Source organism: Chanodichthys erythropterus, chromosome 23 (assembly GCF_024489055.1).
Source record: "Chanodichthys erythropterus isolate Z2021 chromosome 23, ASM2448905v1, whole genome shotgun sequence".
Taxonomy (NCBI): domain Eukaryota; kingdom Metazoa; phylum Chordata; class Actinopteri; order Cypriniformes; family Xenocyprididae; genus Chanodichthys; species Chanodichthys erythropterus.
The window spans coordinates 24,840,533-24,912,621 of record NC_090243.1 but is presented as its reverse complement, the minus strand read 5'-3'; the positions used below and the strand labels follow the sequence as shown (position 1 = coordinate 24,912,621).

Below are 72,089 nucleotides of genomic sequence, written 5' to 3'. Positions count from 1 at the left end.
ATCCTTCTGTGGTAATAGCATGGCACTGAACCTTTGAAATCATCCTAGTGATGGGAGGTGACAAAAGTTGAGAGAAATGGACAAGCTTCCCACCGTCTGCCCAGCAGACATCTAGGCTGCGAGAGCACAGGATGAAGTGGAAAGACACTGGAAGCTCAATCCCAAAGAGTCAAGCAAGGGGCATTTAAGGAGCAAATCGCGACTCCACCTTCACATCATCATCACAACTCTTGATCTCAAGAGGAGAAGTGCAGTGTTCTGATCTCACGAGAGATCTGCACACGCACTCTCAAAGAACATCACACATTCAAGCCGACAGCAGTGAAACAAGTCTCCTCTAGCAGTGCAAGTAAACAACATGACCAGATCTTTCAATCGAACACTTTTTGAGGTGCCGAAAACATTTTAGCAGCAACCTTGATTGCATATCTTCTAACAGATGGACAAAACTACACTGCCATGGTGCAAGACTCCTAGGAGGACACCAAAGGGGGTGCTAGGCAGATGTGAAAAGCATTTAGTGTCCCTCTGGCAGGCATACCATTTGGGGTCACATCAGTGTAAATATAGCCCAGGAGGGGTGTGAGGAGGAAAGCTGTGTGGAGTTTGAGTGTGAAAAGGGGCCTTGGATGGGGTGCACATGGTGAATGCTGCACAAGGGCAGGGTAGCATATAGGGTCAGGGGCCTCTGTTACATCTTTCCCCTGCTCCACGTCAGCACTTTATTGTCTGCACATGCAGTGCAGACTCTCATTGTCAGTTTGGACCACTCTGGACTATTAGAGAGCTTTGCAGCAGTGAAAAAAAAAAACAAAAAAAGACATATTGATCGATACAATAATGGAAGAAGTGTCACAGTGTACCAGGAATCTGTCTTTTAAAGAAAGAACACAAATCAATTGATGTCAATGGATTTGCCCAAATGAAAGGACATGCTTTCTTGAAGAAACTGTGAAGGAAACTATAAGATGCTTTCCACCCAAGAACACCCCTTCTTTTTTAAAAGAAAAAAAAAGTGAGGGTGGCACTCTTACAAATGACCAGTTTGATATGGACTTGTGGCCTTCACTAGACCATGCCCAGGACATAACCTCTTTTGAGTAGCGCACAATGGTGAAGAATTTACAGCGGACTAGTACCTGACAGTCTGAGTTACAGCACTGAAGTGAGGACTCTGAAGTCCCCAATATACTTAAAACGAAATCGAAGAACGAAATGATGTGACGTCATTTCGAACAAAATCAGGCAAAAAGGAAGTTCGTTTTGGGAATTCAAAATGGCTTGCCAAAGCAAACTCTCAGGAAAATGTCATGTGGTGTAACCATAAAGTAAAAATCAGGGAGTCGCACCACATGGCGTTCTACAGTCTGAATTAACCTTGCCTTGACATAAAAAGGTTAAATTATCTGATTTATTAGGAGACTAATTACACAGTCATGAGTCCTCTCTGTGATATAATTTTTCTGTTGTGTGTTGTCTTCAATCCCAACAATATTCCCCCCCCCTATACATTTCCAAAACCTGTAAACACAACACAGCTCACTGACTAGTCAGTGCAGGTAACAAAACCCTTTGTGAAGGTACCTTCCATTGATTAGCTCCACCACAGGATTTGGTTTCCTGCATTTCCTTCATTGTTATTCTTCTCATAAGTGTGTATTTCCTCCAGTGTGAGCATTGGATCGTATATTGTTTTTGGCTGTGAGTGAACACTCTGGATAAGAGCACACGCTGAATAAACGATGTTTATTATAATGAAGCAGGGTGTCTGCTAATGTGCCTCGGGAGATAAGCGAGGGAAAAGGAGATGGGGGAAGGGGGCAAGGGGGGCTCAAATCATCTGTCTATCCAAACCCCTCCGGTGTGGATGATAATGTGGGTTTAAGCTGCGGTGCGGGTGAGTAATGGAATTGCACTAGGGCCTGTGAACCCCTGCTGGGTAAGCTCCAGACCTCTCCCTGACAGCTAGCCGGAGCTGGAAATCCAGGATACGAGATGGACAAAATAATCTCAGAGGTGGGGAAAGTGAGGTGTTGCTGGGGTAACGAGCGCAGAAGGAAATCATTAACAAGATAAAGCACCTAGTGTATATGATAGAAAGTTCTTGTTTACAATGGGTTCTTTATTCAAACTAATAGTGGATGGAAATTTGAACAGGCCTGAGCTCAGTTTAAACCCTAGTGAGCTACTGTGTCTACTGTCTACATAAAATACAAATTCTGCTTCCTTTTAAGGAAGCAGAAATTAAACCTGACAGACAATGCTGACCTGGCTCTTCATGGGCGGCTAAAGCAGTCATTTACATTTGATCGTGCTTCTCATATGAAGCACACAGACTAACATTCACAGCTGATTCCAATAGACCACATCTGTCTAACATGTCTGGATTTCTTTGTACCTTGATACCTTGATTAGCTGGATCAGGTTTGTTTAAAGTGTTAGTTCACCCAAAAATGAACAATCCAGTTCCTCATCCTCATGTCATTCCAAATCTGTAAGACCTTCATTCATCTTTTGGAACACAAAATAAGATATTTTTGATTAAATCCGAGAGGTAGCTGAGCCTCACATAGGCAGCAACATTGTTTCACCTATAAAGGCACAGAAAGGTAGCAAATACATCATTAAAATAGTCTATGTGAAGATTCTGGGCCTTGAAAAGTGCTATTGCATTGCTGCCTATCACTGATTCTTGAGATAAGGGACAAAACATGTTTTAGAAGTTAGTTTTTATTATTTAATAATACATTATTTTTAAACTGTTATATTTGTAGACAAAAACCTCAGCTAATGAACCATGTAAGGGAACAGGTTTTACTGATTTTTCTTTTGATTTATTTATTTAATATATATATTTTTTTTTTTTTTCTAAAAAGTACATTTATTCACTTCGGAACTTAAATTGTGTCAACTATGTCAGGTGCATTAAAAAGCATGATATTTTAATTTGATCCATCCAATAACAGTGTAAAGTCTTCAATTATGTAATAATGGTGTTCAGTAAATGAGCTAGTAAATGAGTGGGAAAAAAATAGATATGTATTCTCTACATTTTTTTATTTTATTTTTTTTGTGGGTTAGGGTTATTATGAACAATACAGCTCCTAAATTCCTTAATTCTCTAACCTCCTTTTAAATATTAAACATAAATAGCAAAATGTTCTTAGGAAAATCAGACATGATATATTTAGTAGTTATATTCATGTAGTTAATTTTGTAGTTCAAGTTTTATTGACAAACACTGACGATGTTGACAAACACTGACGGAGTTGACAAACACTGACGATGTTGACAAACACTGACGATGTTGGCAAACACTGACAGAGTTGACGAATACTGAAGGAGTTGACAAACACTGACGATGTTGACAAACACTGACGGACTTGACAAATACTGACAGAGTTGACAAACACTGACGATGTTGACAAACACTGATGGTGTTGGCAAACACTGACGGAGTTGACGAATACTGAAGGAGTTGACAAACACTGACGATGTTGACAAACACTGACGGAGTTGACAAACACTGACGGAGTTGACAAATACTGACGGAGTTGACAAACACTGACGATGTTGACAAACACTGACGGAGTTGACGAATACTGAAGGAGTTGACAAACACTGACGATGTTGACAAACACTGACGATGTTGACAAACACTGACGGAGTTGACAAACACTGACGATGTTGACAAACACTGACGATGTTGACAAACACTGACGGAGTTGACAAACACTGACGATGTTGACAAACACTGACGGAGTTGATAAACACTGACGGAGTTGACGAATACTGATGGAGTTGACAAACACTGACGGAGTTGACAAACACTGACGGAGTTGACAAACACTAATGGAGTTGACAAACACTGATGTAGTTGACAAATATTGACAGTGTTGATAAATACTGACAGAGTTGACAAACACTAATGGAGTTGACAAACACTGATGTAGTTGACAAATATTGACAGTGTTGATAAATACTGATGGAGTTGACAAACACTAATGGAGTTGACACAAACTGATGGAGTTGACAAATATTGACAGTGTTGACAGAGGTCCAGCTGGGGCTAAATATACAGTATATGTAAATAGAATCATGAAACAACATTAGAATAATTCCCCATATGCAAAAACCATATTAAATCACATTATACTGACTTTTTGAGAGCAGTTGTCAACCATCAGTCATAAAACCTGATGGAGTTGACATCTGACAGATTTGACAAAATTGATTTTTTTTTTTTTTTTTTTCAACTTAAACACGTGTTGTCCAGTGGAGCAATTTTGTTTTCTTTCTTCAGTTGTAGCTGCCTTAATAAACATCAAAAAGATTTATCTCACAACTATTTACAGGAACCTTTACACCGGGATGATGGAGTTGACATGTTGTGTCCACAGCTGTGACCACAGAGACTTCAACACTGTTTGTATAAAATTTTGTATAAAAAAAAAAAAAGCTTCCAGGAGTATGTGTCCTACTGTGAGATCCACAATGAGCAGGAAATAGTAAGAGCTCCTCAGAGTTAAAGATGACCATGACATTGCCTGATTTATTCAGAATTATAAAATATCCTGACAGAGTTAACGCAAAGTGAAGACACAACTTTGACAGGCATTTTTTTTTTATGGAAAATATAATTCAAGACTTGCTTTTTGTATTGTTTGATATATTACAGATCTCTGCCTTTCAATTTAAATGTATATGTTTGAATTTGTTGCATTTTTAAACACTTTGTTTGGCAATTTTACATTGTGACCTCATGCTGAGTACAGGCTAAATTACATGTATTTTCCAAGTATAGAGAATGTATTTAATTAATACTACCAAAATTATTTTAAAATTAAAGCTATGAATGTTCTGAGTATCCAGATTTCCTTTAAATGTAACTTTTTAAGTATTTTTATTTTAATTAATTAATTTATTTTTTAACATAAAGAGGGCTTTTGTGTGTCGGACATTTTGTCCCTTATCTCAATCAGTGCTATGTGTGGTTCAGATACCTCTCAGATTTCATCAAAAATATGTTTATTTCTGTTCCGGAGATGAATGAAGGTCTTAAGGGATTGGAACGACATAAGGGTGAGTACTTAATGACAGAAATTACATTTTTGGGTGAACAAACCCTTTAATTTAGGGTTGGAGCTAAACTCGGCAGGACAGTGGCCCTCCAGAAGATAAGTTTGTCACCCGGCAGGACTGCAGGGGATCGAGTAATCGAGTATGATTCTGTATAGCCATCCATCCATCCAAACATTCATTTATTTTTTAAACCACTTGTCCTGTGTAATGTCGGATGGATGCTGGAGCAAATCCCAGTGTCTCAGGCAGGGAAACACCTTGGATGGAAGAAGGCCACAAATAAAGGCCTTCTGGCTCAGCCAGGACTTAAACCAGGAGATCATCTTGCAATGTTCTCTGCAATGGATTCTGGGCTTGGGATCTGATGTGGTTTTTTTTTTTTTTTTTTGGCAAAATAGTCTTATATGGCTGTGTAATTAGAGATGCTCATGCGTTGAGTTAGAAGTTTGTTTGAAATCTTTACAAATAACTTGTCCGGTTTTTGTTACAGACACAAATTCTATCAAATACAAATAACAACTCATATGGCTTTTTGAGGAAAGATATGCTAGAATTACTCTGAAAGAGGAAGTCAAGCCGTACCTTGTGCCAGAATATTAAAACGCTCTTTTGACTGTTTGACATTTGGCATTGACAAGCACTACTCAATTCTTCTTCATAACATGCACAAATCTAGTTTTGTTGCCGACTATTTGGAAATGTTTGGAAGCCTATAGTGCCAAAAAAAAAAAAAAAAAAAAAAAAAAAGGTTGCAGGTGAGCAGCTCACTACATACAGAACTTTTATTTTATGCTTTTAACCTCCACATATGAAAAACTTGGGATGTCATCATCAGCTTCACTTTAAAGATGGCCATTAAAACAGCTTTCATGCTTTATTTGACCCTAACCTTAGAACAGGATAGATCATTTACACAAGCAATCATTTTACCACTTGCTAGGTATGCCACCCCATCAACTACTGCATACCCTCTGTTAGACCACAAGACCTTATGCACTGCCAAAACACATACATAGATGGATTTAGACTAGAACCTCAAAGTAAATTCTCCTTACCAGCCCTGACAAACATCACAACCTTTCCTGAATATGCTGGCCAAAGTTATTTCCCAACAAATACACTCAGACTTCTCTAAAAACGCTTTCTCTCCAATGCACAGACACTTTCTCTCTTTCTCAGGCTCAGCCTGACAAGCACTAAATAGACTTTTTATCAAGTTAGCAGAGCAACGGTGAGCTGGGAACATTTTCCCTTTGTCACTGTTCATTTTTCTTTCCGTTCTGGCTCCGTAATGGAAGCCAGGGAGGTTTCTCACTTTCTGGTCTAAATGAGATATCTGGGCCTTAACACAAACCCTGCTTTCTGACAAGCAAAGCTGGAGTTATGTTCAGATTAAGATAACATATCCCAGAACCTTCCCAGCATGCTTCTTATTTAAAGTACTTCCTCTGATAAGCGAGAAAGACGTGATTCAGAGGTGGGAGATTTGAGTTGCCCTGCCGTTATTGCTGGGGTGAGATCAAATGACAAGCAGAACATTTACAGCGGTGCAAATCATATGGCCGGCAAACCAGCTTTTGACTGTTGGCATGAAGGCTGGTCCACTTTGTAGATTATTTTGGCCAAGAACTGCCTACTTAGACAGAAATTCGAGTGATTTAGGGGCGCTTCATTTGAAACGGTTGATAACACCAGTAATACACCACACTGCAGTGGTGTATTGACGAATCATTTTCATCATCGCTTTCGTCAACATTTTTTCACTGATGAAAACAAAACAACAACTAAATAAAAAACTGTTTTGAATGACAAAAACTATGATGAATATCTATTGACATTTTCATCAACGAGTAAAAACAAGACAAAAATGCAAGGGAGGGGCGATTTGGGAAGTGATCCAGTCAGAAATGTCCTGCGTGCTGATCTACATAAGTTTGCATACATTCGCGGCATGTCTTGTAAAATGTTAAAAATGTAAAGAGACGAGCAGACATATGGATAAATGCGAAAAAGCGTGACGACAAGAAAGGGAGCTCAATTCAGTCCAGTTTTCTGTACACACACAGAAAGCCGCCTCACAGACAGTGCACAGATACTGAATTGAGCTCTCTTTTGCATCTTTTCGAGCTTGAACAAACAAATACACAAAATTGTCAAAAAAATTATCATTTTTGGCAAGTATTCATGTAAAGATGGAAGAATATCAGATGAAATTAAGTGAACGTAAACAGTTGGGAGAATATCGGATGTGTATCAGAGTTTTGGATCCGTGCATTCGGCCTTAAAGTGACAGTAGCCTCATAAACCTGTAGCTGTATGTCATTAATGTTAATCAAATAATAAAAGGAAAAGAGAAAATCACTCAGTGTTCTTGACTGAATAACTTTAATAGCTTTAATAAGGATTGATCTTGTCTGATTCAAAAAATTAAGAATGTTGTGCAAGTTGTTATAAAGAATGCATATATCATCAACTGAAAAGACCATGTTCTTGTTTCTTTATGAGAAGTGGATTTTATTTTACTATAAATAAAAGCATGTTATATGTCACAGCAGTTAAATATGTCTGTATTGCATGTTCAAACCTTAATATCATTCATATTAACAGGTCAATAGATGTTTTCTCCAGGAGTATATAATGAGTTTGGAAATTTTAGAGAAATGCTTAATTGATAGCCTGACTTGGTCATACTCAATTTTTAGTCAGAATATGAGTCTGATACTGCTCCATTGGGCTTTGATTATGGGGGCGTATTTCAACCGATCCAGGAAAGACCTCAATTGGATAGACCTACAACCAATCAGAGCTACAGAGTAAGTGACGTATGTTGAGCGACGCATAGTTGACAACAGAACTCTTTTTAGCGACCATCGGGGCCAGCTGATAAATCAAACTTTTGCCGAATCCCGTAGGAAGGACGGCAAAGACATCTTTCCCATCAACAAATGCCTTAATCGCGGTCCTCTGTTCCTCTTTTAAAATTAATGCGCTGTCGTTGTCTTCTATAACGGACGCGATGGCGGAATCTACACATCTCAGTTCTTCAACAGCCATCATTGTTGTAAACTAATTGACCTTTTGCAAAGACTCTTCCCCCTTAATTACTGTTCCTTTTCCGACAAGCCGTGGCGCTGTCACGCCACACAGAGTGGAAAATACATCGTGGAGCAAAGAAGAAACTGACAACACATCGACAGACGAGACAGAGCAGGTTACTTATGATATTAAACAAAGTCCCAGCTTTCAAACTGTGTAGTTATTAAAAAAATTCAAACAATAAAAACCGTTTTGTGGCTCTTTAATGTGTTGTGACCATGATCGTGACAGATTGATGTAGCGCCTCAGCTCAAGAGGCTCATGAACCGATCATCTCTTCCTACTAGTTCATTTATAGCATCAAATAAACATGAATGAACATGAGAATGAATATTGTTTCAAACGCGGAAAGACGTCAATATGCACAATTTTTCAAGTTTAACTCCAACGATGTTAATCTTCTAACTCCTGACTGCTTTGTTGGACAAAATGGCGGATGCGGCGTTCTGATTGGTTAGATCGCTTGTCAATCAAACTCCCCAAGCGCTCTTTGATGACGTGGGTGGTTACGTAACCGCAGATAGCCTGTCCATCATTGATTAAAGCCCGCCCTGGCAATTTGATTGGCTCGGCCTTCTGGGAGCCGAGCATAATTACTCCACAATGGATCGAGTCCAGACCGAACTTCCCGTCCAAAAAATGTTGTGGGCGGGGTTCGGGCTGGCACCCAGGCTACTTAATTGATGTATTACAGTTAAAAATCATTTTTACAATTCGTTCTAAAATTGTATGATATTTAGTTGACTAAAACTAGACTAAGACTAAAACAATTCAGATGACTAAAATATGAATACAACTAAATGGCATTTTGGTCAAAAGACTATGGCTAAAACTAAATCAAAATTAACACTGCCAACAAATACATATAATCACAAATAACTGAGTTATACACTCCAGAAAATAGTGAAAATGTGTTAATCAAAATAATTAAAATGTAATCAAAATTTCTGCCTGTATAAGGTAATATGTACTTATTAAACTGTTAAACTATTATTTGATACATATAACACATAAGTGTGTGCTCAAGTGCCTCAAACTAAACTAAGATACTAAACATTATCTTTCAAACATACTTTATCACTAACTTTGCAAATCTGGACATTGGTTCCCCTAATGTAGTCTATAGTACTCTTTCAAGTGCATTCTAAATAGCATACTGTAAACAGGGCACTTTGAAGGGAGAACAATCACAGCAGCCTGTAGAGTTGTTTAAAATCAAAGTAAAGAAATAAATATGTCAAAGAGCCCTATCATAATGAATGTTTTTTGTATGGTTCAACTAATGGACATTTCACTTTCAAGATTCTTTGCGCTGATGTATGATAGACCCTTTCAGACATAAATCTGCTCAAGGTTTGCCAAGTGTAACATAAATGAAACCGGATGCATCTGAAAACATAAATAAAAAGGCCCCTTAATCTCTGTGGTTTTACAAAAGTCTTTTATTATTAACCCTTTAAACATGTCTTTTTATTGTTTTGTTTTGTTTTGTTTTGTTTTTCTTTTGTTTTTTAAACTAGCTATGGCTGTTGTTATACTTTAAATTGGTTTGAGCTGCTTCAAATAAACGAGTTGAAAATAAAGTATTTTAATTATTAGTATTATGAATAATTAATATATTATATATTTTTTGTTATTAAAGGATTAGTTCTCTTCAGAATTAAAATTTCCTGATAATTTACTCACCCCCATGTCATCCAAGATGTTCATGTCTTTCTTTTTTCAGTCAAAAAGAAATGAAGGTTTTTGAAGAAAACATTCCAGGATTTTTCTCCATATAGTGGACTTCACTAGGGTTCAGTGGGTTGAAGGTCCAAATTGCATTTTCAATGCAGCTTAAAAGAGCTCTGCATGATCCCAGCTTATCTAGTGAAATGAACGGGCATTTCCTTAAAAAAAAAAAAAAAAAAAAAAAGATAAATTATATACTTTTTAACCACAAATGTGCCACGCATTATGTAATCATGTTGAAAAGGATGACATGTGACGTAGGCGGAAGTACCAATCCAGTGTCTACAAAGTGAATGTGCAAAGACCAAGTCAAATGGCCTTTACAGAAAAGTTTTTCACCTACTGCGGTACTTCCGCCTACATCATGCGTGACCTTTCCAACATGATCACATAATGCGTGGAGCATTGCAGAGCAGTGCAACATGAGCATTTGTGGCTAAAAGCTATAAACATTTTTAATTTGCATGTAATAAATTATTAATTTAAGAGTGTTGTGCAAGTTTACTGCAACAATGGAGTCGTGAACTTCACATACTTTTGAAAATCCAGTGTTTAGTTGGCCCTCATAAACGTTCATTGTCACAGTTGTAAACATGACGGCTTTCTTCCTCCACAAGGGGGTTTGGCGTCATGGCATTTGTTTCCAGGTGGACCATTAAAGAATGCGACACACACGTCTCCTGGACATCCAACAAGATGAAGACTTTGAAAATCCTGAAGCGTTTCCAGTTAAGTGTGCCATATGCATCAGACGTTCAGCCAACGGTCTATAGGCTGAGACTACTATACCACTATCAACCACATCTCCTTTAACTTTAGAAAATTGTGCTTCAGAAGACACATATTTTCATCCCCTACACACTTCTAACACACTGGGGAATTGAACACACCCCTTGTAAACATGATTTCCAAAAGCCTGTGAACCCTGACTATCAGAGGTTGCATAAAGCCAGCCCATCAGAAAGCAGCTTCCAGATCAAAGACTATCAAGAAAAATGGCTTTATTTCTGAAAAGCTTCCTACGCAGTATTTAAATTCAAGACAGCATTGTTGTGCAATGTTAAAAATGCCTGAATGAGATCAGTTAGTGTGATATCTGAGTTTGATCATGTACCACAGATCATATTTAAGGAGCCCTAAGAAGATTTCTGAACGATTTTCTGAGATACCGTACTCGACTCATGGGAGATGGCAGGAGTTTTTAAGCTTCCTCTCCTCCTGTGCTCCGTCGATAAAGACACTCGGTCCCGAGCCGGTTCAGGCTCGTGTTTATTTCAACAAATGAGGATGGTACGGGCCCCTGGAGTCAGATTCATTTCCTGCAGTGCTCCCCTGTAAGCGCACACTATTGGAATTATTCTGCTCCATAAAGCACTTTAAGAAGACAATTTGTGTCTGAGTGTCTGTGTTATGATGAATACCGACAACAATGTGTTTGTCAAAACAGAGAGGCATAATTATAGACTGGCAGACAGTTACAGTAAGTCCACATCTCGCTCTTTTTTGTCTCACACGTACAAACACATAATTTAGCCACTTAGCAGTTCCACCCTATATGCATTGAGTCTGAAAAGTGTTTTGGCTCAGGGGATCATGTAATTCTTTTAGCTAGTGAAACGTCTTTGAACATACATAACTTCTGAAATGCTGATTGCTATCAAAGGAGCCGCTGCAGTAGTAATGAAGCCGATCTTAATAGCTGTCAGACTCTCTTAGCTGCAGCACAGGGACTCATTTCAGTCCGAATATGCTTCACATTTGCCAGAGTTTCTCATCCCCAACAGCTGTCCAGAAGAGCAGAACATTTGGATGTAGAACTTGGTAAACTTAAGGGGGGAAGCTGATATTAAATGCTAAGCCCAGTGTGTACATGTAACATTAAAAAAGGGGAAAAAAGGTCTTGTCTAATGTAATTAATGATGTTAAGCCGGGTGCACACACTGTACAATTTAAAATAATCCTTTATGACTGTTTGCTTGTCAGATTGCATGAAAATGATCCTGCTGTAACCCATGTCACACTGTAGGATCTCAGTTGTCATTAACGTCAGACTGTATGGTAGTCAAGATGTGTTAAAAACAGAAGACTCACATCAATCAGTCATCATCAATCCGTGACACGTTCAGTGACTGTGAGCTGCATTTACATGCAGGATAGAAAAAAAGACTTGTGGTGCATGGTTTGTCGTTGTCTCACTAATTGCGTCAGCAGCTTCTGTGCTCCTAATGGTTTTCAATTTGATGGTTGTAGGAGAAGCTACTCCTGCAGGACTGTGCCTCAACCTTCTGACACTGGCAGAATTTCATCTGAGGGCAATTATGAACGCAATGGTCATTAATCAGCTGTCGGCGAACATGTCAATCAAAGACTTCAGATTTTAGCCCAGGATCAGAGGAATATTTTTGCAAGTGGTTGTACTTCCAGGACTCAAGTGGCGTGACAAGGCCGGCTATGATGCACCTTTGTCGGCATGATTCAATTTCCACTGCGGTGGTGGATGACTGGAAGTTGGTGTACTTCCAGGGGCTCGTGGGGAGTGACAAGGCCGGAAAGAGTGTACCATCCTGGGCATTGTACAAGGGTCGACTACCCTGGAGGATTTTGCTCCTTGAAAAATTTTAGTCCAAATATGATCGGAAAAGGAGGTCTTCGTTGCGAGCTCCAGGACCCCGGGCCTTCCTCCTCCATACCGGGGGAGGTGGCCGGTTCCTGGGCAAAGTCAGATCTGGCCGCCCTCCTGGAGGAAGGGTGGCGGAAAACTTTTGATTTTGAATTATTTTAAACAGAATTACACACATGCTCTAGGAATGTATAGCAGTATAGATGTTTCCTAGCAGTGACATGTGATAAGAAAAACAATCACCGGAGACAGCGATATGGGATGAGTGGAGTCAACTATTTTTGGAGTGGTTTCTATTTCTACAACATTGCAGCTGACAGCTATCTCAGGTAACCTACTTATTATGTGTTTAGTGTAGTATTAAAATTGAATAATTTGGGTTTGAATATAATTTTTTGAGTGACATTTTGCTTAATGCAAGTGGCATAGAATAATTTGCCTCAGATCTTGAATAAGGAAAGGAATTTCCTTGAATAAGGACATTTTTGGTAACACTTTAGTATGGGGAACAATTCTCACTTTTAACTAGTTGCTTATTAACTTGCATATTGGTTGTTTAATAGTACTTATAAAGCACATATTTCTGCATGACCTTATACTACATCTCTAAATCCTACTACAACAATTTACTGCTTATTAACAGTAAGGTAAAGAGTTTACTGAGGCAAAAGTTGTAGTTAATATTGAATGTTGTTCCCATACCAAAGTGTTACCATTTTTTTTTTTCCCCATTCCAAATCTTAAAGTGTCTTGAGACAGCATTTGAAGACAAATTCCCAAAGTGCAAGTCAAAAAATTTGATGTGATGCACTTTCGAAACACTTGTGTTTCCGTTAAGTCCACCTTTGTCGTTTTAGGCACCCACTTTGTGGCTGATATGCGTCCTCGATATGCACTTTTGCAGAGTCCGCGAGCTCCACTGCAGATTTCTATGACATGGAAGTGTGGATACAGAGGAAAATCTTGAGGGCTCAATTTGGGACATGATTTAAGTAAATGAGGCTTCATTACATCAAAACGTTTCAAAATTACAATAATTTGCCATTAGGGGGTGATATCTATGAACCCATGAACCAGTGTCTTTGTTGATTTATCTGATCTCAAGACACACTTGTATAATAAAAAAGAAAGAGTTGTAAATAAAAGTCTCTTACTGGCCTGTTTAAACAATCTCTCCATAAACAAACAAACCAAGCCATACAATTAAATACATATTATACAAACACTAAATATTTGTCTTAGATGATTCATTATTTATGTTTAATTACACTTTCAATAAAACATTTTCAACTGGTTTGTAAAAAGTGTTTTTCTGTGTTTTTGTTGCATTTACACCAATCCAACCAGAGTGTGGCGTATCAAGCTCACAGACACAGTGGATCACTATGCAAAGCTATTGGTTTATTCAAAGTTTCAAAAATCTTTGTTTCTATGATGGATTGGATAGAAGAAATGAACCAGAGAATATTCAGAGATGGTCTTATTGGGAGATACGAGGGTCCGTGGCTCTACCATTGGAAAAAGCGTAACAGCTAACTTGGATCACGTGTGCCTTGACAACCAATCACATTACAGCCTTGACTTCATTGAATTTCGTTCAGAGTTGTGCGACAGTCAATCAGTGATTGCGGATGCCATAGAAATGAATGAGAAGTAAACTGAATGATACCAGTTATGCAATTGTCCTTGACTTCCCTTATAAAACAACCTTTTTTTCAGTGTAAACTCTAAAAGTAGATCAATCCAAAACTTCTGGTTAAGAGCAAACATGTTGAAGATTAGCAGGTGGTACAGTGGTCATGTGGTTCAAGTGGGAGCTCTCATAAAATTCAGAGTTTACAAGTTGTAATTACTAGTTGAACATGGCGTGAACGCACCTTATGCCGCGTTCCAGGCAACCCCTAAACAGTGTTTTTCCAACCTTCTACCCGTGAAATTGCACTGGAACAGCAGTCAAAGCCGTGACTTCCCACCCGTGAACTCCTACTAGATATGCTGCGTCCCAGGCAGGTTTTTGAGCCCGTAAGTCACGATTTCAAATCACGACTCACGACTTTAGCGTTCCAGGAAAGTCACGCCAAACTGCGTAAAAGTGTAAACAAACCAACATGGCGGACCGTACAGGGCTTAAGCTCATTAATTATTTCTATCGCCAAAGGTGCTTACTCCTTGCTAATTTTTGAGGGAAACAGAGGAGGAAAACGGCGCATAAGGCAAGAGAAGCGGTTATACCTTTTATTTTACCGCATTTATGCATAAATACCGCATCCGTAGGGGCTGCCATTGTTGTTTCGCGGGCTATGTGACGTCAGAACCCGTAACTGGGAGTACATCGATCTAGTACGAGTTCACGGGTGAGAAGTCACGGCTTTGACTACAGTTCCAGTGCACTTTCACGGGTAGAAGGTTGGAAAAACACGGGTTACGGGTTGCCTGGAATAGATGTACTCCTGGTTACGGGTTCTGACGTCACATAGCCCGTGAAACAACAATGGCTGCCCCTACGAATGCGGTGTTCAGCGCACGGCAAAATAATATATAAGAGCTTCTCTTGCCTTATGTGCCGTTTTCCTCCTCTGTTTCCCTCAAATAAGCAACGAGTAAACAAGGTCCGCCATGTTGGTTTGTTTACACTTTTACGCAGTTTGGCATGACTTTCCTGGAACGCTACAAAGTTGTGAGTCGCGATTTGAAGTCGTGACTTTACGGGCTCAAAAACCTGCCTGGAACGCAGCATTATTTTCACATCAAAGGCGGCGGAGCTGAGCACACACCTACCGTTTATCACCACGGATACAGTGGTAGTTTGAAAATGTGTATCAGTCGGAGCGAACTTTTCCAGAAAGTTTCGAACTCTTGAAACAAACTCCAAGCAAATTCCTTTTTGGTCTAATTTTGTTCAAAATGAAGTCACCCGTTTATTTTTTTTTTTTTTTTTGGAAGTATATAAGGATATTAAAGGGATTGTTCATGCAAAAATAAAAATGATCACGATTTACTCACCCTCAAGCCATCCTAGGTGTATATGACTATCTTTTTTCAGACTAACACAATCGGGTTAGAATTTTGAAGCCAAAAAAAATGCATCCATCCATCATAAAAGTATCCAAATTATCCAAAGTAGCCAAATAGGGTTGTGCAACAAACTCAAGCTCCTCTTCTCTTCTATCGAAATCCTTCAACATTTCTCTTTAAAAATTATTATTTTAGACTTATAATCTGTGACCGGTGTTTTGTTTTGCTCTATCCTCTGCACTTCCATGCTCGTCATTACGTCATGCGTCAGGTCAGAGGTCACTCTTCCGCCGCAAATCAATGCGTACGGCCATCTGCCGGAAGCCAGTCATTATAGTTAAAGTTTTCAATATGGATATTTTTCTTACAAAAACCAATTGCTTCACTTCATAAGGCATTTATTTACCCCCTGGGGCCATATGGATACTTTTATGATGGATGGATGCATTTTTTTTGGCTTCAAAATTCTAACCCGATTGTGTTAGTCTGAAAAAAGATAGTCATATACACCTAGGATGGCTTGAAGGTGAATAAATCATGGGATTATTGTCATTTTTGGGTGAACTAACCCTTTATTAGTGCATAGCAATCACGACAATTGAAATTGGAAAAGAAGAAAAAAAAAAAAAAAAAAAATCACGTATCCTGTGTGCTGCACTTGAGTTACTGCTGATGAAAAGTCAGTCACTTAAAAGGGATAGTTCACCCAAAAATGAACATTCTGTCATCATTTACTCACCCGTATGTTGTTTCAAACCTGTATGAGTTTTTCTTCTGTTGAACTAAAAAGAAGATATTTTGAAGAATGTTGGTAATGGTAGCATTTGACTTCCATTGTAGGAAAAATAACACTATGGAAATCAATGGCTACCATCAACTGTCTGGTTACCAACATTCTTCCAAGTTTCATTTGGAAGGATGTGACCTAGGTAGTAGACAGCAAGGCAGCTCACTTCGTTTTGGAACTGAGCTTACAAGTCGGCCTCCACACCCAAATGAACGTGTCAGTAAAGACACTCACATCTGCTCCTTAAATATATTAATAAGTCCAGAAAAATGCAGGAACCCCTCTGTTTAGGTACACTGTTGTTATGACATGTAATTGTTAACAAACATGTTTAAACAAGAACGTTTAAATGCCTGAACTTCTCTACAAATTCTAATCTAAATCAATGAGATTCAAAGCAATATAACAACAAAAATAAAACAGACACTGGAAGTATATATATAGAGATAGAGATATATATATATATATATATATATATATATATACTCATTTATTTAATATTTAAACAGACTAAAAAGTTGTAAATACAACTTCTGAATGAAAGGCACAGTAAAATCAGACACAGCTGATATAATACTCAACTGAAACAGAAGTACAGTACAAAAGCGGACAGTTACTTATGCACGCAAAAAATCTCTCACGTGCCAACATCCAAAGAGGCCATCTGGTCACCGGTTTAGATTGGACAAGAGCAGAGGGATCTTCAGTGATAATGGCTGATTGACACTTATTGCTTTGACTCTTCAGGGCCTGACCAGCCAGAACTCAAACATGGAAATAAAAAGATTAAAATCTTAATTCATTCATTCATTTGCTCTGGAAGAAGCATCAAGTTGAAAGTGATTAGCTAGCTTTCAAAATCCATGCTCAATGGAGTGATGCTGTCAGTCAAGCGCTAGCGTACTTCATTATCTAACGCATACTCATTAGCATACTGATCTAATTCATTGGTCCACCAAGTGCAAAATCAAACCAGAGAGGGGGAAAAACAGCAGGCGGATGGCTCAAAGTTAAATGATCTTAAGTGTTAGAGACATTTAATTAAATTTTGATTAATTCAATTGCAGAGCTGTGAAATTGAAATGTTAAGATGGATTTTAAAGATAGAAAGTTTCAGATGCACGTTCACACGTCGAGGAGTTAGCGCTGCATCACGCCATGTGCCGGTGCATTATTTATAGTTAACGGCCAATTAGAGACCAGGACCGCTCTGATTTAATAGTGCCACGTAATTTGGATTCATTGTGGCCCTCTCTGGACTTTGCTTGATTAATACAAACACAAATCTTTGTAACAAGTCTAACCACATCCATGAATCCGCTCTGGGGTAATTCTGGCGGTTTGACTATGCTAAATTTTTAGCGAAAGGCTCTGCCCTTTTAGTTCAGAGGTTTGAGTTACATTGAACCAGACTCTTTGGTATATGCAAAGCAATTTCCCCTCCAATCTGCTCTAATTATGTACAGATTTCCACATCCTCTCTACCATCTCAAAATTATGCTTTGTGCCAAACTCATTCTTCCTGGAATGTAAGTGAATCAATTAGGCAGAAGACGTTCGCTAAAAAGTTTTGGACAGAGTTAATGCTTCCCAAGCTGCCTTTCCCAGTGTCACCGCTGCCTTTATTGCAAAATAAACCATTGAATAAAAGCAATGAACCAAAGACATTTCAATAATTTAAAGATTAATGTAAGAGAAACAAAATGTACACAACAGATTGTAGTGATGGACGATTGGTCTGAAATAGAGTTACAGAGAGACGGTTCTGTCGTAAGTCTAATGGGGATCCCCAAACCCTGAAGACATCGTCGGACATTGATGAGTGAACGTTGAGCATTGACAGGCATGGACGGTCATTACCTAGCGGTGCCGCTTAGCTGGGTTAAGTAATCACGCAGTTCTTTAGCTGCCTGGAAGCGGCCGTACCGATTTTTGGGATTGGCACACTCGTCCAACAGGGCTTCAAGCTGGCCGTCTTTGGCTATGTGTGGCGGGGGGTCGTGAAGAAGTCCACCGGAGCTGCCCCGCCACGTAGCATATCGTGAAAGCAGGTTTTGACAGATGGCGTAATAGTTGTGATCCACCGTGACCCGCGAACACAACATGTCTTTAGAGAAGGAAAGACAGGCCTCCTTGTCGCATTCCTCAAACTTGCTCTCGTACCAGACGTCGTAGTTCTCAGGCTTATCTAGAGGAAGATGACAGAAACAAGAGTAAAATTGCAGCAGTTGATGATTTGTATGTTTTATAGGTTTTTGTAAAGAATATGACAAGTTTCAAACTAACTGGGTCAATAATATTAAAAAGAAAAAAACTGCAATTCATGCATACAATCAGTGCTTGACATTAACTTTTTTGCTCACCAGCCACTGTTGCTAGTGGTTTTCCAAAGTTACTAGCCAGCATTTTCATTGGCCACAATTTTTACACCGATACCATGGGAGAAAACTACCATATAGATATTTTTAATATTATCTCAAAGTGACAGCAGCCTAATAAACCTGCTGCCAAATTATAAGATCTGACACACAGATCCATTATACTGTTACACATGCGTTTTCTTTCTCAACTGTTTACATTCACTTAAAACATACTGACTGCAATTATGTGAATACTCGACAAGACCGGCATTGACACTAATTTGAGTGTATTCGACTGTTTGAGTGCAATAAGCAGCGACAAAAACTCAATTTAGTACTGAACGGTGGCTTTATGTGCATGATATATCAGCCACCATATCAGTATCAGCTGATATATATGTTGATTTTTAAAGGTGCCCTAGAATTAAAAATTGAATTTATCTTGGCATAGTTGAATAACAAGAGTTCAGTACATGGAAATGACATACAGTGAGTCTCAAACTCCATTGTTTCCTCCTCCTTATATAAATCTCATTTGTTTAAAAACCTCCGAAGAACAGGCGAATCTCAACATAACACCGACTGTTACGTAACAGTCGGGATCATTAATATGTATGCCCCCAATATTTGAATATGCCAGCCCATGTTCAAGGCATTACACAAGCCAGTATTAACGTCTGGATCTGTGCACGGCTGAATCATCAGACTAGGTAAGCAAGCAAGAACAATAGCAAAAAATGGCAGATGGAGCGATAACTGACATGATCCATGATATCATGATATTTTTAGTGATATTTGTAAATTGTCTTTCTAAATGTTTCGTTAGCATGTTGCTAATGTACTGTTAAATGTGGTTAAAGTTACCATCGTTTCTTACTGTATTCACAGAGACAAGACTGTCGTTATTTTCATCATTAAACACTTATAAAGAATGAAGTTGTGTTTATGAATTATACACTCTGCAAATCTCTTCAACAGTGTAGCATTAGCCATTAGCCACGGAGCACAGCCTCTAACTCATTCAGAATCAAATGTAAACATCCAAATAAATACTATACTCACATGATCTGATGCATGCATGCAGTATGCATGATGAACACTTTGTAAAGATCCATTTTGAGGGTTATATTAGCTGTGGGAACTTTGTTTATGCACTGTTTAAGCAAGTGCGAGCTCCGGGGGGGCGGGGAGCGTGAGCATTTAAAGGGGCCGCAACCTGAATCGGCGCATTTCTAATTATGCCTCAAAATAGGCAGTTAAAAAAAAAGATAAATCTTTATTTTAAGCTGAAACTTCAGACACATTCAGGGGACACCTTAGACTTATATTACATCTTGTAAAAAAACGCTCGATAGCACCTTTAATGTTATCAATATATTAAAGCCGATTAAAGCTGTACTATTTCAGCTGAGATGCTTCAGATGTACACTGTACACCATGATGGTTTTGAATTGCTTGAAATATGATTGAAATCACTCCAAAAAGGAAAATACGGTTAATTGCAACATGTGCAGTGCAAGTCTGTTATATAGGCTACATAAAATATAATGAGAACAAATTTGGATTTAGATTTATTGGCCAATATCTCTGAGATCATAATGGAAAATATATATATATATATCTTAGATTTTGTTTTAAACAAAACTGCTTCTGGAAAACTACCACATCTTGACAAATACTAAGTCAGCATTGACAAATTTCATGATTTGATTTTGATTCACAAGCTTGCGATTCAATTCCGATTCAAATCGTTATCGATTAATTTGAATATATAATCATGTACAGTTAATGGCAAATTTTCTCTAGGAAAAAAAAAAATTCAGTTGGTGCTACATTACTATAATACCGAAGGTTAAAATCAACTGCTTTGTATACAAACACTTAAATTACACGCAAGTTTTTTTTTATAATAATAAAAAAATTAAGATATGTATAAAATATATATATATATATATATTTACTTGGTTACACTGCATGACATCCTTAGAGTCATTAAATTAAATCTGGTATAAAAATAGTATAAACGTTTTTTTTAAACAATATATTTTCAACATGAATACAAGGAGGACATTTCTACTAATTTGGCATGTTTTACAATCCACAATCATAAACAAGATTTCCTTTATGTTATTGACTCAATTGCACCTATTCTGCAACACGAAATAACACATTTTACTTATTGTGTCTCTGCACAATTATATCATTAATTGATTTTTTTTTTTTTTTTTTTTTTTTAGGTTTGACATTTTGAAAAAGTCCAGTATTTTTCATTTTAAAATTGAAAACAATTTTTGTTTTTTATAAATCATATTTGGACACACTCATTCAGTTCGAACACAATGAAAATATCAGTCGCTGGACCAAGAGAGCAATTTGTGACTTAGAAATTGCACAGAAGCAATCAGGTGGACATTTCTGAAGTACATCATGTTCCTTCCTTAATAAAGGGACACAAATTGGCCGTTTTCTCTACCCAGAACACCGGCCGCATACAACCTTCATCTCCACAATTATGTTTCAAGGACCTGGCAACCAGGGCAAATAAATAACATTCTCTATGATGAGAAACTCTTTGGAGTTGCATTAATGATCAAATTGATTAGAGTGAAACAACCCAGGAGATGCCAACCCCTAATCATGTTTGAGAACCTCAATGCACTCCTGCCACTCCGATGACTCAATCTGTGTTTCCGGCGTCCAGCTCTGCCTCAGGCCCCAGAACACTGCCTAAACTCAATCACTGCTCAACACAGATCTGCAGACGCTGAGCGCCAATGTGAAGAGATGTCATTTACTCTGGGAGATGTCGGCCTGTGTGACTGATGTGTGATCTTCTCGCCTCTAAATGCACAAATCTGTTACATACGTCTTTGCTGCAACAATTTAGTTTTTGTTTTTTAATTGTTTTATTTATGTCTTTTTTGCAAATGAGTGTGTTTCAATCGTTTTTGCTATGGTATTGAAATTGGTACTGAGAACTCGTGTGAGTGAGTGGAGGCGGGGCTAATTAGCATATTCATAGATCTGCGCATAGTAAATGAAGCAAGGTACACCCTTACAATTACATTCAAGCTATTTTAAAGGCATGATTTTTTACTTTTTTTTTTTTTTTTTTTTTTCCCACAGGAAAAAGTTTAAATATGTCATTTTGGTGAACAAAGATGATTTTTAATAATATATATATATATATATATTTTAAAAAAAATGACTACAGGGGGACTTTAAAAGAAAAAAAAATCTACAAAGTATTTCAAATTATTTAGATTAGTCCCATTGAATTACATTTTTCATAATATTTTCTGTAATCTTTAGTGGAATACATTTTAAAAGTAACACTCCCAACTAGCAGAAAGCGAATTTTCACACTGATAGTTTAAAAACAGCTGATCGTCGGGGCTGATATATCCTGTCAATCAAAAAAGGGGAAGGAAAATGCGCTGAATTTGTGATTTGTGTGAAGAAAATGTTAACAAACCAGTTTGATGTTCAATATTAGTAATTATATGAATCAATAACATTCAGAAATATTAATTTAATCTTCAGAATTTAGTTAATGCGTGTCAATATTAATTTGAGTAATGTGTTTCCAGTTACTCTAAAACAAGTTGATGAAATGGAGAGAATTTTTTTTTTTTTTGCATTTTATTAAATTTAATAATTAAAAATATAATGCTTAATTATTAAAATTTTTTAATTATTTTAATAAAATTATCATCAAATTTAAAAGAAGGTATAAAAGGCAGAACCCCCAAACTATCGGTAGATATCACTCTGAATAATCAGCTATTTTTTATTTGTTGTATGCTGGTTCTTATGTTTTTTTCTAAATCCAGTTTAAATGCCAACTTATTGATGAATCACAATTTTAAACAGTTGATTGTGAATGGCAGTCATTGTAATCAGACTCAGCAGGAAGTTTAGCATTGCATCAAGAATTTGACGTAGAAACACATTTCGACAACTGTGCCCCTTTGTTATGAACGAACAATTGATGGTACAAAGGCCAGTCAATTAGGCTGCAAGTTCCAGTGCACTATTTAAAGAGCACAAAGCAACATTGATCCGCAGATCCGTAATGAAATTATCTGCAGTGCTTTGGAGAGAGCCCAGCAGAAGTCTTGGAAACAGAATGTTTGTCTAGACCAGCGATGCAGGGAAAGCCACAGCCTAAAATGAATTTCGATCTGAAACACGGCTCCGCTCCACTGACGCTCACAATCACATTTGTCTCCTTGGCCTGCTAAAGATGATCTAGTAGCTTCCTTCCAGCCTGGCAATGGGCGGATGTCTTGTCCAGTCATAATACAGCACATATTAGGATGATGTGTTTGTAAAGACAAAAAGGAGAAGGGAAGAGATGGAGGGGATTCAGAGGATGAGAAGAACCTGAATTCAGGCGAGAGAAATGCTGTGAATGCAGGTCATTCTCTATTTTTAATAATATTCAAGGTTAAACGAAACTGAAAGTTTTCTGTCGATAAAGGTATCCAAAAAGTTGCTCATCTGTCTAATAAAGCACATAGGTTTCACAGACAGGGCTTAGATTAAGCCAGGATTAGGCCATTTTTATAAACGTACCTTAGAAAAGAAAAACATTACTGGTGTGCATCTTGAGACAAAACAATGGCACTGACAAAACATGTCTGTGAAACCAGGGGAATATATATTAAAGCGTCTTTGATGTTTCCATGGTTTCTACGGAAGTAAAACTGGAAATCGAGGGTAAACCGGATTGACAGACAATACAATTAAAATTGCTGATTTCTCTGGATTTAAATGTTGAAAACATTTGGGATAATTTAAGTACACAAGTCAACAAAAAATATAACAGTGTTCTTGTGGTTTTTTTAATATTTTAATCCAAAAATCTCATATCGTGCCTTTAAAGAAAACTTTAGATTTATCTTGTTTTTAAGGTTTTTTTTATCAATTGTCTTTCTATTAGGGTTGTGCAAAACAACCAATTATCACAATCGACTAGTCAGTGTTGAGGGAGCCCTGTGTAATTAATTAGGCTGCGTCAGATCCACAAAACCCCATTCAGACACATTTTTTCAGGGATTTATGGAAACTAAGCACATCCATTCAATAGGGTAATCCAACAAATAAGCAGGCAAAATAACTATAACCAATTGTACAAAACTATCAAAATCCTCTCAAGAGCGACTCATATTGAGATCGACACGTCGCGGCTGCAGAATGATGCACTTCAATAATCTGAGCGCTCACTGGGTGATCAAAAGAGACGATTTGAAGTCTGACATTGAGTGTCTTCATTTATTGTTTTAGACGGTGTGTGGTGCTTTGATGGCTGTAGCGGTGCTGCTTTAAATTAGATTAAGTAAGAGATGAGAGGGTTTTACCGTGCTACAGCACTGCCTACTATCAGCAGGCAAAACTCAGAGAATTGCATCCCTTAATTATTTAAGAACTATGTGGCTGTAAAGAAGCACCAACACTAAAATATAAACTCACTAGTCGATCACACTAATCGACTAGTCGATACTGCACATCCCTTTACTACCCCTACTAAAGTCAAATAATTGTGCCTGATAACAGCTGCATGATCTAGAACACCAAATACTCAAAATGTTCTATATCTGCTGCTCAAAGATGTGTCCTAACCAGATGTGATGCCATGACACATGATAAAAAGTATTTTTTCATGTTAAACAGAGTTTTTGTCCTAACTAGCTGCAACAGCAACAATTCTATTTTAGAAATGGTTTCTATTTTTCTGCAACGTCAAGGCTGGAAGAACACCACAAAGTGTGATCATGATAATCTCAGGCACTGTTTATGGGCTTTATTTAATGTTAAAAGCATCTAATGTGAGTTTGAATATCATTCTGTTTGTCTTACTGAAAGCAACAATGGACAATTCAATTGACAATTTTCATGAATTGATTTGATTTCTATTCACATGCTTTCGATTCAATTATGATTTTGATTCGATTCGATATTGATTATTTTGGATCAGTTACAGTATATGCCAAATTTTCTAGAGGAAAAAAAAACTACACATGGGAGTCATTTGGTACTACTATAATAATATTGAAGGTTAAATTTAACTTATTTAACACTTAAATTACACTCAGTGATTTTTTTTTTTTATTTTTTTTTTATAATAAATTAAGTTTAGACTTACATAATCATATTTCTACTCCAATTCGTTTTTTGAAATAAACTTTTAAATCGCGGCTGTCATAACCGATTTATTCAAACATGCATTAAATATTGAACAACATTAAAAATTATAATGAATATATGTAACGTGCATAGCTATATTTATCAGAATTATGCACTCTAGAGTTCACTTTTCTAGCTGACTAATGAGTTTATGGTCACTGAATATGTAAATGTGACGTTACAAGCTGTTTTATTGACGTCTTTCTGAGGTTGAAGCACTGATTGAGCGATTACATGAGACATGATACAGATTTCAGTAAGTTGTACTGTATCTTTTAACATACCTTCAGATGTTCATGCATGTTTATTTCACTGTAACTGGTATTAAAGCAGAGGAGAGGATGAGCACATGCTTCTCTTTAACTGATGCGCTAAAGCGATCTGTCACGCCACACTAAACAGCGCCAAAACGGTATTTATTTTTTGAATCTCATAATAAGATGGACGTCATTTGAAATCTGAGACTTTGCTTCATATCAAAAGTAACAAAGCACAAAGATTATTGTGATTTATTGGATGGGAAATGAGATGTTCTGTTCATTCATCAACTGAAAACAGACTAGATTAATCAATTCTTGGGATTTAAGAACCGATATCGGTTTGTAAAAATGAGAATAAATATTTTTTTTTTACCCAGCCCCATCACATAGTCATGTCTGGTGTGGACAGACAAATTGTTTGTGGAATGTTATCACATCACGTTCGGTTAGGACACGGTGTAACACATCGTATGTGGATTCTTTTCATTAAATGAGGAAGAATATTTATTATATATATATATATATATATATATATATATATATATATATATATATATATATATATATATATATATATATATATATATATATATATATATATATATATATATATATATATATATATATATAGCTGTTAATAAGACAGCAAATCTTAAAAAATATATTTGATTCATTTAAAAATGCCTGTGACAGAATAACGAACCAAACTTTGTCTTATATTTACTTCATACACGGAAAATAATGTTAAATACACTTCTCAGCAAGTGTCCATGTAAACGCAGTCACATACAGCTTACGTGAACAAACAATTTAAAAAAAATGGATGCATATTGTATTGGATCCGTGCATTCGGTCTTAAAGTGACAGCAGCCCAATATTCCTGCTGCTGTCTGATGTAAATGAAACAAAATACAAAGAGAAAATCAATTTTATAGCTTTAACAAAGATTAATTATATTTAATTTATATGTTAAAGACTATGCAGTGTTATTTTACATTTGATTATTTAATCATTTAATTATTTCAGTACCTGAATAGTTAACTTTCCTAAAAAACAAAACACTGTTTATTTCATTTGCATCTTTGTACTACTGTATTTATGTAATGCTTGCAATTTGTTTATCTTCTATGCAGATTCACTCAACAAAATCACCTCAATCATTCTAGAACTGTTTTCATATTGCAATGTCAGTTTTTTTTTTTTTCTCCCCCAATATCGTGCAGTCCTAGTGCATCCGCACCTGTTGTGAATGCAGTGAACACTTTGCATGAGAATGTTTTCTATGCACATAATTACAAAACTTAAAGGTAATTATTTGTGAATGAAAAGCAATGTCCTTAAGCTAGCTTGTAAAAACAGTGCTTTAGTACCATTTCAAAGCTGAGCTAAAACAATTTAAATTCATCCTCGCAGAGCTGTTTGACTGGTAAAAGGGGACACCCTCCCCTCGAGGGCTCACTCCCACTTAAATGACAGAGCTTCTTCTGTGAGGCTTTTGGCACCGCGACAAGTCGCCATTGAAGAAAGAACCAACTGGCGTCACTCTGTCCTCACGTGTGAGTCTCTCACACACACACCCGCACATAGACACGTATTCCATCTCAGGCTTTCAGGAACAAACCTTGTTCCCTGAATGGTGTTCTATCTGCTGTTGGGAATCTCCCCTGAGATTTTGGTCACAAAACACAGAGGCACACGTCTCTATGCGCTGGTGACGTGCTCGAAACTCGCGTGCTGGGTTTATAACAGCACTTTCTGCGTCATTCTGAGTCCTACAGGTGTTTAGCGGGGATTATAATGCACCTTGAGTGAATGATTGTATGTAGAACATCAGCACAACTGGTCACTACTTGGTCATTACATGCAGAAATGAATGAGAAATTATTTCTTTGTGTTTCCACCCATGACTTGTCACAGCACTTACATATTGCTGCCCTATTGTTGGTTTGATTGCTTCTATTGTTCTCCTCATTTGTAAGTTGCTTTGGATAAAAGCATATTTTAAATGTACATTTAAATGAGTAAAAATAAAAAAAAGAGGCATTTATTTGAAAAAAAAAAAATACCTGTCATTTTAGAATTAATTTTATACTATTAAGTGTATGTATTAATATTTAGAATTTTATCTAGATTCATTTTTAATTTAAAATTTAGTGATGTGCTTTTGTTATCTGTATAAATTTTGTACTTTAATTTTTCTATTTAGCTTTTTATTTCAGTTTTAGTAATTTTAGTACTTTAATATATTTTATTTCAGTTAGTTACATGGAGAATATTTCTAAATTTATGTTAAAAGTTTAAAGTTTAAGTTTTCCACCTAATATTTGTATTTTATGTTATTTTTGCTTTATTCCAATTAAAAGGATTAGTTGAGTTCAGAATTAAAATTCCCTGATAATCTACTCACCCTCATGCCATCCAAGATGGTTATGTCTTTCTTTCTTCAGTCAAAAAGAAATCGTTTCACTAGATAAGACCCTTATTTCTCATCTGCGATCATGTGGAGCTCTTTGAAGCTGCACTGAAACTGACATTTGGACCTTCAACCCGTTGAACCCCAGTGAAGTCCACTATATGGAGAAAAACCCTGGGATGTTTATCAAAAACCTTAATTTCTTTTCGCCTGAAGAAAGAAAGACATAAACATCTGACATGGGGGTGAGTAAATAATCAGGAAATTAACAAAAAATATTTTAGTAGTTCCAAACTTTTATTGTATGCAATTTATTATTTTTTTTGAAAAATGTCTGCCAATGTTCTTTTGGACCCCGGTGACTTTCATTGTAAGGACAAAAAAAAAAAAAAAAAAAAAAAAAAATATTAAAGGTGCCATTGAATGTTTTTTTACAAGATTTAATATAAGTCTAAGGTGTCCCCTTAATGTGTCTGAAGTTTCAGCTCAAAATACCCCATTGATTTATTTTAAATTATTTTTTTTTAACGGCCTATTTTGGCGCATAATTAGAAATGCACCGATTCAGGTTGCGGCCCATTTAAATCGCACGCTCTCCACCCTGGAGCTTGCACTTGCCTTAAACAGTGCATAAACAAAGTTTACACAGCTAATATAACCCTCAAAATAGATCTTTACAAAGTGTTCGTCATGCATACTGCATGCATGCGTCGGATTATGCGAGTAAAGTATTTATTTGGATGTTTACATTTGATTCTGAATTAATTTGAGGCTGTGGTCTGTGGCTATCGGCTAATGCTACACTGTTGAAGAGATTTATAAAGAATGAAGTTGTGTTTATGAATTATACAGACTGCAAGTGTTTAATGATGAAAATAGCGACGGCTCTTGTCTCCGTGAATACAGTAAGAAACGATGGTAACTTTAACCACATTTACCAGTACATTAGCAACATGCTAACAAAACATTTAGAAAGACAATTTACAAATATCACTAAAAATATCATGTAATCATGGATCATGTCATTTATTATTGCTCCATCTGCCATTTTTCGCTATTGTTCTTGCTTGCTTACCTAGTCTGATGATTCAGCTGTGCACAGATCCAGACGTTAATACTGGCTGCCCTTGTCTAATGCCTTGAACATGAGCTGGCATATGCAAATATTGGGGTCGTACATATTAGTTACCCCAACTGTTACGTCACAGTCGGTGTTATGTTGAGATTCGCCTGTTCTTCGGAGGTCTTTTAAACAAATGAGATTTATATAAGGAGGAGGAAACAATGGAGTTTGAGACTCACTGTATGTCATTTCCATGTACTGAACTCTTGTTATTCAACTATGCCAAGATAAATTCAATTTTTGAATCTAGGGCACCTTTAAAACATTGTAATATCATACAGGGGAACAACATGACAATTTTTATCTTATCATTTTATAGGTATAATTTTATGTTATTCACAAGGATGAACAACACCACATAAGTAGTCTATATGGGTCTGTGCACTATATTCCAAGTCTTTTTTGTGTAGAACAAGCCAAAATACTGATGCACGGTTAAATAAAGTCTTGTGTTTTCAATTTACTATTTTGACTTGTTGCACAGAATCACTGACTGATTCATCTCAAAATCAACATACCCAGTGATCTAATGGCAGCAGTTAACATCTCAATGGAGAGAATCACTTTGTTGGTTTGTTCATTACACAAAGCAATCGTATGACTTCAGAAAACTTGTAATTCAGCAGCAGCCCATATGGCTATATGGATTACTTTTATGGTGCCTCTATGGTGCTTTGGGGTGTTTTTTTTTTAATCCTAGAATGCTCCAGTTCACATTAATTTCAATTGCATGGGGAAAAACAATCAATAGATTAAAGAAAAAGTCATAAAAGATTGGAACAACACAAGGTGTATATGATGGTGACACTTTAGTATGGGGAACAATTCTCATGTTTAACTAGTTGCTTATTATCATGAATATTACTACAATATTGGCTGTTTATTAGTACTAAAGCACATATTAATGCCTTTTTCTGCATAACCATATTCTACATCCCTTAATCCTAGTCCAACCTTAACACTACAACAACTACCTTACTATTAATAAGCCGTAAATTAGGAGTTTATTGAGGCAAAAGTCATAGTAGATAGTGAATATGTGTTCCCCATACTAAACCTATATGTCTAAGAAATGGTCATCAGTACAAATGTTCATTTTTGTACACATATTTATGTGTATTGTATACATGGGGGAGCAAATTTGCAAGTAGGATGCAGCTGTCACTGTGTGCAGATAATGTGATGTACTGTACATGTAAGAAAGGGGGAAATCTATTTACTTACTCTGTTTGATCAACCTCTTGTCGGCCACCACAACATTCTCCGCATCCACCACAATGACCTTCCCGTCCCGCGGGCCCACGGCGAAGTTATCGAAGCTGACGTCCAGCAGGTAGAGAGCAAAATCGAAGTCGTTGTTGGTCAGCTGCTCAGCAATGTCCATCAGTTGCTTGGCCAGGTCTACTCTCTTTTCCCAGGGAGCATTGAAGAAACTCCACAGCTCCTCGCCCACGTAGTTCACTGCCACCATTCGCCCGCAAGCACCCAGGTACTTCGCAAACGGCCAGCCTTCATCTGAAGGGAAACTCTGAGAAAAGCACACAAGGGATCGATTTGGAGTTTATGCTCAATAACAGTTAAAAGACCCTACTGAGTGAGTTTTCGTAATTCCCATCGTACCCCTTCAACAAACGTCAAGTTGAAATGAAAACGTTTCTTCGGCCAAACTAAGTTGGCTACTCCATATGAACTTTTATAGAACAACAGTAAATTGGACTATGGGGAATTGAGATTGGTTTCAATGCTGATGGCAATGCTTCTGGTGTCCAGACGACGGAATTGAATGTTGAGATGAAAGCTAACAGCTCTGGTAGGAGGGCTACTTGAAGAGGGGGAAAAACACAGCATCAATTGCATGCAAAACAGCAGGTTATTATTTTAATACGATGCTCGTTTTGTCTGACTCACATCGAGGCAGGAAAATCGTGGATGCTGGGGAGGCATCTGTCAGTTGTGACTTTACATTTCTAGCCTCTTCAGATATAAACAAATGAGGCAAGTAAAGCAGCTGTACCCCAGTAACTGGGTTGGTCTCTCAGGGCCTTGAGTGGGGCACGTCTCATTACAGCTTCTCTGTCTATTCCATCTACCGCGGCATGGAAGAGCAGAGTCAATTCGATATGAAAGAGCACAAATTAGAGCTAAATAAAAGGAAAAACCAAATACATTCACTGTCCAGGACACACAATCTGTTTTATTCAATCAGAGTGCCACTCTATTCTAATGATTCATATTTGAAATGTACAAAACCTCCGTCTTGTTTTGCTCTGGGAACTTACAGTTGATATTCAGCAATAATTTCACCTGCTTTTTTTTTCCCGAGCTCCTCAAATGACTCACACTAGCTTCATTGATATTGACAGACAGCGCTGTGCAAGGGGAAAAAGGCGTACAACTGCAACTGGATTCCCTTTTATTTCACAGTCAGAGAAATTTAATAGTCTAGTTTAATCTGCCTCAGAATCTGGTTAAAATTTAATGTAGAGTCTCATTAATATTTCACTATACACATATTATTTAAAAACATACAATCAGTAAAAGGATGCAGAATAAAACGTCTGCAGTTCAGTCTGAGAGCTTTTTTGTTACGCACTTAGTAATGAAGAACGGGAGAACACAAATGGAGCATTCAGAATGGCATACTACCATACATGGGTGTCATTTTTGCAGTATGAAGTGTTTTTTTGCACAATATCTTATCTGGGTATTGCATGCATACTGAAGTTTGGGGTGATGGCAGTACCCACAAGATGCAATTGGATCTCAATAAGTGTCCAACATCAATAATAGTGACCAAGTTACAATGCTCAAAGTTCAATGCAAAGGGAGATATTTTCTTTTACAGAAATTGCTCTAATCGAGCTTCTTCCCGGGTTGGTGACATCACTAACCCTGAAATTTACATAAACCCCACCCCCGAGAACACTCAACAAAGGGGGCGGGGCCATGTTGGGCTGCTTTAGAGAAGAGGAAGAGTTGTTGTAGTAGAGTGTTGTTGAGATGCCGCCATTTTACGCCGGACTGCTTCACAAACGAGGGTCAATTCAACACAAAAGATGAACATGACGGCACATGCTAGTGGATGAGTTGAATCAACTCCACAGCAACTACATCAATTTATCCACTAACCATTCAGAAATGTCTAAAAGTTGTAACTTCTTCCTGAGTCTCTCCATCAGTGTCGACTCCGGTTTGAACAATGTAAGGCTGAACACCGTTACTGACAATCCTCATTTTGGCTGCGTGAGATTCTCCAGTTTTGCTGTTGTTGAGCTGTTAATGCTCCGCCCTCTTCTGGAAAGGGGGCGGGAGCAGCAGTTCATTTGCATTTAAAGGGACAAACAAAAACGGCAAATTTGACAAGCTATAATAAATGATCTGTGGGGTATTTTGAGTTGAAACTTCACAAACACATTCTGGAGACATCAGAGACGTATATTACATCTTGTAAAAGAGGCATAAATGGACACCTTTAATAGATAAAATAATTTTTACTCACTATTTGATTGTACTACCAAGTCACATACTACCATGTCCAATTGTGTACAAAGCCTTTGATGTTTTACTGCATCATCTCAATTTCCACAAAATTGTAAAAATGCTAAATATTCATAATTACTTGGTCATTGAAATAAGCTATGTAGCCCACTACTGAATGAACCAGTCATGTGACCAAATGACCAAACACATTACATTTCACTCGTTCTCACATTAACAATGTCATTGTCCCTCATCAGTTCCGTCTTGTCGACCCCCTTCTTCGTCTTCCTCTCCATCTGTCTTTCTATCAGCAGTGTACACACAGAGGCTAGACAGCTTTGATGTTGCATTAAGCCTTTGACTCTTTAGCCGTGGCCTCTAAGAACGGACAGATGAGATAAGACTCAAACTATCAGGCCGCGCTCCAGTTAGACCAACAAATCCACACGGTAAACAAAACACACACTCCCCTCTAATCAGTGCTAAACCGTGCCAACAATTTCTACAAATCCAATTTGTTCCAAAGCACTATAAAATGGAGAGTGCAATAATAACAATATTACCCCACTCTGATATTAGTAATTAGCGCGAAGCAGAGCGGAAGCGGGCATGCAGTCTGCGAGTAAGGGCGGTCAATACTCTAAGAGGACTGGGTCAATTGGCAGAGAACAGTCAAGCCTCAAAACGCTGCTCACTCCCAGCACACTTCCTGTGTTTGTTCGATCAGGGGCTCTCCAGAAGGAAGGGGGAGAAATCCACGGAGAGGGGAGGAATACACCTCCCAAACCTCAAAGAGAAGGATTTGAATAGAGAAACAGCACGCCAATAGCTTTTGTGTTGGGCTTTGTTGAAGTCTTGCTCTGTTAATGAGGGTTAAGGGTGGCCTTTACCAAAGAAAGACATGTGTAAGGAGGCCTGGAGACTGTTTGGCATTACAGCATATACAGGCACATTTACATAGCTTAGTCCATGCAGCAGCAGCTGTCAGTCTGGGACTCATTAAACTGATCAAAAGTGACAGTAAAGACTTGTGCCTGAAAAAAAGATTTTGAATAAATGTTCTTTTTTACTTTCCATTCATCAAAGAATCCTGGAAAAAATGTATCGTGGTTTTCACAAAAAATATTAAAGGATTAGAATTAATTTCCTGAGTCACCGGGGTCCAAAACAACATTGGCAGACATTTTTCAAAATATAATTAAAAAAATAAAATAAAAAATGCATACCATACAACTACTAAAATATTTTTTGTTAAAGGATTAGTTCAATTCAGAATTAATTTCCTGATAATTTACTCACCCCCATGTCATCCAAGATGTTTGTCTTAATTTATTTTTGACTGAAGAAAGAAAGGTTTTTGAGGAAAACATTCCAGGATTTTTCTCCATATAGTGGACTTCAACTATTAACAACAGGTTGAAGGTCCAAATGTCAGTTTCAGTGCAGCTTAAAGGTCCCGTTTTTCGTGTTTGTTTTTTTTTAAGCTTTGATTGTGTTTATAGTGTGCAATATAACATGTGTTCATGTTTCGAGTGTAAAAAAAAAAAAAAAAAAAAAAAAAAAAAAAAGTATTTTTCACATAATTTACTTATCTGTATACCGCTGTTTCCACTGTCATAAAAACGGGCTGATGACTTCCTTGTTCTATGAAGTCCCTCCTTCAGAAATACATAACGAGTTCTGGTTGTGCCAGCGGTTCCTGTGTTGTGATTCGACAGTAGCTTAGCGCTCCTTGCCCGGAAAGGTCACCATAACGTGTGCTGCACATAGTTTTACATGTGGATTATTGTGGTGTTGTGCCAAATGAACACAAAAGACAATGATTTCATGCTAATAAGCAACAAGTTAAAAGACTATAAAATAAAGTGTTACCAGACTTGCTACTGCCATTAGATACACAGTAAGATATTTTGCTGCTGCATGAATAGACATTCATAAATCCCATAGCAAATCTTGGCAGGTGGAGCTGGGGGAGGTAGAGGGTTTCAGAGGACTATTATCTGATCTATATTATATATATATTTATATATAAATAATGATATGACTAAAAATTCTTCTCTCATATCTTAAACGTTGCCATTGTCATAATGATTAGCACTTTTTTTCTGTCTGCTGGGTATCAGAATCAATGTTTGAATGCGATATACTGCGTCAAAATAATAGTGAATACTGTATAGTTGAAAATAATGAAAAATACAGATTCGAAACCATATTTACGGTCTTTCATTTTTCACAATTCACCCATTTTTGAGCGATGCGCCTAGCAAACACTGAAATAATTGGGGAATAATTTAGAAAAAAGTTCAAGTAATTAATCGTGTTCAGTCCATGAAGAGCTGAAAAATGCTCTGCTTATTTGACGTTCCCCCAGTGCACTTAAAACTCTAATCCAGTATCCAGGAGTTATTAACATTACCGATGAGGCGTTGAAGTGGCAAAATAAATTGGAAACTGGGGTCTCATTTAACATTGACTAAACTTTAATATTAATAAAACGAGGTGCTTGGGTGGAAATCTTTCCCTTTATCTTTTTTTAAGAAGCATGCTTATGAGAGAGAGAGAGACTTCAGAGCATTCAGAAGTGCTGAGGGAGCACAACTCCACCTGAAGTGATAGTGGCCGCTCAGAATCAGTGCAAAATTTCCATTCTTATCCATACAATAACAAGTTCCTTTCTCACCTCTGATGTAGTTTATGTTAAAAAGAACCAAATTCAAGCTAAAAAAATAATCTTTTTTTTCTGAAACTCACTTAAAAGTTTATTCAATGTTTCTCACCAAAAAAAAGGGGGTAAAAGACTTCAAAAACAATCAATCAGCACTGGTTATTGGCAAAAATCCACACCAATAGTTTTTCCTGTGTTGCGTCCATCGCTGGAGCAGATGAGAAGGGTTCGTTGTCACAGTACGAGAGCGGCCTCTAGAGGCTAAATCACTGATGCCTTGTGGAGTTTGTTTTGACACTGCACACATTGGGACACTTCAGAAATGGATTTAAAACAGACAACGAAACGGTATGTATACAGTACAGTGCAGTGTTGTCATACCATTAAAGTTGTTGACTAGATGCTGCTTTATGGTATCAGTTTTCCGTCAACAGTATTGCAGTCATGGATAAGAAAAAATAATAACTGAATCAAAAATTTAAGAATTTAAAAATATAACTTTACTGCCTTTCTGGACCTGGAAAGTGGTCATTAAATTGCTGTCTATGGAGGGGTCAGAGGGCTCTGGGATTTCATCAGAAATATCTTCAATTTGTGTTCTGAAGATTAAAAAAGGTCTTACAGGTGTGGAACGACACGAGGGTGAGTAATTACAGAATTTTCATTTTTGGGTGAACTAACCCTTTAAGTATTTCCGACTAATGTAAATAGTTTACTTTGGCTAAATGTCACACATTAAATTAATGAACCTGTAAATGGTAAAACCAAGAAAAAGAGAACAAAGAAGAGAGAATGAGACCATGTGCCCAGCGGATCTCTAGAGAATCACACCCTGCTCAAAATGAAACGGCCTCAGACAAATGGCTTTCCTCCAGAGGAGAGGATGAAAAGAGTAAACCTGCAGTTTTTACAATGTCATGCCCTTCCCAACAGCTTCTCACACAAGAGCAAGTCCGTTGTGTGCGTTTTGTTTGTAAGAGATATCTGCTGGTCAGATAATTATTTGGTAACACTACATATGAAGAGTCAGATGGCGGAAATCACAATGAATGAGTAAAGATGGAAAAATTTGTGTGCAAATTTTACTAGCATGTGTATTTATATCTTGCAGACTAAAACATTTAGGTTTCTGTGACATTTATTCTATTATATGCGTGTTGTTTAATGAGCTTTTTTTTTTTCTCTGCATAGTGCATAACGTTTATGGTTATATTCCCAACTCTAAATACCAAAGGTATTTCCATTTTGCAAAAAGGTTCATCCTGACAGCAAGCGAATCCCTGTTAAAGATCAAACACTTCATAAAATGAGTGAGTGCATATGTGCATTAACCATAGACAGGGAGCACAATAATTTGACCTAAAATATTAATTTTGATAAAATATTTGTGGGTTTCAAATCCTAGGCTACACGTAATGAAAGTTATTATATTTTTATGAAAACAGTAACTGTAGTTGGATTACAACATGTGTGGAAATTCCTACATTCATATTTCATTACATTTCCTGGAGAAACAACAGCCAGTAATAAACACTCTACCTCTTACATGTTCATTATTTTGTGACCGTATCTTACAGAAAAGATAATATAAAACCAGCCTTTTTATCGGATTAATCAAAGGAATAATCTAAAGATTATTTGATTACCCAAATAAATGTTAGTTGCAGTACTTCACATAGCATTTTCTAGATGTTTGCTACACTTGAGAATCAATGATGTTGACGATATTGCTGCCATCAAGTATTTTAATAATACATATTATATGTGCATATAAAAATGTGACTAAAAAATGATCAGATTTATGGTGGGGCTAGTGGAAAATGTCCTTGTTAAGCCAGGTTGACATTCTCCTTAAAACATCAATGGCGTGTTAGACTAAGAAATGTATTTTTAAATTCAAATACATTTTCTAAACATTTGTAGATAACCATTATGTTGGCATTTGTTTTGTCACACATTTATTTTGATACTTAAATTTATAACGGTCTTAAAAAAGAATCCGAATGATAGTATTAACAGATTACATTAGTATTTTAAATACAGTTGTTGTTAACATCCTGGACGGACATACTGTAGTTGAGAATAGTCACTTAAACCACAATGCCCGTTGAACTCCAATTATAATGCTGTTATGTTACATAATGTATTATTTGTTTAACAAGGTTTGCTCAAGCAGTTAAACAAGGGGGATTGCTGGACAGCTAGATGTAAACTCATCATGATTGGCTCTCGGATACAGCTAGAGAGTGTGTACCGAAGTTCAAGACTGCCTCGTGATACGTGACTAACATGCCTTTTAATTATTCCATATGAAATGCAAATATAGGTAAAATGTCAAAGGTGAAATTGGCTGGAAATATCCTCTGATGTTTAATTTAACAGTACGACACGAACATCATTACAATGCTCTCGTTAGTGCTTCATCTTGTCCTGAACTGGATCAGTCACAGAATTAATTTGTTTGCTCAGTAAAATGTTCATCACAAACTTGTTATTGGCTTGTCTGACTTCCTTGCAATGTTGCAGTTATATTGACCACCTGCTTACCCAATAAATGACACTAACACATGATAGAGTCCCAGTACTTTATCTTTCTAGTATTAACCTTCTCCTGTGTCACCCACAGTTCTTTATTAAACACACTTCTATAACAAACATTCTTCTGTTGCATAGACCACTGGAAAAACAGGTGTACAATGTAGATTAGGTACTAGGCATGGGCACGAGTACTCGAAGGAGACCAGAATTCCTAATTGAATATTGCGGCATGTTGGACCGTACCTGAGGTCTGACTGGTTAATGTTACGACAGCATGCCATCCAGAAACTACAGACCACAGAACTAAAGTGAAACTATGGCTTTGAAAGTGCCCAGTGATGCCTTGAATCAGTTTGATAATGAAGTCGCACTTGCACTTATGAACAACCGACTTCGCAACTTCACTTGGACTTGTGACCAACCGACCTGCAACTCGAATTGTATTTTTTTTAACAACCGACCTGCGGCTCGACTCGGACTTGTGAACAACCGACCTGCGGCTCGACTCGGACTTGTGAACAACCGACCTGCGGCTCGACTCGGACTTGTGAACAACCGACCTGCGGCTCGACTCGGACTTGTGAACAACCGACCTGCGGCTCGACTCGGACTTGTGAACAACCGACCTGCGGCTCGACTCGGACTTGTGAACAACCGACCTGCGGCTCGACTCGGACTTGTGAACAACCGACCTGCGGCTCGACTCGGACTTGTGAACAACCGACCTGCGGCTCGACTCGGACTTGTGAACAACCGACCTGCGGCTCGACTCGGACTTGTGAACAACCGACCTGCGGCTCGACTCGGACTTGTGAACAACCGACCTGCGGCTCGACTCGGACTTGTGAACAACCGACCTGCGGCTCGACTCGGACTTGTGAACAACCGACCTGCGGCTCGACTCGGACTTGTGAACAACCGACCTGCGGCTCGACTCGGACTTGTGAACAACCGACCTGCGGCTCGACTCGGACTTGTGAACAACCGACCTGCGGCTCGACTCGGACTTGTGAACAACCGACCTGCGGCTCGACTCGGACTTGTGAACAACCGACCTGCGGCTCGACTCGGACTTGTGAACAACCGACCTGCGGCTCGACTCGGACTTGTGAACAACCGACCTGCGGCTCGACTCGGACTTGTGAACAACCGACCTGCGGCTCGACTCGGACTTGTGAACAACCGACCTGCGGCTCGACTCGGACTTGTGAACAACCGACCTGCGGCTCGACTCGGACTTGTGAACAACCGACCTGCGGCTCGACTCGGACTTGTGAACAACCGACCTGCGGCTCGACTCGGACTTGTGAACAACCGACCTGCGGCTCGACTCGGACTTGTGAACAACCGACCTGCGGCTCGACTCGGACTTGTGAACAACCGACCTGCGGCTCGACTCGGACTTGTGAACAACCGACCTGCGGCTCGACTCGGACTTGTGAACAACCGACCTGCGGCTCGACTCGGACTTGTGAACAACCGACCTGCGGCTCGACTCGGACTTGTGAACAACCGACCTGCGGCTCGACTCGGACTTGTGAACAACCGACCTGCGGCTCGACTCGGACTTGTGAACAACCAACATTGCATCTCAACTCGGACTTGTGAACAACCGACCTGCGACTCGAATTGGACATGTGAACAACTGACCTGCAACTCGAATTGTATTTTTTTTAACAAAAGACCTGCGACTCGACTCGGACTTGTGAACAACTGACCTGCAACTCGACTCGGACTTGTGAACAACTGACCTGCAACTCGAATTGTATTTTTTTTAACAAAAGACCTGCGACTCGACTCGGACTTGTGAACAACCGACCTGCAACTCGAATTGTATTTTTTTTAACAAAAGACCTGTGACTCGACTCGGACTTGAGAACAACCGACCTGCGACTCGAATTGGACTTGTGAACAACTGACCTGCAACTCGAATTGTATTTTTTTTAACAAAAGACCTGCGACTCGACTCGGACTTGAGAACAACCGACCTGCGACTCGAATTGGACTTGTGAACAACCGACCTGCGACTCGAATTGGACTTGTGAACAACCGACCTGCGACTCGAATTGGACTTGTGAACAACTGACCTGCAACTCGAATTGTATTTTTTTTAACAAAAGACCTGCGACTCGACTCGGACTTGTGAACAACCGACCTGTGACTCGACTCGGACTTGTGAACAACCGACCTGCGGCTCGACTCGGACTTGTGAACAACTGACCTGCAACTCGAATTGTATTTTTTTTAACAAAAGACCTGCAGCTCGACTCGGACTTGTGAACAACCGACCTGCGGCTCGACTCGGACTTGTGAACAACCGACCTGCGACTCGAATTGGACTTGTGAACAACTGACCTGCAACTCGACTCGGACTTGAGAACAACAGACCTGCGGCTCGACTCGGACTTGAGAACAACAGACCTGCGGCTCGACTCGGACTTCTGAACAACCAACATTGCATCTCAACTCGGACTTGTGAACAACCGACCTGCAGCTCGACTCGGACTTCTGAACAACCAACATTGCATCTCAACTCGGACTTGTGAACAACCGACCTGCAGCTCGACTCGGACTTGAGAACAACCGACCAGCGGCTCGACTCGGACTTGTGAACAACCAACATTGCATCTCAACTCGGACTTGTGAACAACCAACATTGCATCTCAACTCGGACTTGTGAACAACTGACCTGCAGCTCGACTCGGACTTGAGAACAACCGACCTGCAGCTCGACTCGGACTTGTGAACAACCGACCTGCGACTCGAATTGGACTTGTGAACAACTGACCTGCAACTCGACTCGGACTTGAGAACAACCGACCTGCGGCTCGACTCGGACTTGAGAACAACCGACCTGCGGCTCGACTCGGACTTGAGAACAACCGACCTGCGGCTCGACTCGGACTTCTGAACAACCAACATTGCATCTCAACTCGGACTTGTGAACAACCGACCTGCAGCTCGACTCGGACTTGTGAACAACCAACATTGCATCTCAACTCGGACTTGTGAACAACCGACCTGCAGCTCGACTCGGACTTGTGAACAACCAACATTGCATCTCAACTCGGACTTGTGAACAACCGACCTGTGACTCGACTCGGACTTGTGAACAACCGACCTGCGGCTCGACTCGGACTTGTGAACAACCGACCTGCAGCTCGACTCGGACTTGTGAACAACCAACATTGCGTCTCAACTCGGACTTGTGAACAAACGACCTGCAGCTCGACTCGGACTTGAGAACAACCAACCTGCGACTTGAATTGGACTTGTGAACAACAGACCTGCGGCTCGACTCGGACTTGTGAACAACCAACATTGCATTTCAACTCGGACTTGTGAACAACCGACCTGCAGCTCGACTCGGACTTGTGAACAACCGACCTGTGACTCGAATCAGATTTCTGAACAACTGGCTTTGTGACTCGACTCGGACTTTGTGACTGGTCTTGGGCTTAAAGACAGAGACAGAGACTCGTGAAAAGCACAAGTCATTAAAACATATACTATAATGAAATATTAGTGATATTTATACACAATTTGTAATACACAATTATACTTTTAATAGCCATCAATGCAGAAATACACTTTTTGCCAGCAGAAGTGTAGTTACGACACCTACCAGTCTAGGCTAGGGTGCGGGATAAGTTCAATATTTAGAATTAGGGATGTCATTACCTTGGCATCAATATAATAGCGTTCACCAAAATAGATGTTAGCTGCAGCCCTAAACTGAAGCTTAAACAGTCTCATTACAGACAACAGTAATTAGCATCCATCCCTCCCAGTGTTTCACGTGTAACCGTCACTAACCGCCTTTCTCATGTAAAACGCTTTGCCAGGGTGTGGTAAAATTCTCCACATTTTCTCCAGTCTTCAATCCCAAAGATTCACAACAGACATGTCAGGACAAGTGTCTAGCACTGATTCAGATGAAGAGTGACGTAAAGCTACAGTAAATGAAAAACAAAAAAACATGTTGGCTGTGAAACATATTACACAGTCTGATAAGCCAATTTAAAGGGCTGTTGAGGAACAACTAAACATAAGTTGCTTTGTTCTTCACATTAAACGACTGCCCTTTTCCCTCAAACCCCATCGTTGACCTACAGTCCGCCATGCAGGCGTGGAAGCAGAACAGCTCCCGTCTGGCATTTTGCTTGGCCATTAAATTTTAAAACCGAGTCAGTCTACAGAGAGAACTCGTCCCTGCAGGGTGCCGTGCTTATTCTACTGCTTGGCAGACTTTTCTACACCCCTTCCCCCAAAATCTCCCTCTCTGCATCCCATCTTGAGCTACAGACCACCAATCCACCAGCTGAGGACAAGAACGAGTGAAGAGAGATATAAAGGTTTAGTTCTGTATACTCAGTCTGCTGGGTGAGCAAGCAAAGGCAACTGAGGTTTTAGAAGTTCATGTAAGAATGACACAATGGGTGATGCTCACTTGGTAGGCGTAACTCATTTATTTTAAAAGCACATTATTTTAAATAATAAAATAAAAATATGCTTTTTAAAACTACAAATGTTCGCCTTGGTACAGCTCTGCGATGCGCGTCAACAATAAGGTTGTTCACAAACTCATACGTCAAGTGTGACCTTCCCAATGTGCATTTGAGATACCTATTTTTACAAGTGTGGAGAATAACCGCTGTTCACACGTTGACTAGTCATTGCTGTATATTAGTATTTCTGTCAGTTTTATAGTTTAACCCTCTGGGTTGGTGAAGTGTGCTGGCATGATCACTTGAATTAGATGGAGAAAAATCCTGGAATGTTTTACTCAAAAACCTTAAATTTCTCTTCGGCTGAAGAAAGAAAGTCATACACATCTTGGATGGCCTTGAGGTGAGTAAATAATCAGAAAATTTTATTTTTGGGTGAACTATTCTTTTAATTGAAAATATTCACTATGTTTAGATTTAGCAAAATTGCATTATTTTGAGAGAGTATAAGATGCATTACCTAAATAGTATACAAAAAAATCATAATGGATGATTTTGAGAGAGAGATGTACGGATAGCTTCTACAGACACATACATCAATGTTTTCAAACTCTGGTGCTGTCTTTAAATATGTAATTCCTACAAAACAATTCCTCTATGAAGAACCCAAACAGGTATTATTATCCAACTGTAATGCTCTATACCAGAGTTGGACAACTCTCACCCTCAAGATCCACTTTCCTGAAGAGTTTAACAATCTAATCATGGTCATCAGGATTTCATTGACTTTGATCCATACACATGCGAACTCTTGAGACCAGAAACTCAAATGCATGCAAAAAAGTTTCACATTTTAAAGCGTTCTTGGGAATTTGTATCATGTGAAGACGTGTGGCCAAAGACTGAATCATCACTGTATGACCTCTTGGCTGAATTGAAAGGACACACATATTTTGCAAAGTGGAATATTTTTTTTTACTTTAAATTAGGGTTGTCCAAAGTACTTCGATACCAAGTCGGTACTGAAATTTTTAAAATGTGACGATACCAGCATATCTGTAATACCAGATATACTGAGTACCGGGTATATTCGGTACCCACTGATAGGACTGTGCCGGTATTTTACGTGAATATGACAAGAGTGAAGCACAATGCTTTGTTTACATAAGAATTAATAGGTTAGCAATTAAATGTTAAATCGCAGCCATGGAAACATTTAGATTCATGACGAATGAGAGAGGTACGTAAATTTAAGCTTTCTCAGCTTTGTATTCTGTTTTGCGAATTGCAATCCGGTCACCTGATTATTAGCAAATTTAACAATATTCTATAGTTATTCCACTGGTCATAGAATCCCTTGTTTCTTTTCCCAAATCTTGACTTAAACCCCTGTGAAAATGGGTGAGTATTTTAATAACTTTTAATAAGGCCTATTATATTCATATTCTTAAAATCTTAAAAAAAAAAAACACTGTAAGAGAGTAATCTTTTTGCTTGCACGTCAAATTATATTTAACACAGTTTGTGCTTGTTATTAGACTTGATAAAGCATGTCGAGTTTATTTGTATAGCGCGTTTCACACATGCCAGTGATTTTACTTTTGCTTTCTCTGGCAGCGCAAAATCAAACATAGCCTAAATGTCTTGCCACTGCAGAAGACAAAACTCAATTTAATATTAAAAAATAAAATAAATAAATGGTTAAATAAAATAGTTCCAACAGATTTTGCTAGGGTACAGAAATTGGTAGACCTACCAAGAACCGTAAAAATTTTAATAATATCGCTGGTACGGACTACTGGAATTTCGGTAACGTGAAAACCCTACTTTAAATGTTATAAAAAATAAACTGTAGAGTATGAGGTCTCATTAAGACCGTTCCAGTGTCCATGCAAATTTCGCAGGGTCAAAGTCTAGTGTGACCACAGCTTTGATCAAATTCATCTGCCTGTGACTTTCTAGCAAAGTTGGAGCTAAACTCTACAAGAAGTTGCCCAGCCCTAGTCAATACTACTCAGTGGCTTAAACAACATCAGCTCATTGGCAATTGCCTGGTTATGCCTGAAACCCTTTCATGTTGTTTTTAAAGCTCTCTTATTTAAAAAAAAAGGCCCTGCCCTCATTTGACTCCACAATCCAGAGGGAGCTTTCGGAAGTAGCGTTTTGCAACTTTTTCTCCAGCTGAACTCACAAAATATGTCAGGTGCAGGGAGGAGTGTCTCGACAAGCGCCCGCTCTGAAGGCGAGTGCTGCACCCTTGACTGCGTTAACCCCACAGGCCTGTCATGTCCTGTTGTCAAGCTGGCTGAGCCGGCAGAGAGTATGCTAACGCGGGGGCTGTTAACAAAGTACCATGCTCCTGGCTAAATTTGAGCAAGGTCACCTAAACCAGCCTCTACATCTATCGGACATGACCTCATGCATCACAGCTTCACAGACAGAAGATAAAATGCAGGGAACGCTGGCTCATGAAAGTGGGAATTAATAACCGTCTCTGCAAAGAATGTGGGTCACAGAATCTCTTCAACCGTCTCAAGAATTCAGCAGAGAACAAAGCATAATGCCGTTTTAAAAGGTTAAAATTTGGCTGGTTGAAAGAGGAAAATTTTAGTTTATGTGAATAGCGTAAAATAAACACAATGGTTGGCTTCAGCATTTCATGGCAGGACTGTGGGCCTTTTAAAACAAAGGCCTTACATATCACATGCTATTCATTATTTCTGGCCATCATATTGGTTTCTAAAAATATTTATTCCTTTGGGACGAATTTCTTTCCACGTGACTAGCAGCACCATGATTTCGGCAGACAGAAAAGGAGAGCGTGTTGTGGACCAACCTTACAACAGCGCTGAGGATTGGTTTCCACTGCCGGTTTCTCACACAGCTGAGAGAAAGAGCCGCTTTAGTGCCAGAAACCTCACAGTAGATTGGAAACTAAAGCAGTGGTGAATTGCGTCATGGTATTTTACAAAAATACAAAGTAGGAGTGAGAAGCTTTGTGAGAGAAAAACAAGTTCTGCTCGAATTCATTCTCAGAAAATGAGGCGATTTTGGATGGTAGCACGTGAAGGCACCAGGAGACCAATGTCATTATGTTTATTCAGCCATGCTTGCTCACCCTCTGTGTAATTCATAAACGTGCATTTATTATGCACAGTACAGACAGATGACTAAACACCGCTACTGGCAGTTTCTGACATTTTTAGTGCACGAGATTGTCCTGTTTATTGTTGCCAGTATGCAGGAGCATAGCTCTTGAAGCTCCGCCCTCTTCTTGAAAGGGGGATGGGAGCACCAGCTCATTTGCATGTAAAGGGACACACAAAAACAGCACATTTGCTCATCCCCAAAAAGTGCCGATTTTAAACATGCTATAAAAATGATCTGTTTTTTGAGCTGAAACTTCACACACACATTGGGACAATAAATCGATGCACCTCTCGTTCTTTGAGATTTTCCAAATGCACCGCAATTCTTTCTCGAATCGATTCAGAGCTTCGTTTTTAACAGCAGATGGCGCTCTAGGCTAGATTCAACCGCACGCTCAAATGCTCATGAAGAAGAGTGCCTGTGCGTTAGGCTGAGTCTGAGAATGTACTTGCACCTCAGAATGCTTGTATGACGGGAGATTAATTTAAACAGTCCAATGCAAACACCCTTGTAATTCGCTTCAACCTTTTCAAACTTTATTTTATAGAAGGTTCAAGTGGTGCATGTAAGCAAATAGAGTACGGCTTTTTCTAAAGCATGCACTGCCATCTGCTGTTAAAAATTAAGCTAAGAATCGATTCAAGAGAGAATCGTAATGCATTTGGAAAATCTCAGAATCGATCCACAATCATTTCTCAATTCGCGATGCATCTATTTATTGTCCCAGCCCTGCTGGGGACATCAGAGACTTATTTTACATCTTGTAAAAAGGGGTATAATAGGAGCTTTCTTATAGTTTATCTATTATGAAACTGTTTGCCAAGCTTTTAAAGCAGCTTCCGCAACCTTGTATATTAATGAATTATTAAATATGTTAATTTTGATCTGATACCATCACTGTACCATGTACAGTGTTAAACTTGAAACAACAATGAAACTCTAGCTTTATAAAACAAAAAAAAAGCATCTTTTCCGGCTTGGTATACACTCTGCATAGCTTCCATTAATTATTTATGAGCTGGTGCACAACCACTCATTTCCTTCTGTTCCTGAAACATTATGGTGTTTCTTGTGTAAGGAACAGCCAAAGGCACTAAACCACCCTTCAGGGTCTCCCGGAAGCTCCCCCGGTGCTCGAAGAGTTCAGGTTATTCAGTACTTCCAAGGGGAAGGATTCCCCATGCCAACGGTTCACAAGTTCAGCACAGAATGAACTATTTATGAGCACCAAAAAACATGCAGGGACAGCTCAAACAGAATAATGATGGGTAAACAGAGATAGACAGAAGGAGAAGATGTCCTGGAATTGGACCTGGGGATTAGATTAAAAATCACAGGGTGCTTTGAACTGATATGTAATGGCATTATGAACTTGATGTAATTATCTAGATAGCAGAAAGAAAGAGGGGCAATGCCGAAGCAGCAACAGAGAGCGAGAAAAACAGATAGACAAAGGAGGAGGGTGCCGAATGACAGGGACCACACACAACTAATCAGATTTTATAGATTGGGATGATCTCCCCTTTGTCTAGCAAACGCCAGAGGGTGTCAGGAACTTGTGATAGATTAGAGGTCAGCAAGACACTGAATGTCTTCACAGGGCTTGTGTTACTTTGTTGTTCTGGGCATTTACCAGCTGCGGTCAATGACAAGTGAAATTGAAATTGATCGCCAATCGTAAATCAGTATTGAAAAGTGGTCAGATAGTGGCCCTTATTATCATTGCCATGTCAAAATGGGAAGTAGCATGGTCTATCAGAAGAGAATACACAGATATGAAGGGCAAAACGGTACAATGACAGTGAGATGCCTTTTAACTGTGCTATTCTGCAAGGATAGTTTTGAACATTAACAGTTTTCAGTTTTTAAGTAATTAAAAATGCTTTAAAATAAGCATCAAGGCAAGACAAATCCATTAGATTTGGACTATAAGGCTGCAATTAAACACTTCCCAAATGAGGTCCTCCCAGATTACAGGAGCAGGACCTCAAACTCGAGAATTGTGGCTTAAAAAATAAGATGCAGCCAGGAATGGAAACACAGAGGGAGGGAAAGTAGCACACCCTACAATTTTCAGCGCCATATTTTTTAGCCTATTTGCAGACCACCAAACCGACAGGTTCCATTCAGCTGGCAGAATCATCAAGGGCAGTTCAAGAGCATGCATTATGATCTGGCTTTTATAACACAGAAGATATATTACAGGCCTAGGGAGTCTGTCAAAGAGAGATGGGTTAATAGACAACATGAAAAAACCTACCTGAAGCACTAGGGGCTCCGGATTGAAAGCCAAAGTCATCAACAGCTGCATCCGTTCTGTGTCTTTAAGGTTCTTGAGAAGGAAGCTTCCAGAGTCTTTTGTCTCAGCATACCTCCTGACTATTCTGTCCAGCAGTCTTTGGGATGGACAATGAACAAGATCTGACCAGCCTTCCACAACATCTGGAGTTAGTAGTCTGACATCCCCATTAAGTCGGGCAAACTCAGTCTTGTACATGGCCTGGATGAGATCGCAACGAGGCCGACCTGTTGCCCGCTTGCAAATCTTCTGGTCGATATCGGTAAGTTCTTGGTTGGAACCCAACCGCTTGAGTACAATCCTCCGCGTACCCTCACGAGGCTCCCCGTACTGGGCGAAGAAAACGTTTTTCACATTGAAGACATCCAGGAAGCGAAGGCGACCCCATGTCTCGAAAGATATTTGTCCATTCATGAACTTGCGACACCAACTGGTGCCAAAGCAGGCTGGGCACTTGTTGAGGTTGATGAACCTTCGGTCGGTGAGTTCGTTCTTTTGGAATGAGGCGAAGAGGTTGTGCGTGTTCATCAGCAAGATGACAAACAGCCCCAAGACAAAGAGAAGCTTCAGACACCGATACAAACGGCCAAGCTTGAGAGGGAGGAAGCGCAGCATGTTCGTGCACTGGCCAGGCAGGGCAGGGGTCAAGGGTAAAGGGGGAAAGGGCAATGAATAGTGTCAGGGACAGGACTCAATGGATCCCCATCACTGGTGCCGACTCATCACCTGGACTTTCCATAGGGGGAGAAACAAGCAGAGTCCCCCCTTGCAAGTGCTTGCTGGGCTAAGACATTCTCATAGCCATTGCTCTGGAGTGCGCCGTGCCAATGCACTTAAAAGCTTGCCTGCAAAAAAGCACACAAAACATCAAACATATTACATTAAGTTGAATTTTACCAAGGCTACAGCACGGAACAAAAAAACAAGACAATTTCCTATTACAGACAACTTTTGAACAGCTACTTTCCATTTCTCCTAACCTGAAATTTCTCCTTTCCCAAGATATAAACCTCTAAGCAAAACCAAGATTGTGTGTTGTTTCAAAATGTTTAACAAATTGGAAATGTTCAAGTCATTTGAGCGAATGCATTGCTTTCCGAACTGTAACGAGATGGATTTCTGCCAGACCAATAAACGGCGAGACACTCTGTACCAGACTGTGCTGGCTCATATTTCCCTCAGAATAACTCCTAACAACTACGGATAAAAATAACGTGGATTTTAAAAATATCAGTGTTTAAAAAGTGAGCAAACATTAAGAAAGAAAGCCTCTTTGAAACAATGTTAAAGAAATAGTCTATAATGCTGCTCGTCAACAATAAAAGCAAATGCTCTAACACCTGCAAATCAAGTTAGACTCTTTCTACTTTCAAACAGATGCGCTCCTCTGTGTATTACCAGAAGAGTCGTGCTGAGCGTGGTTTAACCTTTGATCAGAGTTGCCCTGGTAAGTTTTAAATCTCTCTTTGAAGATTTCTCTTTGAAAAAGCTTGGTGTCACCAAGGTAATGTGGGGAGGTGAAACAGCGCTGTATAGAGCACCATGCGAATGCATCTAACATGTCACCGATACTGATGAAGCACATCAACATCCGTGCAAATCAGGCATATGATGCAGACACCTGCATGTGGTGCTACGCTAATATTCAGTCACTATTATGCTATGGTAAAACAGGCTGCTACATTGCATTACCACCATGCCGGAAATCAGACCCTTAGCATCAAATTCTTTATATGGCCGCTTACCATGCAAATGGGCCATTTTCAATTAAAGCTCATTACACCATGCCTATTAAAAGCAATGGCTTTCGAGAGCTCTGCTCATTAGTAGACGAGTCAGTGTGATTAGCGAGCATGTTGACGAATTTCTGTGCATTTTAATTGACCTAGTGAGATCTGAGTTGCTGGGGGGTGGAAGAGAAAATCTACACCAGAAATTATAACTCATATCAGTTCTGGAACATCCTTATCAGACAATAGTGTTTAAGGGCAAATCTAACTAAACCATTTTTTTAGTCAAAATCAAAGACACTAATATGCAAATAAATGGTAATTTGCATCGGTTAGTGCCAACAGGATTGGCATTTTGACATCTGACAATTAAGAACATTTTTTCTGCAAATGCTCACTGCCTGGATGTTTAACTTCTGGTGTTATTTATTTGCAAATCTCATTAAAAGTTAAAGTAATGCAATGCAAAACATTTTCTGCCAATGTGAAACATTTTAATAGTGCTAAAAATAGGCTTTACTTTTATGGAACAAAATATGTTTGTTTTTTTAATCCACAAAGATCCCATGAAACTATTTGAAAAGCACAGTTTATTTCCTTGCTGAGAGGGACATATTGAAGCCAAAAGGCTTTACTGCATCACAGCTATGAACCACAAGTACAATCTTGTGTTTTGGACATGTGGTATATATTCATGTTCCATGGGCATGGACAGATATAACTGCAGACTATGATGAGAACAAAACATAAGTGCAGGGAAAGATTGATTTAGCACGCAAAGAGTACCAATTAAGGGGTGGACACCTGGGAAGTAACTCATCTGGAATGCAACGAACGGAAGAGGCTAACACAGATCTTGATAAGAAAGAATGTGCATTCTGCTTATTACAGAGGACAAGATTTACTGAACGTTCATAAAACAACTGAACACGATATGATCTCTGCGTGCCATTTAACGGAATGACATCCCCGGTTTTTCACTCACTGAGCAGAGACAAAGATAAACTGTGTGCATTTTTCTTCCGGAAAAATGAGGCAGTCAAGGAAAGCCGTGCTCCATGTGATGCACCGCCGTTGGTTTGAGTACAGATTGGCAGAGCGAAAGCAAACAAGCTTCACTGCACGGGCTGACTGCTTCACACCGAACCAGATTAAAGAGTTCTCGCTCCAGCAGTCAAGTCTATGTCCACCCACAGTCACGGAAACTCAATCATAATATTTCAAGAGGCAGGGGCCTCTTTTAAATGAATGACATGTTGAAAGGTTTGGTGGGGAAAACTAAAGCATTTCGCAAAGGTTCCTGCTGATTCTTTCACTTTGACATTTATAGGGCTCATTTCAGACTTCAGTAGGATAAGCCTGTGGGGGTATGATTCAGATCAAGTCTCACGCAAACCGAAAATGACAGCAGAATTTGATTTTACTTCTCTCAAATATCCTTACAAGGCTTCCAAATGGTTTATGTCACTCTGGTAAATGACCAACTTCTCATATTTCAGGCTAAATGCCACTAAAAGCCTTATCATACAAAAATAATCCCAAACCATGGGTATGTGTTTCCCAGTGGGTTTTTCTATCTCCAAGAGGAGATTTATCTTGCTTTGTTAAACTCATAAAACAGAAAATTTAAAATTTAAAATAAACTAAAAATCACAATTATCCCTTTTTGTAGTTAAAGGGTTAGTTCACCCAAAAATGAAAATTATGTCATTAATTACTCACCCTCATGTTGTTCCAAACCATTAAAACATTTGCTCATCTTCGTAACACAAATGAAGATCTTTTTAAAGAAATCTGAGAGCTTTCTGTCCCTCCATTGACAGTCAACGCAACTACCACTTTCAAGGCCCAGAAAGGTAGTAAAGGCATCATTAAAGTATTCCATGTGACTCCAGTGATTTAACTTCAATTTTATGAAGCGAAACAAGTGCTTTTTTTTACCACTTTATTTACAAAATATTAATATCCAATGCTCGTTCACAATAGCACCATGACACATGCGTGATGTGTTGACATGAGAGCACACGTTACGTGAATGTGCTTCGGAGATTAATATTTTGTAAAGAAAGTGGTATATATTATGTTTTCTGTTTGTTTTCTGCACAAACAAAGCCCTCATGTCACTTCATAAAACTGAGGTTAAACCAGTAGAGTCAAATGGATGTCTTCAGTCTAAAAAGTAATTCAGAGGACCTGTTAACACAACTTAAAAAAATGCATGGTTGCAACTAAATAATTCTTATTTATCGTTTTAATTAAACCTTTTAAGTTACGATTATTTTGTAGACATAATAATGATCATTATTACATCAACTTAATATCGTTTGTAATTTAAACTCAAATTTATGCATTAATTGGCTTTTTTTAATTACACTGTAGTAATTTAATGAAATTGCTTGCATGCTTTGCATTAGACTGGATAAGGAGAAATTATGTGTTAATTTATTTGTTTTTAAGACCTGTTAGTGTTTAATGCTGTTATGTTTGACATTTAAAAGAGTTTCTGTAATGTTGAAGTTTTTGTGGTTATCATTGCGCTGAAGAGTAGATACATGAAGTAATATCTTACTTGTTCGTTGAATATACATGTTAAATAGGTTATGTTAGCATGTGCTATGATAGCTGTTGATTTGAACTGGAGAAGATTAATTGGTTCCAGGGCTACAACTCTGCTAGCTGGAGCGACTTAAGTTTTTTGAGTAATCAACTTTAAAAAATGTGCGTTTATGCTACAAATTAAGCTCCTCTAACTCAATGTGGCTTGCTGGTTGAGCGTAAATTCACTAAAAAAAAAATGATGCAAACTGTTGCGTTATTTATTTTATTTTTTTTGTTGTTGTTGAGCCAACACATTATTTTTTAGAGTGACCTTTCTGGGGTTTGAAAGTGGACAGAAATCTCAGATTTCATCAAAAAGATCTTCATTTGTGTTCCGAAGATAAAAGTCTTACAGGTTTAGAACGACATGAGGGTGAGTAATTAATGACAGAATTTAAATTTTTGGGTGAATAACCCTTTAAGGGATAAAGTTTAATGTGACATCAAAACTGACCCTATGTTCTTTCTTCATCGGTGCATAATATTATTCCAAATGTATGTAATGGGCACTTCACAATCCAATCAATTCTTAATGGATAAAATGATGTCCCACAGCTAAACCTTTCTTTTTTCTCATGGATTAGCCAGTTTCACACTGAAATTGGTAAAATTACTGAGGTAAAATTAGTTACACATAGCAAATTACACTGCCACAGTTACAAATGTCAATTCACATTGACTTTAAGACAACTTGAAAACTGCACGACTTTATGTGTATAGCCTATATGAAGACACTGTGCAGCTTGCTCAATTAATGACAATGCTGAATGATTTTCTCATTTATGGTTTGGTTAATTAAAATGAAATTGAGCCATACTAATGGGGCTTTGGAGGTACACAAGACAACAAGTTTAGGAAACAATGATCAGCCCGTTCACAAACAGACACGTTCACTCTAACTTCACTGATGAAATGTTTGTTTCCAACAAACCTCATCCTGCCCACGGGCCTCTGTTTTGAATTACCACTCCATTACCCATAAAGTATCCCCTCCCTCTCACCCCCGCTCAGACGGGATAGGAAAATAGGAAGGCCACCGAACACCGCTTAACACCAAAAAGCAGCTCAGGGTGTGCCAAAACAAAGGGTTGAACAGTATCTTAGAAGAGTCAGCACACATAAACAAACCGGCTCCGAGGAGAACAGATAATGAGCCAGCACTGGATTTTCCCGATATATGCTACATTGTGAATCTAGTGATGAATATATTTATTTTCCCCTTGAAGTCAGTGTAAAATCCAAATTGACTCTTTACTTTTTAAATCACATTCCTGGTTATATTGTGAATGATACATCAGTGCATATTAGTCCAAGTAAAATGAATGCTTCTCTTCAGAATCATAATGAGGCTCCGCCCTCTGAAACTTTTTTGGCTGACATCACTAAACACTCTTACTTTTTAAACCCCTCCTTTCTCCAATCACCTGGACCTATTCTGATATAGAACACCATCTTTTCACATTCCAATGGGATAAAATCAAGTGCTGACCTTTTTTGTTGTTGTTTTTCACTTAATATTGAGTTTCATTCTCAGAAAAATATAAGATAACTGATAGCAAATGCCGTTTCATGTTGATCAATTTTCCTAAAGACTATAGTGTCACAATACTTCCTTGTTTTGCTAGTTGAGACAAGCAATAAGTGTTAAAACAGATGTCTTAAGACAGGTAGAACTCGTTTAAAATGTCAAAAATGCTAAATGTGATAAGTCCATGAACCAGTTCATTTCAGTGTATCAATTCAAAATTTTGATTCAGTAGAACTCAATATTGACTAAAGTCACTTTGCTGAGTTTCTCACATTTAACGGATTAGTTCACTTTCAAATTAAAATTTCCTGATAATGTATTCACCCCCATGTCATCCAAGATGTTCATGTCTTTATTTCTTCAGTCGAAAAGAAATGAAGGTTTCTGATGAAAACATTCCAGGATTTTTCTCCTTATAGTAGACTTCAATGGAGCCCTAATGGCTGAAGGTCAAACTTACAGTTTAAATTTTATACGTTTTAACAATAAATGCTCATCTTGAACTAGCCTTCTTCTTTATTAGAATTCCAGCAGTGTAGACACTGCTAAGCCAATTACAACCCTCTACAGGTCAAAGTTTGAACTAAATGTCATATACAATATACTAATGCAAGTATATAACTATTAGTTCAAACTTTGACCTGTGGAGGGCAGTAATACACTTAGCAGTGTCTACACTGCTGAAATTCAAATAGAGAAGAAGAAGAGAGCTAGTTCATGATGAGCATTTATGGTTAAAACATATATAATTTATTTATTTAAGAAAATGGCCGATGGTTTCTCTAGATAAGACACTTATTCCTCGTCTGGTATCGTTTAAAGCTCTTTGAAGCTGCACTGAAACTAATTTTGACCTTCAACCGTTTGGAGGCCATTAAACTCCACTATAAGGAGAAAAATCCTGGAATGTTTTCATCAGAAACCTTCATTTTTTTTCGACTGAAGAAAGAAAGACATGAACATCTTGGATGACATGGGGGTGAGTAAATTATCAGGAAATTTTAATTTGAAAATGAACTAATCCTTTAAATGTTTTAGAAAAAGATGATTTTTTTTTTTTTTGTGTGTGTGTGTGTGTGTGTGTGTCCAAAGGCCTTAATAATAATACAACATAAAGATATGACATCCAAAAGTATGTAAGGTAGTACAACTAGCTCTCATTTATTGAATCCAAAAGGTTTTAATTATATTTTGTTTCATATAACGTATTTTAAAGATTTCAAGGCGTCACAAAGGTCATTCAGTTTAACCGTCCAAAGGCCAATACAGCCATTTCATTTGTGATTAAAACATCTTAAAATGTAATAAATGTATATGTTTTACTCTGGCATGATTTTATAACATCACATATCAACATAGTGCAAAATGGTATTAAAATTGCGTAGAAGTCGTCGCTTTGTTATGAGAAAGAATGTCTGGAAAAATGAACTTCATTGATATCATTCGGAGCAACCAATATAAAGGGACCATTTTGGATCAAGTCATGCGGTCAGTATCATGTGACAGGATGTGACATCATTCAGACACCTGCAAAGGACCACATGGTCATGAAGCAAAGTAACTAACTCGCTCTTAAGTATTCGAAAAATTCATGTTTTCACTTGCTCATACGCATGTCCCGAAACAGGTCAAATGCTGAAGAGTATGAAAACTTTCTTTTCTTTAATCCGTATTACTTTGAGACTGTACTGAGTGCATTTTGTTAACTTTATTCCCATTACATTAAGCATTTCACAATGGCCTTGTCATTAGCGTCGCACTTGCTGAGCTGCAGGCGCTCGGGTGAAGAACTGCAGTTGCCAAGGTTATCGACTGCAGGAGTCAATAATGTTTGATCACAAAAACAGTCATCCACAACTGAGCCGCCTCAGTCCAGCAACCCGCGCAGACAATGATGAATGGAAACAAATTTCCTTTCACACAGTAACAAATAAAAACCACTCTAAATTAATGATTAACCACATTCTCATTCAAAAATGACACCTGAATCTTAAACTCAATGATGTGGTTATGACACCTCCAGCTTCTCTAAAGGCTTTCGTTCTTGATATTTTGAAGCAAGTCCCAGAGAAATAGCACTAATCCAAATGTAAGCAAGTTCTTTAGGCAAATGAGTGTATTGTACAGAAACAAATGCTACAGTTTAATCCGACACAATGTGTGCCTTGTGTTCACAATTACCCCTTTTTTTTTTTCTGTCAGCCACTAACATGAAGTCTTCACTTCATTAGGAGGGTGCATGAAAACTCACATTTATAAAGGCTTGATGTCTCGTTTTTCATATTATTGGGGGTTACGCAAGATGCATATCTTCAGAAAAAAAGGCTTAATAAAATGAGCTTGGTGTTGTGAGCTGCGGTTTATCATACAGGTGTGGCTTTCTCACTCCCGGTGTCCTGGACAAATGAATGATCAAGTTACAACAGAACTTCTCAAACGTAGGAAAAAAATAACATGCACATGGTCTAATTATATACGTCCTCACAATGTAAATGCAATGATTTTAAACAGCATTTTGTTTGACAGTCTTGTTTATTAATACTTTTTGTCAAGACTATTGTTAATATGTCAGACTGCATGATCATTTAACTAGTAAAGTTAAAAGACATTTAAAAACCATGTTAAAACTTGATATTAAAGCCAGTTACAACCTAAAATCTTTATACTCTTGTCCCGTTTAACAGGATAAACGCTACATTTACCCATACGTTTGAAAAGTCCTGGCTTGATCGATAAGTGTATGTGTGTTAATGCTTAGTAAATCACATGAGATCTTTCAGACTGCTCTGAGGTCAGCAGCTGAATCCTATCATGTTATTTCAAGTGTCAGATCAGTGCCAAGAAATCTGAAACCTACTTCATGATCTCCTGAGCTCTGCTGTTTCAGAACACAAGATGAGAGCGAGACATGATGGGAACAACAGTGTCTGTGTTATAGCTAAGTCTTCAATTAGACTTTACATATTTTCATTGTGTAACAAGAAAAGAAAATACATTTTACTTTACAACATGGGCTCCTACAGCTTTAAACCAATGTATTTCTATGACTCTTCAGGCGTTTCTGATGTATTTGCATTGGATATTACACTCTTCTAGTCGACATGCATGCTCTATAGCAATACTAAATCACAATAGAAGAAATTTCCATGTCTTTTCCAGTACATTTTTTTTTTTAAAGGTTTTCCATGACATGAAGATAGGAAAATGCAGTTTTTGTATGAATTAAATTCACTACAACTAAGAAACGAAACGCAAACTGATGGACGCCAGACGTCTCAACAGGACAGTGAAGGGGGGAAAAAAGCTGGAAACAAACCTGAGAGAGTTTCTTCAGTCAGTCCTGCAGGAGCGAGTCTCTGGATCGGTTACTCTGAATCATTGTTCAGGCTGGAGCGCTCGCGCTGCTGTTACTGTGTAGCGCGCGTCAAACGCTCCGATAAAAGACACACGAAAAACAACATTGTATCCCCGACGGTCAGCGGCTCACATACTCACATCAGACAAACTCAGATGCTCTTTCCATTAGGAGATCAGCCAGTTAGCAACCTAGCGAGATACATAAGCAGTGGTCAAGCCTCTAATTCTCAGTCTCTTATATGAATCAGTCGTTTATATGTGCAAGACTTCTGAATCTCATCCCGAGCTGCTGAGAGCAAGAGTTTGATCGAGCGCGGTCTCCACACACACACTGCTGCTGATCTCCAGCACTAACAACGAGCCACAGCGACCGACTCTTTCCAACATCGAGCAGGCAGTATTTACGACGTCCTTCATCGCTTTACGTTATTGGTTTGAGGGCGTTGTCATGGCGCCCGCTCCCGCCTCCCCTTACGCGCAGCACTGTCCTCTTTTTCCATGATAGGTGAATATCGCTTTGCTCTAGTCTAGTCTAAATAAATAAATAAAATATGTTATTATATGCAATACAACATAAAAACATTAAATAAAAAACAATAGACCGATATGAATATAATGCATATTTAATTATGGAGAAGATTAAAGAAAGAAAGAAAGAAAGAAAGAAAGAAAGAAAGAAAGAAAGAAAGAAAGAAAGAAAGAAAGAAAGAAAGAAAGAAAGAAAGAAAGAAAGAAAGAAAGAAAGAAAGATAGATTTCGGTTCTTGTTTTTTATGGAATATTGCTGTGTTTATTATAAATTATATATACATGCACATAATTTTTTTTTATTTTTTTTATTCATGTACCCTCGTATTCTTTAATCAAACTGATTAAATAATCATTTTTCCCTCCGACATCTCTTCTCTTCTCCTTAAGACAAGCTGTCACTCACGTGAGATCACCATCCAATCAATTCCGAGTGGACAAAATCAAGCCCCGCCCTACATTTGTTCTTGTTCGAGAAGCCGCTTCACTCAGATATAGCGAAGAAAAGACGATCGCAGCTTCGTTTTCATGCCAACTTTAATGAAATAAAAGTGTGTGTGTGTGTGTGTGTGTCATTGGGGTTATTGGTTGGATTGCGAAGAAACGGGAGCTTCTTTTGGCAAATCACCCAACCGAGTGTCACTTCTGAGTCGTGCCCTGAAATCCATTTTCTCACAAATGGTGTCTGTAAAAGCATGTGGCCATATTCCTTAAGGACGACTGTGGGCCAAAGCCTGGAGAGCCAGTGGATGATCTGGACTCGTTCCCAAAAACACACACTCATCTGCTGAAACAGGGGAAGAGGAGAAGAACCTGCACTGAATTATTAATGATATTACAAGCAACAAGCATATTTTGTCCCTGTGTGACGCTGTTAATCACATTTAATCTTAAAAACATATTTAGATAAATATTTTAGCTTGGAATCACACACAGGAATAGCATGAACATATGATGTTAATTCTGCACAATAAATGACACTTCAATAAAAATAAATAAATAAAAATAATACCTTTGGAGTGGAAGCAGTGAGAATGTGTACAGATGGTGGTTCCACTGATGGAAGTTTATGTTGAAATGATCATGAACGAAAGGGACAAAATTACAGCAAGATTTTAAAAGGAAATCCTTCTTCAGTACCGATGAGGGAAAATGTTTGCATGTGCTGCCACCTTGTGTCAAATGAATAAAAAAGACATTTTTATGTGGCCATGCATCTATATTGTATTAAAAATGTGGACACAAAATATTTGATCTATCTATCATGATAGATAGATAGATAGATAGATAGATAGATAGATAGATAGATAGATAGATAGATAGATAGATAGATAGATAGATAGATAGATAGATAGATAGATAGATAGATAGATAGATAGATAGATAGATAGATAGATAGATAGATAGATAGATAGATAGATAGATAGATAGATGCTCTTTTATATAGGTTGCTCTTGTGATTCTTCAATAGCAGCACCTATCAAAAAATAATCTTTTCTTGATGATTTTCCTGAGCTGTCTGAACTGTCTGGATGTTACCCTTTTAAACTGCATATTTTCCAAATATGGGATCCTGAGGGGTCTGTATTGAAAAACATTATTTCACTTGCTGGCATTTTTCCTGTGCCACTTAATTAACTTTTGCTCTTTCTCGCCTCTCTTTTTTTCTGATAACATCATTAGGAGAGGTTTGCTAATGTCAAGAGCCTGCTATAATGTCAAATGTAAGTTTAATACTAAATGTAAAAATATTTTCTTCACGAGTGATATTATTTTGATTGCATTTTGCAATGAAATTAAAATGTATTATAGTTTAAATTGATATTAAACACACTTAGCTGAACTTTAGAGTGCTTTTTTCACTTTTAAAAATAAAGGGTTTTTAAAGTGATGGCATAGAAGAACTATTTTTGGTTCCCCAAAGAGCCTTTTACTTAACGATTCTTTAAAGAACCAGTATGAAGAGCATTTTTTAACATCTAAAGAAACTTTTACCACTATAAAGAAGCTTTTGTCCAATAGAAAGGTTCCATGGATGTTAAAGGTTCTTCGTGGAAACATCGATGCAAATAAAGAACCTTTATTTTTAAGAAGTACAACATCTTTATTTAATTTCAAACTTCTAATGTCTTTGAAAAATGTTTAAAGTATGCTGCAAAACATACTGACAATAGTTTATGTAAACTAAAATATACTTGTATGTCATGTATTTAAATATACTTGTAATTACACATAATGATTGTAATCAGAAAGTTGCAATTTAGTTCATTTAAAAGTATAAGTATGCTATATATATATATATATATATATAATTTTAAGATTATAAGAATTAAGTACCATTAAATGCACTTCTTTTTCACAAGGCACTAACTTCTAAAAAATATTTAGGGCAAAATGTTTGGTTGTGGTGAAAATGACACCGGAAATGATCTATCAATCAAATTAATCTGTTTATGTTTATGCTTACATTACTGTATTCACAATATTATAGTTTTATAAATATAATTATTTAATATTTATGATGTTTTTTCATAATTTAACATTCATTCAAAGTCTTTTTCTAGAACAAGGGTTAAAATTAAAAGGCATTTGAAATAAAATGTAAAAATAAATTATGAAAGAACAAAGTTCACATAAAAAAAGTTTTTTTAATCATGCTTTCATAATTTATTTCAAATGCCTTTTAATTTAATTTAATAAATATAATCATGAGTTTATCTTTGGCTTTGGTCTCTTTTATGTTTGAAGGTGATCTTTATCAAAACTTTCAACATTTTTCGTTTGGTTAGTTATGGGGCTTTGGAGATGAACTCATACAATACATGATTTTAATGCAAATTTTCTTCTTTTCTATCATAAAATAAACACACCCATCCAGTTCAGCACCGAAAAATTTCACTTTCTTTCAATAAAAATGTAAATGTTTCTCATTCAGAGCTCTTCAGAATCAAGCAGTTTTACGGTCGTGATGTAAACTCATTCTCACAGTTTAAGGTGCATTGCTCACTTCCCTTCGGCTGGCCTCTCTAACAAGGGCTGAGTGTTCAGGTCAGCTGGTTCAAAGCGCTCTCAAAGACGCCACCAATTACTCAGAACGAATGCTTAGCCCCAGTAAGCACGCTTCATTTAAGCTTTTATTGCGGGAGACTGAGGAGGAACAATGAACTTGGCATATTCTAAACGACAGCATTAAAATCTTCATTAATCGTCTGCTTTTCTCTCACATTGGGGTATGGGGGTGCTATTAGGTGTGTCCTGGCTGCTTAAATCTTGAAGTCATTAGGCCTAAAGACAGGAAGAGTGGGATTTTATCGCACCATCAACATCTCTGTATGCAGGGCGTAATATTTGGTAACTGATTGAATTTACCTTGATTTAAAAAAGACAATTAAGTAAAACTCTCATGATCCATTGTGCTTTCTAATATTAAAGCCATATTCTGCTCAGAAATTTTAAAGAATCTTCAGTGCTGCTCTTTTCCACTCTTTTTCAAATTTGAATGAGATCTCTTGGGAAAAATATGTAAACTTTAGCATACTTTTAAAAAGAATACTTATTTTGGAAATAATATACTTTAAAATAATGTATACTTTGTAATGTTTACAGACACTTAATTGCATGTTAAAGTTATAGTTTAAATTTATTTTAATTGTACTTAGTTGATCTTTACAGTGCTGTTTTGACCTACTTAAACAGGACTTAAGTACATCTTTATATGTAATTTCATTCAATTACTTAGAAGACATGTTAGGGTTCTTTAGAGATATAATGTTCCTGCTTAATCAATTACTAAAGAAGCATGTTAAAATTATTCAGGAAAATAAGATTTTCTTATCAAGCTGATAAAATGTTGTGTAGCAAAAATGAGCGCACCCTTCTAAAAGTTACTAAATAAAACAAAATAAAAATGTTCTGGTGTAAGTTTAAGGCAATATTTGATCAACAGGTAAGTATGTTAAACCAAAACATTTAAAGAGAAGTCATTTCTTGACAATTAAAAGTGTTATATAACCCACTGAATCATTCTCAGACTTAATGCTGACAACAATGGAAGCACTTGGGAGAAAACTGTCAGGAGATTTCTTAGTGGTATAAGAGGATTACCAAATCATTGTTTTAAGTGTGAAAATATAGCAAAAGTAACACAGAAATTCAAAATGGACTTGTGACAATAATCAGTGTCTCAGAGCCAGCAAAAGCTATGAAAAGATTGAGTGTTTATCTCACAGAGTAAGATGCAGCCTGCAGAAATGCATGGTTGTGGTTCTCACTGGAACTACCTACTGTAGCCAAAGCACAATAAAGTCAGTTAGCCATTTCCAAAGGCCATGTTTACAAAATATAGATTCTGGGAATCAATACTCTGGTCTCATTGGATCTAACAGCATCTTAAATGTTCTGCTAGAGGAGGAGTGCAGTGAGAAGTGCCTGGTTCCCACAGTAAAGTTCAGTGATAGTAAAGCTCTTACTTACTAAAGCTCTGTAGAGACGAGTTGAGCAACACTCCCCATTAAAGATCAGGGCATTTAAGGAGCTCATCATCCAGGAGTTAAACAGGGCAGAATTGTCATGAACTTGTACACTCCGTGCCAAGAAGGGTCAGAGCAGTATATTCAAAATGATGGAGGGCATAAGTGCTAGAATATTATACATTTGTTGAATTCAATCTGGGGTGTACTCATTTCTGCAATCCTTAATTTAAACAAAATTGGCTAATTTACTTATTTTATGACTATTAATGACATATATTTCTCAGTTTTTATTGCGTATATGTTTAATACATTTAAGTTTTGCCATATTTCCATGAATTGTAGTAGTGATCATGAAGAAAATACATCTTTTGCATTTGTTCAGAGGGGGTGTACTCATTTATGCTGTGCACTGTATACTTCTATACAGGGCTTGACATTAACACCTGCCAACCCTGCCAAATACGTGTGTATTTCAGCAGTGGCGTGTAATGCAGTCACTCCCAGCCACTTCGGCCACTTGAATTTTATATATACATTTTCAAGGCATCTGAAATAATTTCTGAAGTGATTTTTCGATAATATCTATGCTTCCAATACTAATTTTCCACAGAATAAAATCTAAAAGTAATGTGTTGGCTCAACAAACAGAATTTTTTTCTTTGACAACTGAGTGAATTTATATCCCACCAACAAGCTACACTGAGTTAGAGTAACTTATTTTGTAACATAAACACAATTTTTTAAGTTGATTACTCAACAAAATTAAGTTCCTCCAACTACCTTGTAGCTCTAGAACCAATTAATCTTATCTATTTCAGTTCAAATCAACAGCTACCATATAGTATGCTAACACAACTTATTTACCATGTATATTTAATGAACAAGTAAGATATTACTCGTCACTGACATTAGCGCAGTCATTGCTTAGTGTTAATGCAGTGTTTACCTTTATTGGACCGCCTGAGGTGGAGATGAGACTATCAATGTTCTTTGTTGTTGATCAGTAGAGTTGAGCCGAGTGGAAGCAGAAAAGAAGAAAAGTCTTTCTCTAAGTCTCTCGATCTTTATTTAGTATGTGGGTGTTATGCAAGCAGACAGTTCTTGGTTCCCGTTCTTCTCCTCTGACAGCAAAACAGGAAACAGGTCTTGCAAATTGCGTTGTCTGAAAAGGGACTCTAGCCCTTTAGCCCTTTAGTAAGATACAGGAAAAATAAAATAGATATAGACAAATAGTGCATTCCCACACTTTTATGTATCAGAGGTAACCACAAAAACTTCAACATTACAGAAACTCTTTTAACCCTCTGGTCCTCTTCGTTTAGGGGTCACACTGGGCTTCTTCTGTTTATTTTGCACTCTTGATAGTTTAGAGTGTCACCCCTTCAATGCAGAGCACTTTTTTAATGCACAGTGTCAAGAGTTTTTGTATTTTTTCATATTTTCCATTCATTTCTTACGTAGTGAGTATTTTTTACGACCCTTTAATATATCCGAATCATGTCCATGATTTTTTGTGTTCACATAGCTAATGCGACAAAAGTCACCAAGTTTCATCACATTCCGATGAAGCAAAAAAAAAATTATATTATATATATATATATATATATATATATATATATATATATATATATATATATATATATATATATATCAGTGGCGTGCAGTGGTGCTCTGAAATGAGGAGGCACATTTTTTTTTTTTATGAATCATTGTAAATTCATGTGCATTACTCTTAAAGTTGACAAATCTTCCTTGTTAAATGAACATTACTTTACAGTACATCAAAAAAAAAAAAAAAGAAAAGAAACAAAATACAACTCTATTTTGTAATTTTACATTAACAATGTAATGTTCTATTTATCAAAACCAAGTCAATCTCATCAAGCATCGAGTGTTTTAAGCATTTCTACATTCATTCCAAAATAATAACTAAAGGCAATAATAATTTAAACAATATGTTTTATTTGCGGTTTTTCTTTTTAATTGTCAACCTAGAATATTTTGGATCATCAGTCATGCTCTATTAACACCGTCTGTCACAGACACGAATTGCATTTTTAATTTCACCAAGCTGATTGCACTAAAAAACCCCGCAGTCATCATGCTTTCAGTCCATTTCAAGTTTGATTTTGACATAACATAAAGTAGTGATATATCTAACTGGGTGATCTGTTTACTTACTTTTCGATTAGTCTTCCGATTGACGCCATCATTTGTTCAGTCAAACCTACGCGCGGAACGCGCACGTCAACAAGAGGCGGGATTTATCGCACAAACCAATCATAACCAATTACATCCAATCATAGCGCGATGGAGACATTGCCTCCTCTCACGTGACTTTCCCCCATTCATTCTCAATTACCCCCCACAAAACCCACCACACGCCGGGGTTCTGATGATTTTCTATAGATTCCTATGAGAGGAAAGGGAGGCATGACTCCTCTGTGTAACTTTACCTGCGGGTGTCGCTGTTGGGCAGTGTTCCTTAAGAAATGACTTGCGCTCTTTTTAATGTCATAATTTGTAATATTTGTGTTGTTTTATATGTAATATGGATTATTTTCTCATCCTATTTTTTTGAGGAGGCACTGCCTCCCTTGCCTACTCGGAGGAAACGCCCCTGATATATATATATACAAACCCGATTCCCAAAAAGTTGGGACACTGTACAAATTGTGAATAAAAACAGAATGCAATGATGTGGAAGTTTCAAATTTCAAAATTTTATTCAGAATACAACATGGATGACATATCAAATGTTTAAACTGATCATTTTAAGGGAAAAATAAGTTGATTTTAAATTTCATGGCATCAACACATCTCAAAAAAGTTGGGACAAGGCCATGTTTACCACTGTGTGGCATCCCCTCTTCTTTTTATAACAGTCTGCAAACGTCTGGGGACTGAGGAGACAAGTTGCTCAAGTTTAGGAATAGGAATGTTGTCCCATTCTTGTCTAATACAGGCTTCTAGTTGCTCAACTGTCTTAGGTCTTCTTTGTCGCATCTTCCTCTTTATGATGCACCAAATGTTTTCTATGGGTGAAAGATCTGGACTGCAGGCTGGCCATTTCAGTACCCGGATCCTTCTTCTACGCAGCCATGATGTTGTAATTGATGCAGTATGTGGTCTGGCATTGTCATGTTGGAAAATGCAAGGTCTTCCCTGAAAGAGACGACGTCTGGCTGGGAGCATATGTTGTTCTAGAACTTGGATATACCTTTCAGCATTGATGGTGCCTTTCCAGATGTGTAAGCTGCCCATGCCACACGCACTCATGCAACCCCGTACCATCAGAGATGCAGGCTTCTGAACTGAGCGCTGATAACAACTTGGGTTGTCCTTGTCCTCTTTAGTCCGGATGACATGGTGTCCCAGTTTTCCAAAAAGAACTTCAAATTTTGATTCGTCTGACCACAGAACAGTTTTCCACTTTGCCACAGTCCATTTTAAATGAGCCTTGGCCCAGAGAAAACATCTGCGCTTCTGGATCAGATATGGCTTTAGATATGGCTTCTTTTTTGACCTATAGAGTTTTAGCTGGCAACGGCGAATGGCACGGTCGATTGTGTTCACCGACAACAATGTTTTCTGGAAGTATTCCTGAGCCCATGTTGTGATTTCCATTACAGTAGCATTTCTGTATGTGATGCAGTTCCGTCTAAGGGCCCAAAGATCACGGGCATCCAGTATGGTTTTCCGGCCTTGACCCTTACGCACAGAGATTGTTCCAGATTCTCTGAATCTTTGGATGATATTATGCACTGTAGATGATGATAACTTCAAACTCTTTGCAATTTTTCTCTGAGAAACTCCTTTCTGATATTGCTCCACTATTTTTGGCCGCAGCATTGGGGGAATTGGTGATCCTCTGCCCATCTTGACTTCTGAGAGACACTGCCACTCTGAGAGGCTCTTTTTATACCCAATCATGTTGACCTAAAAAGTTGCCAATTGGTCCTCCAGCTGTTCCTTATATGTACATTTAACTTTTCCGGTCTCTTATTGCTACCTCTTTTTTGGAGTGTGTAGCTCTCAAGAAATCCAAAATGAGCCAATATTTGGCATGACATTTCAAAATGTCTCACTTTCAACATTTGATATGTTATCTATATTCTATTGTGAATAAAATATAAGTTTATGAGATTTGTAAATTATTGCATTCCTTTTTTATTCACAATTTGTACACTGTCCCAACTTTTTTGGAATCGGGTTTGTATATAACCAGCATGGGTTTGGAGCAACATGAACATGAGCATATAACAGAATTTTAATTTTTTTGGTGCACTGTTCCTTTAGGAATGATTGTGTTTGTTGTCTATTGGTCATTGGAATGGTTTGCATTGGGCTCTGTGCCATATGGATCACAGTAATTGTGAAAATTAATTTGTGTTCAATTGAATAACGTTTGCATGCTTATATTATCCATTTACGCTTCTGGCAGCTGTTACGCTTTCGGCGGCTGACTGCACACAGGCCTGAAGGAAATGGGATGCTGCATGTCCAGATTAGTGTTTCTCCCCAAAGGACAATTCCTGTCCCCGAATCAGACGGCCCATTCACGCCTGCCTTGCCAGTTTCATTTAACCACACCAAATTATTAGTATAACAATTTTTAGCAAAGTGTGATGAGCTTTGAGCAAGGCTTGCATTTATTTATTTAGTTAGTTTTTTAATGCCAGGTTCCATACACCCAAAGAAACAATGTTAACTGTACTTCTGCGGATAAGCTTTCATGATGTTTCATGTTCAGTAGTGGACAGTGGAGTCATAGCGCCCTATCATACACATGGTGCAATGCAGCGCCAGGCATGAAGCTAGTGTTTTTTGCTAGATTCAGCCCTATGCAGTTATAATTTGCATCCAGAATCATGTTGTTTAAAAAGCAAATGCCCTCACGCCCATCTATTCACCCATGGGTGTGCTGGTCTGAAACGAGGTGTGTTCAGGTGCATTGTTGGAGTATTGCTATTTTGAGGAACTGAAAATGACTGCGCCACTGACAAACAAAAACCTGCTCTTAGGTCAATGGCACAATATATATTTTTTTTTTATTTAAAGGGCGCGTTAGAAATATCCGCCTATAGGTGGATGCACAATGCGCGTTTGCTTATTACACACGCAGCAGCACACAAACATGCCAAATATTAAAAATAAAGGGATTACAATGTAAAATATTATTATAGTGTACATAAAGATAAAAATGCTTCGGTGGAATCCGGCTTGTTTATTGCATGTTACGCCCAAAACACACTCATGACTCATTAAGAGAATAGGTACAACCCTTTTGGGCCATGCACAGACCATTTTTCCTGTCGTTAAACTAACAAAAGTAGATTCTGACTTGTCCTAAGTGCAGCATGCGCTTCAGACCATGCACTTAGATCGTTAAACTATGGCCCAAAAAGTCTAAGAAATTCATTTAAAACATGATTAAGGAACCTGAAAAATGTAAAACTCTTTTAATTCTTTTAAAACTCTCTTTGCCTGCCACACAAAATACTAAGGCATTTTTATTTGCTCAGTGCAACTTTTTACTCAACTTGTTTTCCTCTTTAAAATTGTATTATTTATAAATAATAAAACAAATTTGCACTTTTACTCAGCAAACATGCATCTAATTTGATCAAAAATGAAGTAAAGACATTTATAATACAAAAGATTTCTATTTCAAATCAATTTTCTGTTAATCGAAGAATCCTGAAAAAAAAATGTATCATAGTTTCCCCAAAAATATTATAGAATCACGACTGTTTTCAACACTGATAATCATAAATGTTTCTTGAGCAGCAAATCATCATATTAGAATGATTTCTGAAGGATCATGTGACACTGAAGACTGGAGTAATGATGCTGGAAATTCAGCTTTGATCACAGGATATAAATTACAGCTTAACAAACTAAAATACAAAGTTGGGATATTTTGTAATATGCATTTATGTTTCCACTGACCAACTTATTTGATTTTGATGGCTGCAACACACAACAAAACAGTGGGGGACAGAGGCAAAATAAAAGAGAAAAGACTATAGAATATCTGAATTAAGCTGTTTTCCATGTGAAACAGGTGAATTGGTAATAGGTGAGGGAAGCAAAGATGGGTCACGGCTCACCACTTTGTGCCAAATATCATGAGAGAATTGTCAAACAATTAACAAATGTCACATTTCTCAATGCAAGATTGCAAAGAATTTAGGTCTTTCACTATTTACAGATCTGTCTCTTATTGAAAATGTACAGCCCTTCATGAAAAGGAGAAACGATGACCACGGATAGTTGAGCAGCTGTCTTCCACCAGGTGAGATTCGGCAAAAATTCCTCTTTGCAAAACTGCGACAATTAGTATCCTCAATTCCTAAATGTTTAACAAGTGTAATGAAAAGGGAAAGGTGATGAAGTCTCTTTTGGAGTCTGTTGCACTCATCAAAATCAAAATGTGTTTATATTTACAAAATACAATTACGTTGGTCAGTACAAAACATTGGAAAAAACATTTATTTGGACTTGTCAGTTAAATAAAGCTTAAAGAGATTTAACAAATCACAGATTATTGATTTAATTTTACAAAATGTCCCAACTTTTCTGGAAATGGGTTCGTAGAAAACAGCACTCTAAAAAATGCTGGGTTAAAAGTGATTGGGTTGTTTTAAACCAACAATTGGATTGTTTTAGCCCAGCGGTTGGGTTAAATGTTTGCTCAACCTGCTGGGTAGTTTTATTTTACTCAACTATTGTTTAAAAATTACTGCATTGTTGCTTAAAATGAACCCAAAATATGTTGGAAATTAACATTTATTAATAAGTTTAATGGATAATAATTAAACAATAAACATTCATTAAATTATTTATTAATAAATGTTCACCTTATGTTATTATTAGTGTTTCCTCTAGTAATTATGTGTCTGATATTTAATTTCCAACCTATTCTGGGTTCATTTTAAGCCATATAGTCATTTTTAAACAATAGCTGAGGTAAATAAAACTACCCAGCAGGTTGAGCAAACATTTAACCCAACCACTGGGTTTGTCCATTTTCAACCCAACTTGGTTTGTTTTTAACCCAGCATGTTTTTTAGTTATTTTAAGTTGCAATAATATTTCACAATATTGCTTATTTATTGTATATTTGGTCAAATAAATGAAGCCTTGTGAGCCCAAACTGATGATTGGTAATATAATATTAAATTCATAAATAATAAATACACACTCATGCTCAGGTTTGCATAAAATTGTATGTATCCTGCAAGACATTCTGGAAGAATTTTTAAATATATTTTTTTATTATACACAATAAACATTAATTACATTACACTTACACAAGTCATGTCCTCCAATGCATTCTCTCTTTCTGCACTTGAAATATAGAGACTTGGTTTTAATGGGACCATCTGTTCTGAGGGCATTCCTCTGACTGACTCTAATGAACACATATAAACCCTCCAGTGCAGAGCTGCACATCTAATTGGATCTGAATCCAGACTGCATGTGTCTGATACATAGAGACCAAAGCGTTGGGATACGTTTTGTCACTGTGTTCAATAGCTATTAAATTTAAAACATGATTAAGGAACCTGAAAAATGTAAAACTCTTTTAATTCTTTTAAAACTCTCTTTGCCTGCCACACAAAATACTAAGGCATTTTTATTTGCTCAGTGCAACTTTTTACTCAACTTGTTTTCCTCTTTAAAATTGTATTATTTATAAATAATAAAACAAATTTGCACTTTTACTCAGCAAACATGCATCTAATTTGATCAAAAATGAAGTAAAGACATTTATAATACAAAAGATTTCTATTTCAAATCAATTTTCTGTTAATCGAAGAATCCTGAAAAAAAAAATGTATCATAGTTTCCCCAAAAATATTATAGAATCACGACTGTTTTCAACACTGATAATCATAAATGTTTCTTGAGCAGCAAATCATCATATTAGAATGATTTCTGAAGGATCATGTGACACTGAAGACTGGAGTAATGATGCTGGAAATTCAGCTTTGATCACAGGATATAAATTACAGCTTAACAAACTAAAATACAAAGTTGGGATATTTTGTAATATGCATTTATGTTTCCATTTATGTTAAATGAGGAAAAATGAAAAGTCAGTTTTAAAGAAGAAGAGAGAGATTCAATTTTCTTAATGGTATACTGTAAATGTGTGGATTTCACTTAAAGGGATATTCCAGAATTAAGGGGCGGTATAATAAGATCCCCTTAAGGGGAGAGAAATCTGAGCGGCTCATTTTTTCACATGCTTGCAGAAATAGGCTTGTCAAAACAAAGTTACTGGGTTGTTCTTTTTCACATTTGCTGAGCTGGTAGATGCACCGTGGACCCGATTATAGCACTTAAACACGAAAAAGTCATATTTTTTATGATATGTCACCTTTAAGTTTAAGTCTCTCCATAGATTTGCATTGTGTGGAAAAGAGCTGCTCAGACATTTTAAGTAAACATCTGCATGTGTTCCATGTACAAAAAATACACGTGAAAGTAAGTAGGTGATAATAATTTTTGGTTTTGGATGAACAATCCCTTTAAATATTATCTAACCCAGAAAACTTAACTTATATTTTCCATGTTGGTTTCTATCTTAGTTTCTGATCATGTTAATATTTCATTACAAGAAATGTTTTTTTGTTGTTCTTGTTTAGTTATGGTCGAATTCTCACTATAAACTAGTTGCTTATTATCATGCATATAGGATATTGGCTGTTTATTAGTATTTATAAAACACATATTAATGCTTTATTCTGCATGACCACACTATAAAAATATTTCCATGATTTGTTATCACAACTTTTTTTGAACTTAAATAATTCATGTGGTTTAGATAACATATTTTGAGTTTCTCTTAATTAAGCCAATTGCCTTCATTTAATGAACTTTTTTTTTTTAATTTTAATGAAGTCAAAATTTTAAAGCAACCAGGTAACTTTTTTTTTAAGTTAAACCAATAATAAATTTTTTTCCGTGCATATTCTACATCCCTTAATCCTACCCAATACTGAAACTTAACAACTACCTTACTAACTATTAATAATCAGTAATTAGTTGTAGCTAAAATAAGTCCCTTCAGGGACTCAGTGCATTTGAAATTGTTCATCCTTCATGTGAAATAACAAGCTTTCTCCAGAACTCTGATTATATCTGACAAACGTCACCCAGAATAGACCACAGACACACAAGGTCACTTGTCAAAATTGCACAAAAAAGCACAAATTGCAATGCTTCTGATAAGATAAGAGAAAAGCGAGGATGTTGCAGGACAAAAATGGACTACCAAGCTGTGAGTGATGACTTCAGATTGCTGTCAATCATGTATTGTCACATTATTCAGCTTGGGAACATCTTTCTTATGTGCCTCATACTGTTTGTGCAAGTGTCAGTTATGTTACAGATTCAAAAAAAAATTGTCATCCTGAAGATAAACATGTACTGTAGTTCATGACATAACATCCTGATTTATGCATAATGTGCTAATTATATTATATACATTTTACGAATGTCAGTTTGTTACATGTAGTTGCCAAGGCATTCATACAGTTAGGAAATAAAGTGTGTGATTTGTTTTCAAATACACTTTTCAATGCTTGATTCTGAGTTCCACAACACTATTCATGATGAAGTTATCGATGACATTATTGTTAATGCTGTCATGTTGGACAGGTAGATGCTTTGGGTGTTCAATTACATCTTTCACTAGATGGCGCTAGTAATCTGCAATATTCTGCTCCAGTTCAGCTCTGCAGCTGATCACTGAAATGAAAGCTGGCATCTTCTTTTAAGTGTTCATTTGTGAGTAATATAGCCTATGGGAATGCAGTGGTGTTGAAAATATGTCAAATCATAAAAATTGGTCACTTAAATATTAAATTTTGGCAGACTTTTAATTTTGGTCTTTGTCAGGGAAGTAGAAAGTAGTCAGGAATGACTTATTAATTACTCGAGGAATAACAAGTCATTATTATTTTTAGAGTGTATTAATATTATTACTATGATTATAATTATTTAGAGTGTAACTTTATTATTACTAGAGTATAATAATATTAATATAAATATAAATGATATATAAAAAAGATTTATATTATATTATATTATATTATATTATATTATATTATATTATATTATATTATATTATATTATATTATATTATATTATATTATATTATATTATATTATATTATATTATATTATATTATAAATACATATATTGATTAATCGAGAAAAATCTTTGGTAACACTTACAATAAGCTCTCATATATTAACATTAGTTAATGTATTAACTAACATGAACTAGCAATGAGCAATACATTTGTTACAGTATTTATTCATCTTTGTTAATATTAGTTAATTAAAATTCAGCTGTTCAGTGATGTTAGTTCACAGTGCATGAACTAATATTAACAAATGATTTTAGTAAATGCTGAAATTATTAACTAAGATTAATAAATGCTGCTGAAGTATAGTGTCCTTGATTATGATTTCACTTTTTTAACTTTAGTTAGTGTGTGATGTTGCTGTTTGATCATAAATAACATCTGCAAAGTTACGACGCTCAAAGTTCAGTGCAAAGGAGATATTTTCTTTTACAGAAATCACTTTTTAAGGACTGCAAC

At 37.4% G+C, this 72,089-nt stretch overlaps 1 protein-coding gene across 3 annotated transcripts; it reads right to left on the bottom strand.

Moving 5' to 3' along the window:
- Positions 1-16,886: 16,886 nt before the first annotated feature.
- dipk2ab (divergent protein kinase domain 2Ab) lies at positions 16,887-62,529 on the bottom strand. 3 transcript variants are annotated; one of them, XM_067377845.1, is made up of 4 exons: positions 62,415-62,529; positions 47,218-48,101; positions 29,901-30,204; positions 16,887-18,519 (listed from the first exon to the last, which is right to left on the bottom strand). In XM_067377845.1, the coding sequence occupies exons 2-4, from the start codon at positions 47,869-47,871 to the stop codon at positions 18,188-18,190; spliced, it is 1,290 nt and encodes a 429-aa protein (XP_067233946.1). In that variant the 5' UTR covers positions 47,872-48,101; positions 62,415-62,529; the 3' UTR covers positions 16,887-18,187. The 3 variants fall into 3 exon arrangements, with proteins under 3 accessions (XP_067233946.1, XP_067233945.1, XP_067233949.1); XM_067377844.1 differs by lacking the exon at positions 62,415-62,529 and adding an exon at positions 56,429-56,831; XM_067377848.1 differs by lacking the exon at positions 62,415-62,529 and adding an exon at positions 56,608-56,831.
- Positions 62,530-72,089: the final 9,560 nt, after the last annotated feature.

Coding starts and splice junctions, on each gene's coding strand:
- dipk2ab (XM_067377845.1), bottom strand. CDS start 47,871: ATGCTGCGCTTCCTCCCTCTCAAGCTTGGCCGTTTGTATCGGTGTCTG. Junction 30,205..47,217: donor CGGAGCCCCTAGTGCTTCAG/GTAGGTTTTTTC, acceptor TGCTTTTCTCAG/AGTTTCCCTTCAGATGAAGG. Junction 18,520..29,900: donor CAAGAGGTTGATCAAACAGA/GTAAGTAAATAG, acceptor ATCTTCCTCTAG/ATAAGCCTGAGAACTACGAC.